General features: G+C 44.9%; 2 protein-coding genes and 1 pseudogene across 2 annotated transcripts; 1 reads left to right on the top strand and 2 right to left on the bottom strand.

Moving 5' to 3' along the window:
- The first annotated feature begins 1011 nt into the window (after positions 1 to 1011).
- LOC144260591 (caspase-14-like) lies at positions 1012 to 27946 on the top strand. The gene is made up of 7 exons (XM_077809269.1): positions 1012 to 1273; positions 3851 to 3948; positions 8445 to 8600; positions 14000 to 14228; positions 20725 to 20853; positions 24823 to 24932; positions 27752 to 27946. Exons 1-7 carry the CDS (start codon positions 1012 to 1014, stop codon positions 27857 to 27859), a joined length of 1092 nt encoding a protein of 363 aa, XP_077665395.1. The 3' UTR covers positions 27860 to 27946.
- Positions 27947 to 31452: 3506 nt separating this feature from the next.
- On the bottom strand, positions 31453 to 33276 carry LOC144260172 (C-C chemokine receptor type 8-like; annotated as a pseudogene).
- A 10701-nt stretch (positions 33277 to 43977) lies between these two features.
- On the bottom strand, positions 43978 to 45121 carry LOC144260590 (C-C chemokine receptor type 8-like). The gene has a single exon (XM_077809268.1). It carries the CDS (start codon positions 45119 to 45121, stop codon positions 44054 to 44056), a length of 1068 nt encoding a protein of 355 aa, XP_077665394.1. The 3' UTR covers positions 43978 to 44053.
- Between the last annotated feature and the right edge of the window lie 15827 nt (positions 45122 to 60948).

Here is a 60948-nt window from a genome sequence, read left to right as displayed (position 1 = left end):
TGAAAGTGGACAGTCCTGTCCCGTCCCTTTTTGCCAAGGGCTCAGCCCCCTGCCCCTCCTCTTCACTCCTAAGGTCCTATACCCCGGCCAAGCCAGAAGCTGGAGCCCAGCCTGGATAAGAGTGGCCCAGGGAGCCACGGACCCTCTGTCTGCCCAGGGTGGGTGTGGGCCTGAGAGCAGCCCCTGGCCTGTGTCCCCAACCCCTTGCCCAGGGCAGATGGAAGGTCCCCGGGGCCCCACAGCTGCCTGTGCAGCTCTTTCCATGGCCCGGCTGCAGCTCTTTGGTCCCCAAGGCCCCATCCCCAGCCAGAAGCTGGAGTCAGGTTGGGGTGAGAGCCATGCAGGCAACCGTGGGGAGCCACAGACCCTCCACCTGCCCTGGGCAGGGGACCTGGGGCTGCTTTCAGGCCACTCCCCACCCTGGCGGGGTGGAGGGGTCCAGGTTCCCCAGTCCAGCTCTGCCAGGGGGTAGGGCCTTGGGGAAAGAGGAGGGCCAGCGCCGGGGGTGGGGGAGGACTCAGAGCCCCTTACTTTTAGGAAGAATCTGTGGCCTTTGGTCAGAGATTTAAGGACACTCAGGGCATGCGGTTGCATCCCTGACCATCTTGGCTAATAGCCACCAAGGGACCTATCCTCCAGGGACGGCTCTCCTTTTTTGAGCCTAGTTCGGCTTCTGGCCTTCCCAAAACTTACACCAAAGGCTTGGCTGCATGAGCATCTCACGCGGTACCCACAGCTCCCGTTGATTTCCCGGGAACTTCTAAGCCCACAGGGAAGGCAGGCTCAGCCTCGCACCGAAAAGGGGCCACTGGAAACCAGTGAGGAAGCCGCCAGGCCGGAAGGGAGACGCGCGCACGGCGTGCCTGGAAAGAGCTGGAGTCAGGGTTTCGCTGGGGTGCGGCTGGGGCGCGGCTGCCGCTGGCTTCCCCGTGCCCACAAATCCCGGCTTTTCAGGCTCCGCCGTGCGGCCGCTGCTTGCCAGAGAGGCGCGGATCCCGGACCCAGCCGGGGATGGAGCGCCTGGTCCACGCCGCCTTGGCGCAGCTGAGCGAGGAGGAGCTGGCGCGCTGCGCCCTCTACCTGCGGAGCCCGGAGCCGGCGGGCGGCGCCCCGGCCGAGCTCCAAGGCGCAGGTGGGAGCCCGGCGCAGCTGGCGCGGCGCTACGCGGGCCGGGCCGCCGAGGTGCTGCGAGAGGCGCTCCGCGACCTGGGCCGCCGCGACGGGAGCGAGGCGTTGGCCGGGCAGGAAAAGGCGGGAGCCGCGGCAGCGCCAGGTAAAGGCAGCTGGCGGGGGCGGGGCGGGAAGGGGGTCGGGCTGTAACCTGAGCAGCGCCGCCGGGGGGCGAGGCGCTGAACCGGGCTAGCGGGCACCCGCTACAGTCCCCTCGCCGGCCGCGAGCTCCGGTCCGCGCCGCGGCGAGGGGCCTCTCGCAGCTAGAACGGAGCGGGGACTCCGACCGCCTGCCCAGACAGCCCCCACCCCCGGGCTAGTGCGGGGGGCTGATGGGTGCCTCGCCCCCGCCCCTGTGGACGGGATTTATTGCCGGCTGGAGCCTGCCGATTTCCTCCCCTGCCCGCCTGCAGCGTTCCGGCCCCTTGCCGATCAGCTCCGTGAGCAGTGACCCCATCCCCCGCCCCTTTCAGTCCACGTGTGTGTGTGTCTATGGGGTTAATATTAAAAACCGAATAACAGCTTTCAGCCCCCACTGCCCAGCCACAAAACAGGGGTCTGTGTTTAAAGAGCCAGGGGAGCCCTCCAGCTCCCCCGGCCCTGTCTGGTGGAGTTGGCCGCGCTCTGGTTTTGCTGAAGAATTAGACTAGGCAGAGGAAAGCACGGCCCTGCGTTTGAAAGCATGAGAGAGGTGAGTAAAAACGCACGAGATTTGTTAAAATAGGAAATCCGGGGGTGTGTGCGTAGGTACTGACAGTGCTGGAGATAAAGCTCCCATAGTACGTGGTCCTATTCTCAGAGCCACTACAGAATTATATTGCACTGTCAAACTAGCCCTCCTGAACTCTCATTTGTTTCCTGTAGGCACAGCCCCTGTGCATTATCCCTGGATCACAGTTTCAAAGCCAGTGCCATACCTGCAGGCACTATCAACTATGCTCACTGAAAAGTAGGACATCTAACCTCCTGAATTGTGCAATCCACAGGTGGAACCTGCTACCAGTGAAAATGATGGCAAAACTCCCACTGACTTCAATGGGAGGAGGATTTCACATCACACCTGCAAAACTAAGCCAGGCTCATGAACAGACATTTGTTAATAAGAAATATAAGAGACTGTGCCCAGGCTGGACATTTACATTGCCAATCCTAGTATTATAGCTTTCCTTTTGTATTTGAGAAACTAAACTGAAAACTTAAACAAAAAGAGGGTCACAGAAATAGACTGTAAAGATGTACTTCATGTGACTAAGACAGTAATTTAGAGAGACAGGGTGGGTGAGGTAATATTTTTTATTGGACCAATTTCTGTTGGTGAGAAAATCAAGCTTACACAGAGCTCTTCTTCAGGATATTATCTCCCCTATCTTGTCTCTCTAATATCCTGGGACCAACAAGCTACAACACCACTGCATAAGACAGCAATGACAAAAAATAGTAGACACCAACCCAGGAGCTGGAATCAAAAGGTTTTTCCAGTTTTGTTTATATAATCAAGGTTAATATACTATAACTTGGCAGGTTAAGAGCTGATAGCCAATACAAAATAATGTAAACAGGACATAAACCTGCTATCCTCAATTTTTATATAGGTCTGACCTAAACAAAATCACTGTTTCCTTCAATGAGAATGTTACATAATTCAGGCAGACAAAGTTTTAAGTGTAGAACAATAAATCTGTTAATATATTAAGGGTTCTGAAGAGATTGTGGTCAGAACAACAGTTTGATACCAATTAAGTAGTACTACTATTTTGTTTAAAATGAGTTTTTCCAAGTTTTGAGATAACAGACTGTTCACTCCTGTAGTTCATTGTATAAAATAGTAGAATGTAGGTGATGCTAAAAAAGGTGAGATGGAATTAAAAGATGATTGAAACTCAATTTACAGACAGCGCAGTACAATACAGACAGGGTTTGAACGTTAAACATTTAAAAAGAGGAACACTCCTCTGCAGTCCTCTTCCTAGTTTTAACAACTTATTTTAAGGGAAGGGAACAGTCTTCCTTTCCAAATCACTCCCTGAACATAAGACACTTAAATGCAGAATAATAAACCACCAGATAAAGATTTGGAAGTTCGTTTCCAGTTGAGGTAAAGTTCAGCACAGCAAGTTCCCAATGTATGGGCCAGGGTGAGGCTCTGTTTTGGGCTTCTCTCCCCTAGGCCTTTTTGGCCAGTGATTTTGTTTTGGTGCTGCCACTGTTTCAGTTTACATGGTAGTAGCAACAGTAGAAGAACTAGTGTAGATAAGGCAACTGGCAGTATTTTAACCATGGTGTCAAATAAACTTTATCTGAGTAGGCTTAGATAACACTGTGCTTAATATACTGGCAACTGCCTTAAGTCCTAGTCACTGTTGTCACGAATGGTGGAGTTGGCGCAACAGTGAGAAACTTGACAGAAAAAGCCTAGTTCAGACACAGGCTTATCTCACTTGGTCAAACTGCAGAGCAGGAGAAGCATATTCCTAGGCCTGCAGTGATGTGTGCGTTTAGCATCGGGGGAGGGGTGGATTCTGAATCTGGTTTGTCTCTATAGCAGTTTGCACTGTCCAGTGTGTCAACTGAGACTTACAAAAAATGAGGAAAGGAAGATATTAAAAAAGTCATACAAAAACAGCTTTACCCATCATTTGAGCTGCACTTGTAAATTACTTGTTTTTAAATATCCACACAGCTGCTGTACTGAGAACTGGTGAACAACAAACCACGAATCAGACAAGTGATACAAGTTTTAAAGGAAGATGGACTGAGCAAAGTGACTATGAAGCATTGGTAATTGTATTTATTTTTCAGAAGAGTTCAATGCCCGTGAAGCCCCTGGGCGAAGTTCTCCCAGCTTTATGGGTGCAACTTCCCTGGACTTCAGTGGGAGCTGCCCTTGTGTGACAGAGAGCAGAATCGGCCTGATATTTGTAAATAATTGAATTTTCCTGAATCATTATGCAGTTTTCTCAGGTTGATAAAGATGACATTAAATAGTTTGCTTAACCCTGCTATACAGTGGGCTGGAGCCTGAGTATAGCCAGGTTAAGTGGAATTTCCAAAAGGGGATCTCCCTTGGTATGCAGGTCATGGCCCATCCTATAAACACGACCAGTTGTAGGGTTTGCTACCATGTAACCCCATCAAAATTAATAGGATTATTCATGGCAGTAATCCATATGTGAAAATATGTTTGCAGAATTAGGCCGTTAGCTGTTTCATGGCTGTAACTATAGCCCCTGGACGATAGTAGTGATTGCTTCCCCATATGCTCTGTCTACAAGAGGGATTATGGCTAGTGAATCTGCATGATTATGGATCCACTGGCCACTCTCCTCTCCCTCAACACAGGATCAGGCATTGTCATGGAGAGAGTTGGCATGGAGAACTGCTCCTGGAGCAGGATAATATCGTGAGAGAATTTTGAAAAACAGGAAAAGCTTGGAAGCAAATCAGTGTCACATGCAAAATTAAAGGAAGCTATACTTACGCCTAAGATATGAATGCTGGAAATATGCCTGTCAAATTTATTAAATTCCAAAATAAAAATAATGAGAGATGATACAATCCTGGAGCTCACAGGCTCTGCTCCATAAAGGTATTTAGGCTTCTAACCTCCATTGACTTCAATGGAAGTTAGAAGCCTAAATAGATCTTTGTGGAACTGGGCCTTAGAGCTCAGGTGTTGCAACAGCACAGAGTAACTTCAGAAAATTACTAGTAATTTTACTGATAACCACATTTCTATATATTGTAGAAAACTAGCATTTGTAGATATGGAATTATTCTATAATATATGCAGTTGGGTTGAAATCCTGGCCCTGTTGAAGTCAGTGGCAAATTTTGCCATTGTCTTCTGTGAGGTATGCATTTCACTCCACTTCACTTGAGACATTATGTCAAATTGTGTCAGATTGTGCCTGGCTTCAATGGGGTTGCACAGGTATAGCTGAGAGCAGAGTTTTTCCATGACTAGAACCATCTGATATTTATCTCTTCTTCATGTATCAACCTAAAGTCTAAGAATTATTTGTTAAACTGAAAGAACGAGGAGTACTTGTGGCCTTATGCTCAAATAAATTTGTTAGTCTCTAAGGTGCCACAAGTACTCCTCGTTCTTTTTGCTGATACAGACTAACACGGCTATCACTCTGAAACTTGTGAAACTGAGGAATGAAAAACATCCATCTTTTTTTCGTCTCCTGAATCAGGCCTATAATGTCAGCATTCTCCTGTGACTAATTTTTATATTGCAACTATTCCCGAAGTGTTGAATGTTCAAGGATAATGTTAACTAGCTTATTTTGTTTATTGCTTGAAATACAGAAATAATTTGAACCCAAATCCTTAAATACAGATTTTTTTAACCTACTATTGATCATTTTAGATATTTTCTAACTGAAAAATTTGGGCCAAATTCTCCTCAGTTGTGATTTTAAAAAATCACGATTAATTGCAGTTTTAACTGCACTGTTAATAGAATACCAATTGAAATTTATTAAATACTTTGGATGATTTTTTACATTTACATATATCGTGTATTCTGTGTTGTAATTGAAATCAAAGTGAATATTTTTTTACAACTATTTGCACTGTAAAAATGATAAAATAAATGTTTTTTCAATTCACCTCATACAAGTACTGTAGTGCAATCTCTTTGTTGTGAACGTGCAACTTACAAATGTAGATTTTTTTTTTTGTTATATGACTGCACTCAAACAAAACAATGTAAAACTTTAGAGCCTGCAAGTCCACTCAGTCCTACTTCTTGTTCAGCCAAGTGCTAAAACAAACAAGTTTGTTTACATTTAAAGGGAGAAAATGATGCTCTCTTCTTATTTACAATGTCACCAGAAAGTGAAAATAGGCATTTGCATGGCACTTTGGTAGCCGGCATTGCAAGGTATTTACGTACCAGATACGCTAAACATTCGTATGCCCCTTCGTGCTTTGGTCACCATTCCAGAGGACATGCTTCCATGCTGATGATGCTCATTAATAAAAATAAAGTGTCTATTAAATTTTTGACGGAACGCCTTGGGGGAGAATTATATGTCCCCTGCTCTGTTTTACCCGCATTCTGCCATATATTTCCTGTTATAGCAGTCTCAGATGCTGGCCCAGCACATGTTGTTAATTTTAAGAACACTTTCACTGCAGATTTCACAAAACGCAAAGAAGGTACCAATGTGTTATTTCTAAAGATAGCTACAGCACTCAACCCAAGGTTTAAGAATCTGAAATGCCTTCCAAAATCTGAGAGGGACAAAGTGTGGAGCTGGCTTTCGGAAGTCTTAAAAGAGCAACACTTTGATGTGGAAACTACAGAACCAAAACCACCAAAAAAGAAAATCAACCTTCTGCTGTTGGCATCTGACTCAGATGATGAAAATGAACATTCATTGGTCCGCACTGCTTTGGATTGTTATCGAGCAGAACCCCGTAGTCATAAATATAAAGGGAAGGGTAACCACCTTTCTGTATACAGTGCTATAAAATCCTTCCTGGACAGAGGCAAAGTCCTTTTACCTGTAAAGGGTTAAGAGGCTCGGGTAACCTGGCTGGCACCTGACCCAAAATGTCCCCAACGAGGGGACAAGATACTTTCAAATTTGAAGTGGGGGAAAAAGGCTTTTGTCTGTTTATGTGATGCCTTTGCCGGGAACCAATCAAGGATGCAAGCCCTCCAACTCCTGTAAAGTTAGTAAGTAATCTAGCTAGAAAATGCGTTAGGTTTTCTTTGTTTTGGCTTGTGAAATTCGCTGTGCTGGAGGAAATGCGTATTCCTGCTTTTGTGTCTTTTTGTAACTTAAGGTTTTGCCTAGAGGGAGTCTCTGTTTTGAATCTGACTGCCTGTAAGATTATATTCCATTCTGATCTTAGAGTTGTTCTCTTATCTTTTTCTGTTCTTCTAATAAAGTTCTGTTTTTTAAGAATCTGATTGGTTTTTTTGGGTCTTAAAAATCCAAGGCTGATTTGTGCTCATCTAGTTTATTCTCAAGCCTCCCCAGGAAAGGGGGTGTAAAGGTTTGGGGGGATATTTTGGGGAAATAGGAACTCTAAGTGGTCCTTTCCCTGAATGTTTGTTAAATCACTTGGTGGTGGCAGCGTTTACCTAATCCAAGGGCAAAGACTTTGTGCCTGGGGGAAGTTTAACCTAAGCAGGTAGAAATAAGCTTAGGGGTCTTTCATGCGGGTCCCCACATCTGTACCCTACAGTGTTAGAGTGGGGAAGGAACCCTGACACCCATCATCAGCATGGACGCATGTCCCCTGGAATGGTGGTTGAAGCATGAAGGGACATGTAAATCTTTAGCGCATCTGGCACCTAAATACTTTGTAATGCCAGCTACAACAGTGCCATGAGAACACCTGTTCTCACTTTCAGGTGACATTGTAAACAAGAAGCGGGCAGCATGATCTCCTGCAAATGTAAACAGACTTGTTTGTCTGAGTGATTAGCTGAACAAGAATTAGGACTGAGTGGACTTGTAGGCTCTAAAATTTTACATTGTTTATTTTTGAATGCAAGGTTTTTTTTGTACATAATTCTACATTTGTAAGCTCAACTTTCATAACAAAGAGATTGCACTACAGTACTTGTGTGAGGTGAATTGAAAAATACTATTTCGTCTTTTTTACAGTGCAAATATTCGTAAACAAAAAATATTAAGGGAGCACTGTACACTTTGAATTCTGTGTTGTAACTGAAATCAGTATATTTGAAAATGTAGAAAACTATCCAAAAATATTTAAATAAATGGTATTCTATTATTGTTTAACAATGCAGTTAATCGCGATTAATTTTTTTAATCGCTTGACAGCCCTATTAGCAACACATCAGTTTTATGTTCTAGACCAGTAGTCTCCAAAGTGGGGTGCGTGCAAGACAATCCCTGGGGGTGCGCGGCAGGAGCAGCGCCGGCGGCACACCCGCGGCGGCTCTTCCACGTAGCAGCTCTTCCCTTTTTTTTTCCGTCGGCGGCACACCTGCGGCAGCTCTTCCCCTTCTTTTCTCTGGCGGCATGCCTGCGGCAAATTTTTTTTTCCTCTTGGGGGTGCGCAATCAAAAAAGTTTGGAGACCACTGTTCTAGACAAGGCTATAGAAACCCAATCCTAGAGGTGCTCCCGCAGTCAGTGGGAGTTCTCTTAGCAGAGTAGTTGCAGGACTGGGCCCTCAGTCGTTTGTTTCATGTGGAAAAAACATACTGTGTTAGAATGTTGTTGTTCAATTAAGCTACAGCCCATTTGTCAAACATTTTAATTTAACATTTTGAATTAACAGGATATGTATGACATGAGCAAAACCCGTGTGGCTTTTATGATGTGTGTGACAACACACAGGCGCGGTGCAGAAAAGGATATTGAAATAATGAATAAGTGGTTTGACAAGTATCAGTTTGAAACGCCTTCTGGACAGTGCATAGATCCTAATGGGCAGGTAAGTCTTAAAAATTATACCATACCAAGCAGATAGCTTCAAATGGAATGCCTTCCACACCCCCAATAAGGGCTCACTTGGTGCTATTTGAAGCTGTACTGAAGCAGAAGTCAGTACTGTAAAATGTTTAGAAAATATTTGCCCACCAGAGGTATTGATTATCTTTTGTAGATAGGGCTTGGGTTAACTGAAGTCCCTGAAGCTTTGGATGTGGATCCCTTGCAGGCTGATCTTCCCAGGGAAAGGGACAGCCTAATACAGAAATGTTTAAAACTTCAGCTCCTTGGGTGGCAATAGAAATTCTCCAAATGAGCTCCCCTCCTCCAATACCCCACAAATCCAAATGCTTGGGACACTCAGTTTCCTTATCTGCAGCTGTGTGGCTATAGGCTGGCTGGAGTAACCTCTCTGAATGATTGATTCCAGGCTTGATTTGAGACTAGCTGAGACACAAAAGAAAAAGTTAATTATTTAGAAGGATATAGGGGAGTGGTTTTTTTCTTCCTTCCCCTTTCACCCCTTTATTGCCAATCTGCTGTATATTATTACACTATGGGGCTTCCCCCCTACCTTTGATTGCCCTTTTGTGGAAGGGCTAATCTCTAGACTTCATGATCTTGGTAAGGGACTGAGGCATAGGCAGTGTGGCCTAGCAATCACAGCTAGGCTGGTATCCACCGGACAAGGATGGCCAAGAGGTGATAATCAGTGAGCAGGGATCAGAGTGATTGCCAGAGTGAAGATCAATGAGGAAGAGTTAGAATCAGGCCAGGGATAGAGTCCACGGAGTCCCTGTTAGCCAAGGAGAAAGGGATAGAGTCCCTGTTAGCCAAGGAGATCTTGATAATGCTGTCATTACAGCATTGCTGAAACTGGCCCCTTTTCTTCCATAAATTCCTTCGTGTATTTCCCAAGATTATAAAATCAAGTACAATATTTGGGTCAGATTCTACCTTTGCTTACCCTTGTGCAACACTATTGATTTTAATGGCAGTTGTATCTGTGTAATGGAGAGCAGAATTTGGCCCAACAATGTTATTTCTCTGCGCTTGAGGTAACAAGAATAATTTCTAAAATATTGTTGCACCAACTTCCTGCAAAGTTTTTGTACCATATCATGCTGAAAACCTATGAATTTAAGAAAACGTAAATGTATTTGAATTTTAAAGGTGCCAATATAGACTGCATTGAACACCTAAAATGTAGTATATAAAGTAAAGTGCTTGACAGCTTTCATATTTGCATTTACATTCTAAAGTTATAATTTCTCAGCTCGGTTTCCTTTCTGCTCAGATCCAATGGCACAGCACCACAAAATCTGCATATGCAGAAGGAAATGCTTGCATTTTAGAATTCAGGCTCGTTCCTGGTATTAAAATGCAAGGCTGCAAAAGCTAATCTGTATCCCTATTTACAAATGAGCCCACCCAATCTTGCTCCCATTTAAGTCAATTGAAATTTTGCCATTGATTTCAGGGGGAATAGGATAAGACCTTAGGGATTTCAGTGGGAATTCTGGGGGCACAGCTGCAGAACTGACTTTTAAATACTCTCATGACTCTTCTTTTAAGGAGTTGAGTAAAATTAGATTAGTGGCAGGCAAATGTCAAATGGTTATGAAGTTCTGTAAACTTGTAATTATAAAGCAAACTTTTTAGAATCTCTTTATTTGGGGGCAAAAGGGCTCATGGACTTTCCATCGCCACATCCCCATTCTGGAGCATTTTTAAATTAAACAAAGTACACATTTTGAGGACTCAATTTATTTCAAATGAAGAAATGATGGGAGCAATGGCAAAGGAAGAGTTTTGAAGGGTAATTAACTGGGACTTGAGCATATTTACCAGGAAAAAAAATACACATGCCAAGATCTTTGTCTGCCTTCTATCAAGCCTGTAATTACTTGATATATTTTTGTAGCACAGCGGGCACTCACTACCATGGTGCCTCCTGCTGGTCATCCAGGAATTAGCTCTGTTCCAGTCTTAGAGCGCCTCCCGCTGGCCGGTGTCTTCCTACTGGTGCCTGCTTCCTCCTGATTTCCACCACTTATAGCACTTCAGGCCCCATGTTCCTCCCAGACCCCGGTGCCCCTTACCTTGGGGTGCTGCCCCGCAGCTGTGCCCCCACACTCTGGGTCTTCCCTCCCCAGGGAACCCCAATTCCCTAATCCCACCTCACCTCAGTGACCCACTGTCAGTCCTCATCTAGCCCCTTCCCTCAGGGGCAAACTGCAGTTTGAAGTGGCCACTCATCATTGGCAAGAGGGTTTGGACCTGTTGCCTTTCCAGTCCCAGCTGCCTCCCTGCAGCCCTAGTACCTCCCCTGGCCTTTAGCAAGGCCTAAACCTGGGGACTCACCAGGCCAGAGCGCCTCCGCTCTGCCTCAGGTACCCTGCTTGCTCTCCCAGACAGCCTGTTCCTCTCTGGAGCAAGAGTGTTCTCTCATTCCCTCAGCATGCCCTTTTATCAGGGTCAGCTGGACCCGAATTGGGTGTGTCCACACCTGTAGCTGTTTACCCAACCAGCCTCCCTCGGCTGCTTTTAACTGCTTCTTAACCAGAGTGGGGTGACTGCACCGCTACAATTTTAGATGAATAATACCAAGTGTATTGCTCAACTACAGCAGTTTAGAGTCACAAATCCTTACAGGTCTGATTATGATCTCACTTTGCAAGCATAAATGAGGATCTATTTTTATGAATTTGCTGAGGTGCCAATTAGATTTTAAAGATGAAATCTAACAAACTAAATTTGTCAATTTGATAAGTTTTATAGCTAATATAGGAATGGAATCTAGTTAGGATAACTCCTTTTTATTGAGTCCAGGGAGCATAACTTACTAATTTTAATGCAAGATTCTATTCACGCCAGCTTTTACTTTTGATTTGAGAAATACTGGTTCCAGACATGTGATGCTCTTAATCAATCAAGGTTTTGATAATTCACCCAGAACCACATATGTGTACAATCAACCGTTCATCAATCAAGCGTAGACATAGCCAATGTTCTAGGTGTGTACTGAACAGAAAAATAAAGCCTTGCAAGCAACTGTCATAGACTAAGGTTGAGATTTTGCAGTTATCTCATATACCAGTACAAATCACCAACATTCCTAATTACACTTACTTATGATCATCTGTTGTCAATTCTTTAGTACTTCCAACACATTTACCGCTCTTCCCATATTTCTCCAAGTAGTAAAGATGCACTTGTCTTAAAGATACTTTTAAGAATCCCTGTTGTTTGAATGGGGTGACATGGAAGGGACAAATTTAAATTTTAAAAACAATTGTATAAATTATGGTTTTAAATCTTTTAGGCCAGTTTGCATGGGCTTACAAAGACGAGCATGCTTATAGCAATAATTAGTTAATATGCAACATATAGTTACTTGAGGTCTCACTAAAGAGTGTAGACTCAAGGTAACTTTCAGTTATTTATATTCAAGATCAGAAAGAGAAATACAGGCTGAGGTGAAATCTCACCATTTCTTTGTCCTGTAACCCAAGAGGAAGTGAGAGCTGTTCACCAAGCTGGTCAGTGTCCAATAGCACATTAGGGTTCTGCAGCTAATCTGTAAGCTCTTCTTCCTGTAACCCTGGATGAAGGGAGAGGCTGTTTGAAGGGGATAAGCTAAACTCTGGGGTCCCATAAGGTGACCCAGTTTATGTATCCTGTTTCAGGGTCTGTTGGAGAAGGGCAATCCTCTGATTTTCTATCTGATATTGTCTAACTGAGGGCTCAGATTTCAGCTGTTTCTCTTTTGTTTCCATTGGTATCCAGTAGATGGCATGAGCATATAACAAATTTCTTCAATCCTTTTCTTATCGGAAGCTTTTTATGTTGGATTAATTTCAAGGATTTTTATTTCAATCCTCCACAGACTAGCCTGTTTGCCCTAAAGCATGGGGTCACAGCGCTACTCAGGTTTGGCAGAGCCACTGGTTTCATGACAGAGGGGTGGTCGGACAAAATTTGAGTGAGTAGCGTTTTGACCTGGTGCACAGGGTCACAACACCACTCAAATTTGGCCCGTCTCCTGTTTGTCATGATGGAAGGATGGCCAGACCAAATCTGCCGTCCCAGGCTGCTGCCCAGAAATCTATCACCCTAGTCAGCTGCCTAGTTTCCCTGTAGCTAGTGCAGTCTCTGATGATGGGGATGTATTGATTCTCATTATCTTTAGCTCCAAGAGGAAGCTAAAGGTTTGGAATATGCATAAGGGCAATTGGTAGCAGTCTAAGGCTATGTCTACACTGCGCATCTTACAGCGGCAGACCTGTGCCACTGCAGCAGTGCTGTTGTAAGATATGCAGTGTAGCCACTCTTTGTCGGCAGGAGAGAGCTATCCTGCTGACAAAATAAAACCACCCCCAATGAGGGGTGGTAGCTTTGTCGGCAGGAGAGCATCTCCCACCAACAAAGTGCTGTCCGGCGCAGGGCAAAGGAGTGGTTTTTTTCACACCCCTGACCGACAAAAGTTTTCCCGACAAAAGTGCAGTGTAAACATAGCCTTGGTTGCTGCAGACAGAAGGACAGAGTGAGAACGGTAGCTGTTAACAGTGTTTTTCAGGGCATGTTTGATACCTCTGGCTTCTTGCAACTTACAGTAGCTTTATATTAATATAACTCTAATGACCTTAGTGGGGTTACTCCTCATTTACAATTATGTGAGTGGTATCTGAAGCAGGCTCTAAGGCCCCAATTCAGCAAGGTACTGCCTGGGACCTCACTGTCTACTTATTGGTAGGTTAGCACAACCAGGCAGAGGCACACAGAACATCTTTTTATTAGTGGATGAGGGCACAGGGGCAGCTCCCCTCCTGCCAATGATGCTGCTGACCAAACACAGTTTTGTTTTCTTCCTACAGCAGGAAGCACATTCACTCCTGAACTACCTCTCAGAGTTACTTCCTGCATCAGGGGCCTTTCCCTGCTGGGAAGAACCGCTCACTTAGGAGCTATCTGTTGATGTGCTCAGAAACACCCACTCATACAGTAACTGTTACAATGTTTAAGAAGAAAGTGACAGACTTTATGCATGTGATTGGTACCACTGATTTCAATAAGACTTGTTCACATGCCTTGCTGGCTTGGGCTCTAGATCAAGAAGGGAAGAAATCTAAATCACAAGGCTGTGGGGGAAGAGCTGCCATAATACAGCTTTTTGTTAGCTATTATTATTTATTTGTATTATAGTAGCATCTAGGAGCCCGAGTCATGGACCCACTATGTACAGTTAATGACACTGCAAGGTGTAGTAGTGGCTTTAAAAATACTTTTTATGGCTAATTCAATTGGTCCTTTAGCCTTATTGTTATTTCATTTGTTAATAAATAACCTCTTTTGAGAATTAATTATTTTGATCAGCGTATCTAACACAGCTGTTTGTGACAGGAAATATTGCCAGCATTGGAAGAGTTCCGGGATCAAATCAATCAATCTGAGGATGAAATTTGCTGCTGCCTCATTGCTCTTATGAGTCATGGGAGGAGTCACGGCATCATTCAGGGGAAAGATGGTGGCACAGTTGATCTTGATGATATATTTGCATTGTTCAACAATGTACAATGCCCAAAGCTCCAAGAAAAACCTAAAATCTTTATCATTCAGGCATGCAGAGGAGGTGAGTAGGACATTAAATAGTGTTTGCAGGATTTCAGAATTTCAGCTTCTTTCTATGAAGGTTTCATTTCAAGTCTCTATAAAGGGCCTAGAGTATGTATAATTAAATCTAGTCCAGTGACCTCAGCAGTTCTCTGTACTCTGGTGTTGGTGTTGGACAGCTGGATTCAGTCCCAGTTCTGGTCTCTCAGTCTCGAAGCAGCCAGCATTGAAAATAACACAGAGAACATGCGTTCCACCCAGAGGGGTGGCAGTGCCTTGCGTTACTGCACAGTGACATCCTGGCCTTTTAAGGACACCCCATTACAAAATGCCAAAATGTATCTAACCTATCCTCCTAACACAGCAGAATGGTGGAGGTGACAGGGGCCTCAAAGTTAGAAGTGGAAAATGGGGTAGTCCTCAGGGCTCTGACTGGGAAACTGAAGACAAACCCCTTCCTTACAAGAAAAGGTGTATAAGGCCTGACTTCAACTAGTGCCTGCTCTTATTGGGCAACCTTCTGGCTTAACAGTTTGCAAATTATCCACAAGGGTATGGAGTACAAATATCTATCTTCTTAGGAAAGGCCAGCTTTGCCAAGCGACAGACTTTTTTCAGTCCATTGAATAGTCCCATAAAACCAGTTTCACTGATGAAATGCTTGTGGGGATTTGCTATATATAAGGGTATGTCTACACTATGATATTAGGTCGAATTTATAAAGTCGGTTTTGTAGAAAGCGTTTTTATGCAATTGATTGTGTGTGTCCCCACACAAATGCTCTAAGTGCATGTTGTCAGCAGAGTGTGTCCACAGTACAGAGGCAATCATCAACTTCCAGAGCGTTGCACTGTGGGTGGCTATCCCACAGTTCCCACAGTCTCCGCTGCCCATTTGAATTCTGGGTAGAAATCCCAGTGCCAGATGGGGCTAAAACATTGTTGCAGGTGGTTCTGGGTACATATCGTCAGGCCCCCGTTCCCTCCCTCCGTGAAAGCAAGGTCAGACAATCGTTTTGCGTCTTTTCTCTTGAGTTACCTGTGAAGACGCCATACCACGGCAAGCATGGAGCCCGCTCAGCTAACCATCACCGTATGTCTCCTGGGTGCTGGCAGACGTGGTGCTGCATTGCTACACAGCAGCAGTTTATTGCCTTTTGGCAGCAGACAGTGCAGTATGCCTGGTAGCCAACATCGACGTAGTCCTGGGTGCTCTTTTGACCGGGCACCTGGGCAAACATGGGAGTGACTCAGCCAGGTCATTTCCCTTGTTTCATCTCGTGGTGATTGAGTCCTACCGGCAGTGCACTGTCTTTTAACCTCCAGCTAGCAGAAGATGATGGCTAGTCGTCCTACTGCACCGTCTTCTGCCGAGCACCCAGGAGATGATGATAGCTAGCGGTCATACTGCACAGTCTGCTGCCAGCAAGACGTATAAAGATAGATGAAGTGGCTCAAAACAAGAAATAGACCAGATTTGTTTTGTATTCATTTTCTCCTCCCTCCTTCCCTCCCTCTGTGAAATCAACAGCCTGCTAAACCCAGTTTTGAGTTCTATCCTTGAGGTTTTGAGTTCTATCCTTGAGGGGGCCATTCAGTTTCTCGCAAAGCCACCCCCTTTGTTGATTTTAATTCCCTGTAAGCCAACCCTGTAAGCCATGTCGTCAGTCGCCCCTCCCTCCGTCAGGGCAATGACAGACAATCGTTCCGCTCCTTTTTTCTGTGCAGACACCATATCACGGCAAGCATGGAGCCCGCTCAGATCACTTTGGCAATTAGGAGCACATTAAACACCACCCGCATTATCCAGCAGTATATGCAGCACCATAACCTGGCAAAGCGATACTGCGTGAGTAGGCGATTTCAGCGCGGTGATGTGAGTGATGAGGACATGGACACAGACTTCTCTCAAAGCACGGGCCCTGGCAATGTGGGCATCATGGTGCTAATGGGGCAGGTTCATGCGGTGGAACACTGATTCTGGGCTCGGGAAACAAGCACAGACTGGTGGGACCGCATAGTGTTGCAGGTCTGGGACAATTCCCAGTGGCTGCGAAACTTTCGCATACGTAAGGGCACTTTCATGGAACTTTGTGACTTGCTTTCCCCTACCCTGAGGCGCAAGAATACCAAGATGAGAGCAGCCCTCACAGTTGAGAAGCGAGTGGCAATAGCCCTGTGGAAGCTTGCAATGCTAGACAGCTACCGGTCAGTCGGGAATCAATTTGGAGTGGGCAAATCTACTGTGGGGGCTGCTGTGATGCAAGTAGCCAACGCAATCAAAGATCTGCTGGTATCAAGGGTAGTGACCCTGGGAAATGTGCAGGTCATAGCGGATGGCTTTGCTGCAATGGGATTCCCTAACTGTGGTGGGGCCATAGACGGAACCCATATCCCTATCTTGACACCGGAACACCAAGCCGGCGAGTACATAAACCACAAGGGGTACTTTTCAATAGTGCTGCAAGCACTGGTGGATCACAAGGGATGTTTCACCAACATCAACGTGGGATGGCCGGGAAAGGTACATGACGCTTGCATCTTCAGGAACTCTGGTCTGTTTCAAAAGCTGCAGGAAGGGACTTTTTTCCCAGACCAGAAAATAACCGTTGGGGATGTTGAAATGCCTATAGTTATCCTTGGGGATCCAGCCTACCCCTTAATGCCATGGCTCATGAAGCTGTACACAGGCAGCCTGGACAGTAGTCAGGAGCTGTTCAACTACAGGCTGAGCAAGTGCAGAATGGTGGTAGAATGTGCATTTGGACGTTTAAAAGTGTGCTGGCGCAGTTTACTGACTCGCTTAGACCTCAGCGAAACCAATATTCCCACTGTTATTACTGCTTCCTGTGCGCTCCACAATATCTGTGAGAGTAAGGGGAAGACGTTTATGGCAGGGTGGGATGTTGAGGCAAATCGCCGGGCTGCTGGTTTCGCACAGCCAGACACCAGGGCGGTTAGAAGAGCACAGGAGGGCATGGTGCGCATCAGAGAAGCTTTGATAACCAGTTTCATGACTGGCCAGGCTACGGTGTGAAAGTTCTGTTTGTTTCTCCTTGATGAAACCCCCCGTCCCTTGGTTCACTCTACTTCCCTGTAAGCTAACCACCCTCCCCTTCTCCCTTCGATCACCGCTTGCAGAGGCAATAAAGTCATTGTTGCTTCACATTCATGCATTCTTTATTCATTCATCACACAAATAGGGGGATGACTACCAAGGTAGCCCAGGAGGGGTAGTGGAGGAGAGAAGCACCAGTACAGGTGGTGGAGGAGGGAAGGACAAGGCCACACAGCACTTTAAAAGTTTACAACTTTAAAACTTATTGTATGCCAGCCTTCTGTTGCTTGGGCAATCCTCTGGGATGGAGTGGCCAGGTGGCCGGAGGCCCCCCCACCGCGTTCTTGGGCATCTGGGTGAGGAGGCTATGGAACTTGGGGAGGAGGGCAGTTGGTTACACAGGGGCTGTAGCGGCGGTCTGTGCTCCTGCTGCCTTTCCTGCAGCTCAACCATACGCTGGAGCATATTGGTTTGATCCTCCAGCAGCCTCAGCATTGAATCCTGCCTCCTCTCATCACGCTGCCACCACCTCTCTTCAGCCCGCCACTTACTCTCTTCAGCTCGTCACCTCTCTTCCCAGTCATTTTGTGCTTTCCTGCACTCTGACATTGTCTGCCTCCACGCATTCGTCTGTGCTCTGTCAGTGTGGGAGGACAGCATGAGCTCAGAGAACATTTCATCACGAATGCTTTTTTTTCGCCTTCTAATCTTCACTAGCCTCTGGGAAGGAGAAGATCCTGTGATCCTTGAAACACATGCAGCTGGTGGAGAGAAAAAAAAAGAAACAGTGATATTTAAAAAGACACATTTTCTAGAACAATGGCTACACTCTTTCATGGTAAACTTTGCTGTTAACATTATATACGCAGCACATGTGCTTTCGTTCCAAGGTCGCATTTTGCCTCTCCCCACCACGTGGCTAGCCCCTCACCCCTCCCCGTGGCTAACAGCGGGGAACATTTCTGTTCAGCCACAGGCAAACAGCCCAGCAGGAACGGGCACCTCTGAATGTCCCCTTAAGAAAAGCACCCTACTTCAACCAGGTGACCATGAATGTTATCATTCTCCTGAAGATAACACAGAGAGATAAAGAATGGATGTTGTTTGAACGCCAGCAAACATACACTGCAATGCTTTGTTCTACAATGGTTCTCGAGTACGTGCTACTGGCCTGGTGTGGTAAAGTGTCCTACCATGGTGGACGGAATAAGGCTGCCCTCCCCAGAAACCTTTTGCAAAGGCTTTAGGAGTACATCCAGGAGAGCTGCAAATGCCAGGGCAAATTTATCATTAAACATGTTTGCTTTTAAACCATATATAGTATTTTAAAAGGTACACTCACCAGAGGTCCCTTCTCCGCCTGGCGGGTCCGGGAGGCCGCCTTGGGTGGGTTCGAGGGGTACTGGCTCCAGGTCCGGGGTGAGAAACAGTTCTTGGCTGTCGGGAAAACCGGTTTCTCCGCTTGCTTGCTGTGAGCTATCTACAATTTCATCATCATCATCTTCCTCATCCCCAAAACCTGCTTCTGTGTCGCCTCCATCTCCATTGAAGGAGTCAAACAACATGGCTGGGGTAGTGGTGGCTGAACCCCCTAAAATGGCATGCAGCGGCCATTTTATAGAAGCGCATGTTTGGGGCTCAGACCCGGAGCAGCCATTTGCCTCTCTGGTTTTCTGGTAGGCTTGCCTCAGCTCCTTAAGTTTCACGTGGCATTGCTTCGGGTCCCTGTTATGGCCTCTGTCCTTCATGCCCTGGGAGATTTTGACAAAGGTTTTGGCATTTTGAAAACTGGAACGGAGTTCTGATAGCACGGATTCCTCTCCCCTTACAGCGATCAGATCCCGTACCTTCCGTTCAGTCCATGCTGGAACTCTTTTGCGATTCTGGGACTCCATCATGGTCACCTCTGCTGATGAGCTCTGCATGGTCACCTCTGCTGATGAGCTCTGGCCAGCGTGGCAAGCTGTAGGTGACCATGCAAACAGGAAATTGAAATTCAAAAGTTTGCGTGCCTTTTCCTGTCTACCTGGCCAGTGCATCTGAGTTGAGAGCGCTGTCCAGAGCGGTCACAATAGAGCACTCTGGGATCACTCCCGGAGGCCAATACTGTCGAATTGTGTCCACAGTACCCCAAATTCGACCCGGCAAGGCCGATTTAAGCGCTAATCCCCTTGTCGGGGGTGGAGTAAGGAAATCGATTTCAAGAGCCCTTTAAGTCGAAAAAAAGGGCTTCATCGTGTGGACGGGTGCAGGGTTAAATCGATTTAACGCTGCTAAATTTGACCTCAACTCCTAGTGTAGACCAGGGCTAAGATACAATATTTCACAAGTACAATTTTATCAAAATTGACATAGAATGAGAATTAATACACTGCCATTTTTTACCAGGAGACTGTGTTCCCTAATTATTAAAAGAAAGAGCTGGGAGCCAAAGAGGAATCAGGGTTCCAACAGGCAGACAGGCTCATGGAGTCCTAGTAGGTTCAGAGAGGCACCTAAAAGTTTGGATACCTACATGAATCTTATTTTAATCATCTGAACCTCATAGATCTCCAAAATGGAGACAGAAAGCTTCCAAGAACAGGCTCTTTCATGATATTTTGTGGGGCTCTGAGAAAGATGTAACCAAAACCTGAATCCACCCCACTTCAGAGCAGACTTTAGGTTTTAATGCAAGTCAAACATCAACCAAGATCCGTGGTTGTTTGCAGACTTGAGCTGTTGCTATTTGCACAACTTTAGACATTATTGTCCCCTATAAGCCACTGCCCCCACAGCCAGGCCACACCTTCCTCCCAGACATTGAGACTGTCTAGTAGAGTTGGTTGATAAAATTATTTTATTTATTTATCATTACAATATTTGAAATTAAATTGTTGTTTTAATTCTTCAGGTTACTGAGATACATAATTTTTGTTTTCAAAATCTTTAGTGAAATTTTCATCAATTTTTGGTTTCAAAATGTTTGTTTTCAATATTTTTGATTTTTTTGTTTTTTCTTTTACCCCTTTTTCTTCTTCTTTTCCATTTTTTTCCAGTTTGCAGGGAGGGGCAATGGAAAAAAGAAAGGGGGGGGGAGGAAACAAACCAGAAAACTGAAATAAAAAGAAGAAAAATGCTGTTATTCATTTTCTAATTTTGAGTTTAAAAAGTAAGAATTACTGATTTTGATAAAATAATATATTTAAACAAAATGTACTTTACTCAAGAAGTTTCCTCAACTCTGCTATCTAATAATCCATCTAGCTAGATTACCACCATATCTCAGTCCCTGCATTCCTTCAGTAGCTATAGGTGGGAGTGCCAGGATGGGAAAATATTCTGATACCTTGTAGCTTTTGTATAAGAGGAACAAGTGTATAAACAGCAGCCCATACATGCAAGTCACTTGGAAATCATTTGACACCAGGCAGTCATTTTACAGTGTGTTTAAACATATTTCCTTGTCATAAAAACAGGAAAAGAAGACCATGGAGTTGAAGAAATAGAGCATGAATTCAAGGAAGCTGATTGTACTTATAACTTGATAGCTATCAGGAGGTTGCCAACAGCTAGTGATTACTATGTCGTGTATTCCACTCAAAAGGGTAAGAGAGATGAGGCCAAGTTAGGCCCCAATTACATGAATTGTAGTTGATTCCAGTCGGGGTTTGTGTGCGTGAGAGTAGAATTTGACCCTTTATAAATGCAATTTCTGACTGGTTTTTTTGGGGGGAAGGGGGATCCAGTTCCACTTTAGTATAGTAGTTGTTATCCCCATTCTACAGAGAGGTTAAATGACTTGCCCAAGGTCACACAGGAAAGTTTGTGGCAGAGCTAGAATCTCTTAACTCTAAGCCCTGTTCTTTAAATACAAAAGCATTTCTGACATAGGCTTTGGGGTCTTTCAATAACTTGTATTTCATAGTATGGGGAAAAGGGTAAGAGATTTATACTGAGGAAAATACAATTTTCCTCTATTGGGGCCAATATCCAAACAGGATACAGAAGGAGAATGTGAATTCACATCAGTAGTCGTTGTATGGGGAACAGGCTTCTCAATTCCCCAAATGGTGAAACCGCGCCTAAGTGGAAATGCTGATGTAACCTCACCCTGATATGATAATGAACTCTAACAGCTGGGAGGTGGCCTGGAACAATGGCCTGATGAGCAGGCCCTAGTCGGATAGAGAGACTTTTGAGACCCAGTAGGGAGAGGCAGTCTCAGGTTGTCCTGACAGAAAGGGGGTCAGTAAATGGACACTGATTTCAAAAGATGTAAAATTTTTATTTTATTTTCTCTACATTTAAAGGCTCTTTTATATAGGAAAATTATACTAATCTAGGGCCTGAATTTAAACCAATATAGGACTGCTGGTGTAACACCCCATGTGGACACTCTTATTCTACTGTGAGTGCCTTTTTCAGTTTAGCGTATGTCACTTGGAAAAACTAAAGCAAAAAAAGATTTTCTTTACTAGACTGTGTGTATCCACTCAGGAGGGAGGGTGTGTATGTAGTGCTGGTAGAGCTATACTGGGAGTTAGGTGCCTAGGCGCTTTTGAAAAATCCCACTAGGTTCCTATCTGCTTCTTAGGAATCTAAATATCTTTTAAAATCTTGCCCATAGTTAGGAAACCAGGTAAGTGACTGTTTTTTGGCAGATGCAGCTGCTCAGCATCTCTGAAAGAAATTAGCTGCTGCTGAAGTCAAAACTGACATGGCTATTAATAGCAGTGTGTTTCACCACTCAGAAAACGGAAGCCTATCACACCTCCAGTTTACTGAAACCCCACACAAAAGAATTGTCAAACACAGCTTCTGATGGAGAATTTTACTTTACATGAATAACAAGATGGGGAAAAATCCACTAAAATTTGGTGTCACATGGGTAGACTAAGGCACTTGTGCTATATCATGATGGAATGAAAAACAATGCGTCAAATTCTTCATTGGATTTTGAGCTGGCATTGTTCAGTTTCATCTGTGACTAGTATATTCTAACCTAGTGAGTGGGTGGCGGGGGGAAGAAGGGATCAATAATGTGTGTTTGCATTTCTTTGTCCTGATTACGGTAATGATAATTGCATTGATTTTAATGAATTGCGTATTTTTTTAAAGAAATATGATAGTGGGAACTGGAGGTGTGTGAGGGAAAACAGGCCTTGAACTGGGGCTTCCTTTCTCTGGAGCCTTTCTTGTTCTTCTCCTCTCTTTTCCAAATTAGCTCTCCCTGCCCTTCCCCACAGAAAGACTATATTGTTCAACATGTATAAAAACAATAGAGATTTGAACAGGGCTTTCTTTTGTGGGAAGGGTTAGAGGTGGCCTATCTGCGGAGTTCGGTAGAGAACATTCCTTGCAGTTGCAGGTACAAAAGTCCCTTACATCGCAAAGAAGCATTTACACTAATGCAGTCAAACTGACATAAGTCTCAGGTGTTGTTTGACCTTTGCAATTCTGTACTAACTTGAAACCACAAAAACCAAAGCATTCAGAAAAAAAGCCACACAACTACATACATCCCTTCACACTCATCTACATCCACTCTCGAATAAACATAATCCCTAACAACCGAGCAAATCAACCACAGTCATCAAGGCAGTTGCAGATTTAGAGTTAGTGGGGTCCTGGGTGCAGTTTCATTTTCGGGGGCCCCCTCTCAGGACCTAGCCAAGAAAAGGAACATTCTCTCTTATCTCCCCCACCCCCATTTTTCATTTTTTTTCTTCGTTCTCCTCCTATATTATAAGTAATAGGAAGTAAATGAAAATAAAGTGGGGTACGTTGATTGGGGCAGGGGGTTGGGGTGCAGGAGGGTGTGTGGGGGTCAGGCTCAGGGACGGAGTTTGGGTGCGGGCTCCGGGCTGGGACAGGGGGATGGGATGGGGTGGGGTGGGGGGAGGGGTGCAGGCTCTGGGAGGAAGTTTGGGTGTGGGCTCTGGGCTGGGGCAGGGGGTTGGGGTGAGGGAGGAGTCAGGGGGGCATCACTTACCTTGGATAGCATGGTTCCCAATGCGACTGGCACACCCCTCTGGCATCAGCTCCTAGGCAGGAGGGGCCGGGGGCCTCTGTGCACCACTCCCACAGCTCCCATTGGCTGCAGTTCCCGGCCAAAGGAAGCTGTGGAGTTGGCACACGGGGTCGGGGGCGACATGTGGAGACACCCCCCAGGGGCCGCAGGGACATGCTGGCCGCTTCCGGGAGCAGCACGGAGGGAGGGAGGCAGTGCAGGCAGGGAGCCATCTTAGCCCTGCTGCTGGCACGTCTCTGTGTGCCCCTTGCGGGGAGGAGGGCAGCGAGTCTCCGTGCGCTGCCCCTGCCAGCACACAGAGCTGCCTCTCAGGCAGCCTGAGCCCTGCTGCGCTGCCAGCCGGGACTCAGGGGCAGGTTGTGAGATGAGATTTATCCTGCATTATTGGGGGCCCAATTCCACCACACTGTTTGTTTCATGATAAATCTGCCTCTGCATCAAGGGATGCTCGACAGCTTTCACTGTGCCCGTGGCATGACAGAATTTCTGAGGGTGAGAATTTATTAGTTTTTATTTGTATTGCAGACCTCCCAACAGTCCTGGGTTTTGTGGGACTGTCCTGCTTTCACCCACAAAATCCCCTGTCCCTGTTGAAGCAGCTCCTGTCCTGCACAACTGGCTGGGCTTGTCTCCCCACTCGGGGCTTTTCAACCTGGCCCTGGCAAGAGGGGTTGCAGTGCCACACAGGTTTGGCCTGGCCACCCTAGTGGGGTGGGTGGGCCACATTTGACTGAGTGGCATTGCAATTCTGGTTGTATTTGTGGGCCAGGCCAAACCTGAGAAGCACTGCGACCCTGTGCACTGGGAGCCAAGTCATGATGCCTGGAGCAGAGTCAAGCCCAGCCAGCCCTGCAGGACAGGAGGTGCAGGAGCTGCTGCTGCTGTGGGGTGAGCATGGGGGGAGCTAGCTCTTCCACTTTCTTCTCCCTCCCTTCCACACTCCCCCCAGATGCCCTTTCCTGGGTCTCCATCCCCAAGGGCAAGACCTGTCCTGTTTTAGCTACTGGAAATGTTGGGAGATATGGTATTGGCTTTATGAGCTATAATACCTTGCTATTTGTGAGCAGCATTCAGTTGTTGGGCGGTTTGTAAAGTAAGCGTTACAGTTTGTTCGGTCAGGAAGAGCCCCATTAAACTGGTGGTGTTGTCTGGCTTGCCACAAGTGTGTGCAGCCTACTTCCTCCTTCACCTCCACCCACCTCTGTTAATCAAGGCATTAGGAGGTGGGATAGCACCACGGTTCTGCCAGCTCCCTGCCCCTTTTCTGCTCGCTTGCTCGTGGTGGTGAGCAGTGGCAATGCAGGGACTGCACTCCACAGGAGACTCAGAACCACAATCGATTCTAGCTGATCCTAACATGGCTGCTCAGGAAGGAAGGGAAAAGAACCATTATGTCTCCCTTTTCCTCTAGGTGCCCATGTTAGTGCTAATGATCACCTGGTGTTAATACGTCTTTAAAAGTTCTTAAGTTGAATTTTGACAATCAACTTTTATTAGGAAAAATCTAAACTGATGAGCTGTTCCTGCTTTTTTCCACCTGTAGGTTATGTTTCTTTGCGTAACAGGGAAAAAGGCTCTAGAATGATTGAAGCAATGGATGAGGTCTTTTCAGAGCAAGGCATGAAGTGGCATATCGGGGATTTATTTACTAAAGTAAGTATGCAACAAAACAGGATAAAGACCTGCAAAGGAAAACTAATTGGGTATCTGCTCTTTATTGCTTCTTTGCCATGTATGAAAATAGGCTATAGGGTAGGTAGGTATTTGGGGTGTTTTAAAGTTTTTCTCCTTTTTCACTTCAGAAATTTGGACTTTGTTTACACTAAAAGATTCTGAAGGGCAAAATTCACTCTTGTTCTGAGGACCAGCATAAGGTCTGTGCAGTACTCACATCTTTAAAATAGCACTCCAGTGGTATTTAAGTGATACATAGACCTTGTGCTGTCATTCTGCACAGGGATGAATTTCACCCATATGCAGCTGGTAAAATAGTGGAATTGTAATATTTCAAGAAACAAGAGATTGACAACTAAGCAGTTGGAGAGGAGAGGGAATTTTTAATCTGATTGTTTTAAAGCTCTTTGAGTAACAGCTTATTTACCATCAACCCCTCAGACATACTTAGAAGAAAGGATGGTATGGTTAGAGTCACCACAACTGCTCAGTTTAAGAAAGCTCCCAATATGTGCCTGATACTTCCAGCAAAATCAGGGAAGACTAAACTTAGCATTCCTGATATTAGCAAGGCAAAAAAAAACCCAAATGTTAAAAAATAATACCCGCTCAGGTTTTCTTTATATAAATAAGCAACTGTAACAACAACAAAAAGGAACAACCTTAGTATTTTAAATTTCCTTTAGTGGTCACCCTTAATTACTGTGTATGTTGGGCCAGATCCTCAGAGCTACAGCAATTTACAAGAGCTGAAGATTTGGTCCATTAAATACATCTAAAGTAGTAAAGTTAATAGAGACCGTATATTTTACATGCACATGTGATACTATTGCTGAGTTGACACAAGTGGCTTTCAATTTTCATTAACAATAAATAACATCAATTTCACTGTACACACACAAATCAATGAAAAAATATTTCCATTGATGATGATCAAAATTTAGAGGTAGGCAAAGTAAGAAAAATGCTCCTTGAGAAGTCAGAATTCCAATGATTTAGACTTTTGAATTTGGCTTGTTACAAATGGACTAGCAAATAGTAAAAACAGGTCTGATTTGTTGATCTAAGGATATTTACTATATGATGTTGATAATTTGTGTTTTTAACTGTATATAAAGTAACTTTTTGAATTTCAACCTCTGTTTTCATTAAATAATTATCTGATCGCTCCCCATAATTTCACACCACTGAAAATTTAAATTGATAAAATCTTTTAAAAATAAACATTTGATATTAGCCATTGAAATGATAAAAAAAAATAAAAATTGAATTCTGGCAAGGCTAGCAATAAGATACTAAGAAAAGGTCAGCAAAATAAAAATCAACAAAATAATGTACATGACTGAAAACAAGCTGATTAAAATCATAGGATGCAGGATGGGAGTGGAATACATGGGGGTGGGGGATGCCCAGCCAAGGGCTGGGGTGAGTTGATTTTCACACAGACTCGCTAGAGAAGTAGTTGACATTAGGTCAGAGCCCAGTACTTTTCACTGTGGAGGCTTATGTTCAGTTAGGTGACAAGTGGGCAGAAGCCCACTTGTCACCTTTCTGTAGTTAAAAACCTACAGCTAGAAGGACTCAGTGAAGTCTGCAGAGTTCACCTCAAATAGGGTGACCAGATGACAAGAACAAAATATCGGGACACATGGGGGGGGCAGCCACAGGCTTACCCCCCGCACCAGGGTCGGCTCTAGGTTTTTTGCCGCCCCAAGTGGGGGGGAAAAAAAAAAAGCCGGAGTGCCGCCGAAGCAAAATATTGGGACAAATGGCGTCCCGACCGGCGGGACAAACCATTAAATATTGGGACAGTCCCGATTTTATCGGGACATCTGGTCACCCTAACCTCAGAGTTTCTGTTTAATACTCCCTTAAAGAGGAAGGGATTAGATGAGTCTCAGGCAGAAGAAACAGCTTCTAACCCAGGCATGGGCGAACTTTTTGGCCCAAGGGCCACATCTGGGGATGGAAATTGTATGGCGGACCATGAATGCTCACAAAATTGGGGGTTGGGATGTGTGTGGGGGGGTGAGGGCTCCGGCTGGGGGTCCAGGCTCTGGGGTGAGGCTGGGGAAGGGTGCTCTGGGCTGAGACAGGGGTTCGGAGGGCGGAAGGAGGATCAGGGCTGGGGCAGGGGGTCAGGTCCCAGGAGGGGGGGAAGGGGTGCAGGCTCTGGGCGGCGCTTACCTCAAGTGGCTCACAGAAACAGTGGCATGTCCCCCTCTGGCTCCTACGTGGAGGCTCAGCCAGGTGGCTCTGCATGCTGCCCTGTCCACAGGCACTGCCCCTGCCCGCACAGAGCGGGTCAAGCCCCAGACCCTGCTCCCCGCCTGGAGCTCAAGGGCCGGATTAAAACGTCTGAGGGGCTGGATGTGGCCCCCAGGCCGTAGTTTGCCCACCCCTGTTCTAACCCCTCACCAATCCAAAGGGAAAGGAACCTTTAAACCTGTGGAGCGGCCTCGCTGTGGTGTTGTTGAGTTTTGCCAACTCGCTAGACAGGAAGGAGCCACACTGTCATTGGCTGCTCCTTCCATGCAGTTCCCCCTCCCCCAGATGGGAGTGCAGAACAGATGCTTTGCCTCAAGTAGAGCTTTTGCTTCTTGTTCATTTGTAGATGCAGATTTAGACAAGACACAAATGCTCCAGGACCCAAAGATGCATGGTCTTCCTTAGGGCTCAGCCTACATTCCTTCCCCCACCCCCACTCAGCCCTGTAACAGATTCTGTGTGTAGTAGCATCACTCACCAGTTTGGATAATGTTTTTATTTATTTTTTTGATTAAGGTTTTATTTTTCAGATCAATAACAACCTGATGCACGAAACTTTTAGTATCCATGGATGCCCTGTGAAAGAGACAATAGTCGTGGAATCAACTCTGACCAAAGCTGTGTACCTTGCACCTTAACTGGTTGATCAGTGGAAGACTCACTGCCTTTTGAATTGCTCAAAATACAGACAGTGAATAAAAATAAAATAAATACAGATAATAAAGTTTAAATAGTCATCTTTTTCCAAATTATAGCAAAATTCTTTAGGATGTTCCTTTTAACTAACTAGCTTTATTACTGCATTTTAACAGCTATTTTCAACAACGGCATTTTTTTTTCAACTAATAGTCCCATTTTTAGAAAGCACTTTTTTACAGGATCTTTGAAAAAACCCAGTTTAGGATCTTATATTTGTCTTCATTTATAAATAAAGTCAACCAGTACAAACAGTTTTATGTTGAGAGATCACTGGCTCCTTTTCCAGTTCTGCAGAGGGCATTTTCTCATTCCCTGTATGACTACTTAAAATTCCACCATATAAACTTAAACGATAAGTTTATGGAGGAGATGGTCTGATGGGATAACATGGTTTTAGTAATTAAATATTCATGGTAAATAGGCCCAATGGCCTGTGATGGGATATTAGATGGGGTGGGATCCGAGTTATCCAGGAAAGAATTTTCTGTAGTATCTGGCTGATGAATCTTGCCCATATGCTCAGGGTTTAGCTGATTGCCATATTCGGGGTCGGGGAGGAATTTTCCTCCAGGGCAGATTGGAAGAGGCCCTGGAGGTTTTTCGCCTTCCTCTGTAGCATGGGGCATGGGTCACTTGCTGGAGGATTCTCTGCTCCTTGAAGTCTTTAAACTACGATTTGAGGACTTCAATAGCACAGATATAGGTGTGAGGTTTTTTGCAGGAGTGGTGGGTGAAATTATGTGGCCTGCGTTGTGCAGGAGGTCAGACTAGATGATCATAATGGTCCCTTCTGACCTAAATATCTATGAATCTACACTAACATCCAACAAATCTTTTACAGCAGCTTAGTCCTAAGTATTAGCCTGGGGAGTCTGTTCTAGCAGCAGTGCGACAGAGTTGTTTGAATGTTACCAATAATGTGTCCAGTAATTTCAAGTGTGTGGTGATGCTCGTCATGTATCTGAAGAGAATAATGGGCCCAACCACTCTATTTCCAAGGCAAAATAAGCCTGCTCTTCAAGTCCATGGGAGTCTTTCCATTGGTTTCGGTGGATTTTGGATGAAGTGCTAAAAGGGGGGTGCTGTTCGTAACATTGGAAGGGAGGGGGAAGATTCTTCCTATGTTGCATAGAATTTACTGTATTGGCTCAGATCAGGTACCCACTTATTCTACAGATTATTTGTTAATATCCATTGCTTTATCTTTACCCAGTTTAAATTTAATCTGTTCCCACGGCACCCAGGCCCACAACGTGTTTGGTTATCCTAAATTTTACACTGTCAGTAAGTTTTATACTGTAATATATTAGTATTAAGAAGTTGAGATAATGATAAAGCTGTTATGTTATATAATGACATATTCTCATCATAAGGAAATGTGTTCAGATTTGGTCACAAACTATTTTAAAAAGGGGAGGCATAGCAGCAGTATGTTATCATATTGAACTTGACTTTTTAAACTTTATTATCTGTATTTATTTTATTTTTATTCTCCGTTTGCATTTTGTGCAATTCACATAAAAATCGTGAAGGAAATAGATAACCTGATGCTGAAGAAAACACCCAAATTTTAAAATGTTTGCGTCTCTCCCCGAGGCTGACCATTCCAATGACCTTATATGTATATGGTTTCCTCTTTGCGTCCCTTCTCCGTTTTCCTCTGTCACAAGGGAAGAAATGCAAGCATATTTTAAAATTTAAAAATATGGCTTCTAATTTTGAATTGTTAAACCAAATTAATTTTTATGTAGCACTGGGGTGGGGGTTATTTTGGAGACAAATTTGATCCATGTTTTGTTTTCTCTGCAAGGTATCGCTGATTTTAGTAAACCAAAGAGCCACCAATATATGCTCTACCAACCTGAGGAGCCTGGTACCTTGTGATCTATGGGGCTTGAGGAGCAAAAAATGAGGAAAAAATAGAAAGGCATTAAAAGTACCCAGTCTATTTTTTTTAATCAACTGGGAAAGGAAAGAGACTAGAAAGACAGTAGAGGAGATGACAGAGATGAACCAGAACAGAAACATAAATAAAGTGGCCCTACCTTTTTTAAAGATTTAGTACCACTGATATACAGTGTGTATTGAATGTTCAGTATTCCATTGAAATGCTGATTCTACCAGCCATAAGTACCATCTTTAAGGCTTTAGAGCCTTAGGATATGTCTACCCGCAATAGAAACTTGCGACTGGCCCACGCTATCCAACTCGGGTTCGCAGAGCTAGGGCGACTGTTTTATTGCTGTGTAGACTTCCAGGCTCGGGCTGGAGCCTGGGCTCTAGGATCCTGCTGAGGGGGCGGGGGAGAAGGGCCCCACAGCTTGGGCTCTAGCCCAAGCCCAGAAATCTATACAGCCCCATAGACTGAGCCTTGCAAGCCCTAGTCAACTAGGATGAGCCAGCCATAGATTTTTTTCATTGCTGTGTAGACATACCCTTAGATATGCTCCTTCTTGTCATCTTATTTAGAGCAATTTCTTGGAAACCTTTACTTATATGAGTTGCCTCAATGATGTAAATTAAACTATTAATAAGTAAAAATTATTCCTAGGAGCAGGCATACTTGCATTACCCTAGCGTTTGTAGCAGGTATATAATATCAAATACACGTTTAAGAAGAGGGGCTATTTAACTCAACTGGAAAAAAGCAGATACTTCAGGACACTTTTTTTTTTTTTTAAACCATCAATGACTACATACATTAGTGTTAAATACCGTGGCTTGGGGAACATCTGAAACTTCTGACTAACCAGGTGTACGGATTAATGGAAGTGCTATTCTGCGGTGCAGTGTCACTGATACAGAAATTGAGGGAACAGAGGGAGTAATGCTGATGTTAGCTTAATACTTTGTACTCTATTAAAAAGAGTTAAAAAAAACTTTGAGACCTGCTTTACAAATACAAAGCTGTTGATTAGTGCTTACAGGTGCAAAGAGGCAAATTGAGAAGTTAAGTGTGTGATGAACTAACGTAAGAGCACAGGATGGACACACTGTAGATTAGGATAGTTAGGATTTTTGGAAAAAAGGAATTTGGATAACTGGAATTCTACTGTATTATAAAACCTAGATAATAAATTCAGTTGATAGTTACGTGTCTTATACATGTCCATACGTCCCTGAGGACTTCAGTGAGCTGTAGGATTAAAAATAATAATGTTAACAACAGCCTTCCTTTTAAGGAAGCATATTATACATATGAAGCTCAAATTAATAAATTTAAGGACACTGAAATTATAATATTGTCTAAGCTTTTATACGAGTCACTACTATGATGAGTGAGAATTTTAATTGAAAGCTAAGTCCTCCCACCTACAATGTGAAATAATCTATTTACTAAGCTGCCTGAAGTATTTTCTTTCAAAGTCACTGATACTATATCACATCAACTGCATCCCTGAATGGTTGTATTTGGCCCATTGTATTTTACAGGACAGGGTCAACAGCAGAAGAATGTGAGGACTGGGGTGCACATGGAAGAGGTGCTATAGTGACTCTAAAAGACATTGTTGTCTTTGCAAGTCAATAAGAATCATGTATGTATTTGGAATATTTCATGAAGGTATTTCTTGAACTTTTCACCCACAAAAGCGTAGATCACTGGGTTCAGGCAGCAGTGGATGAAGGAGATGGTTTCAGTCACCTGCAGGGACAGGTCTAGGCTTTTGCTCATCTCACAGTCATCTATGATGTGCAGGCTTTGCAAGGAAACCAGAAAAATCACAATGTTGAAGGGCGTCCAGAAGAGGAAAGACACAACTACAACAATGAAAACCAGCTTTAAGCTTGTTTCAGTTCATGCATCTCTGCAGGTTTTACAAGATGTGGGAGTAACAGATCATGAGAGTGCCAAAGGGGATCAGGAAGCCCAATATATTGACTTCAAAATTGATTAAAAGTTTCCAATAGTCCTATTATACTGGTAATAAGAAGCACATTTCATAATGCCATCTTCATTAAATTCTTGGATGAATAAAATATTTGGTACTGAAGCTAAAGTGGCCACTGACCAAACAACGAGGCTTATAACAATGCTGAGCATAGTTGTTCGAACTTTCCGAGCATACACAGCCTGGACGATGGCTAAATACCTGTCTGTGCTCATTAGGGTTATGAAGAATATGCTGCTGTAAAAGCCAATGTAGTAAATTCCATGTATTATTTTACACGTTGGATTTCCAAAAGTCCATTGGCCTGAAGCATAATGAGCCAGAAAGGGCGGGGAGAAAACATAAAGCAGGCCAGAGACGGCGAGGTTCTGCAAATAGACTTCACTCAGCTGGTCAGTTTTTGCAAACTACCAGAACACAGATGAACAAGCTGTTTCCCACCGAGCGGAACATGAACACCACACAATAAAAGACTGGAAAAAATACTGATTCAAAGATCTCAATGTTCTCTGTCCTGCAGGTGGAGCCCCACTTGGAATAGTAATCATAAAAAGTAGACGACTTGTCTCAGTTGAATAATTCATCATGAGGTGACCTGTTCAAGAGCACAGAATTTAATACAACCCAACAATCCTATTGTTTAGTTAGTAATCTAAGCACAATTCTGCCCTGACACCTCACGCAAGTCAACAGGATTGCACAGTCTGTAAAGGGATAGAATTTGGCCCATGAGGACAGGCTAGCCTGTTCAGTTAAAAGAATATTTCACCCTCAAGCCTCACACAACACCTGAACCAAATCAAAGCTTTTTTTGTCGTTTGAAAATATTTGGGTAACTTTTGGGTTTCATTAGATTTATTTTTTGTGAGCATCTCCACTTTCAGTTATTATTGTCAAAATCCCACGAGAAAGGTTGTTCCGCAGTGTTTAATTTGTGCCAAGGCTTGTCAGGGCTGAGCTTCGTCACTTCAGGGCTTGGCAGTTTGTAGCCTCAGCACTTCTGGGCTTCCTCTTTCAGTTATGAAAATAAAAAAATTGCTTGCACCCTAGCACCTAATTGCTTGAGCCTCAGCACCTCTTTCATTGCATATTAAGCACTGCTGTTCCCAAACCATTTCCATGAAAATGAAAAGAGGAAATACTGGGAAGCCCATGAGATAACTTCTAGCAGGGTTTCCTACTCAGTTTTACAAGCGATGCAGAGATGGCGACAGGCTAGCATTGGGGAGACACTGGATTTGTGACTTTCCTGGCTGGTGTGTCAGGGATGTGATGTGTTTCCATGAAAAGGGGAACACCAAGTAGTATGTTAGTGAGCAGAAGAATTTTGAGAGCCTGGTTACCTGGAAAATTGCAATGAGGCCTAAATCCTGTCGCCAGCGCTCAGCCTGAAAGAATGGTACTCATGGAGATTCCCATTCACTGTGCATCCTGTTGAGCAGGTTAAGGAACCAGACTGACTTCATGGTGCATAATTAAAGCACCAATAAAACTGAGGTAGTGAACATGCTGAGCACCCTATTGTTTATCATTTCCTTGTTTCTAAATGATATTCTAAACTATGCCCTCCCACTTTTTACCGGTTGTAAGGCGAGCAACAGGGGGCAGGAGGTGGAGAGGAACAAGTGAGGGATGTGGCCTCCAGGGAAGAGGTGGCGTGAGGGCAGGGCCACAGTTTGGGCGCCTGTGGCCCCCCCACTTTTAGGGAGCTTCTGTCACTCCTGAGTCTGGCTTACCTGTGTGTTAGTATAGTTGAAAGAGATATTAGAGTTATATCAATGTGCTTAGTGTTTCGACTTTATAGAACGCTTGTAGGATGCTGCGTATATTAATCCTACTTACAATATCTTGTTGTGTATCTGAAGTTAACAACAATTCGAGATTGTTGAATAACAGGCTCAAAGATGATCGATCAGAGATTAGTACAGCACTACACAGAATTCAGAAAGAATGGAAATATTACCACCCTTTGATGTGATGATGATTGATGATGAAGAGCTGGCTATGTGTCTCTCCTTCAGCGTAACTGGAGGGACTTGCAGTTTCATTCCCTAACTAAGTTCCAACACCACTGTTATTATATAAGTTTTTAAACAAAGAAATCTCTTTGTCGGAAGAAACATATGTTCTGATGTCATTTCTATACATGCTCAGTTTACCTGATTTATGTTATGTGTGAAGGCATAATTATTTACAGCTGAAAGGACTAACAATTCTATAAGATAATAATAGCTTTCAGTGGCTCTTTCTTCCCCCATAATCATTCTTCCCTATTGATTCCCCAATAGGAAACATCAGCTGTAACAATCATCCCTCATCATATTTCCCAGTTTTATATATGCTTATGTACTCATTATATATATGTGTAAGGGAATGGTTTCCAAGAACATCTGGAGTTCTATAGGTCAAAGAGATTATTAGATACAGTCTAATGCATAGAATTCCTGAAAAGTTATTTATTGGTCAAGGACAGTGGCACAGGAGCCAGCAAACAGAGCTGTAAACAGGGGAGTTTGAGTGGGAGTTTGAAAGGGGAGTTTGCATTGTGGTGCTTGTTTGGAGTTTGTTTTTGCTGTGGGTGGTGGTGTTTTGGTGTGGTTTGTTTCCCAGATTAACAGGATTTAGGTGGGAAGGCTATGACAGATACAGAGGCAGCAGTGGGAGTGACTCATGTAGTGGAAGACACGATGAAGATGACTGGATGTGGAAGCTGCGATATGTACATGATCCTGGAGGGGGTACCTGGTAAGAGTTTTGTCTGCATGAAATGCCATCTGATGGAGCTGATGGAGGAAAAAATCCGAGGTTTGGAGATGCAGGTGGAAAGTCTGGTTGAGTTTAGAAAGGGGTTCAAGCAGATTATGGAGCAAAGACATGAGGTATCTGAAGGGAAAACCTCAGACTTGCAGATGGAAGCAGGACTGAGGAATTCTGAGGGGAGACTGGGTGAGGAAAGTGGTCAGTGGAAGCATGTGACTAAAAGAACCAGGCATAGGAAAAGACGGCCTAGTGAAGGAGAAATAGAGCTCAAGAACAGGTTTGCAGAGGTGGAAAACGAAGAAGGGGCTCAGCAGGCAGTCACTGAAGGTGGAAGGGCAAGGAAGAAGAGAAGAGCAGCTAGTCCTATAGGAAAAGGGGAAGAGTCAATGGAGACTACACCAAATATGAGCCCCAGGAGGATACAGGATGGGTTAAAGAGGATTACAAGAGAGAATAGGAATGGAAAGAACTTGCAGCCAGAGGGAACGGGATAGACTGGAGAATAGCACCGTCACCAGGAAAAGGCAGGTCTATGTGATCGGGGACTCTTTACTGAGAAGAATAGACAGGCCTGTAACCAGAGCTGATCCAGAGACTAGAAGGGTATGCTGTCTTCCAGGTGCTAAGATACGGGATGTAGACCTGAGGTTAAAAAGGATCCTAAAGGGAGCAGGAAAGAATCCCCTAATTATCCTTCATGTGGGAACAAATGATACAGCTAGATTCTCGCTGGAAAGTATTAAGGGAGACTATGCTAGGCTGGGGAAGACGCTTAAGGAAATCGAGGCTCAGGTGATCTTCAGTGGGATTCTGCCTGTTCCTAGAGAAGTGCAACAAAGGTATGACAAGATTATGACTATCAACAGATGGCTTAGGCAGTGGTGCTATAAGGAGGGCTTTGGGATGTATGGCCACTGAGAGGCATTCATGGACAGAGGACAGTTCTCTCAAGATGGACTTCATTTGAGTAGGGAAGGAAATAGACTTCTAGGATGGAGGCTGGCACAACTGATTAAGAGAGCTTTAAACTAGGAATTTGGGGGAGATGGTTGGGAGATGTCCAGGTAATCTCCATGCCGGATTTTAGCATTCAGAGGGAAGAAAACCAAGTAAGAAAGGATACAGCCGTGGGTAGAAGAATGTATATAAGGAGAAAGAGCAGTGTGGATACCAGTCTAATAGGTTATACTGGCTGTAGAATGACCGTGCCTAATAGGGTACAGAATGTGAGTGAGGCCAAACAGCAAAAATTAAGATGTTTGTACACTAATGCAAGGAGCCTAGGTAACAAAATGGAGGAACTAGAGCTACTGGTGCAGGAAGTGAAACCAGATATTATAGGGATAGCAGAAACATGGTGAAACAGTAGTCATGACTGGACTACAGGTATTGAAGGGTATGTGCTGTTTAGGAAAGACCGAAATAAAGGTAAAAGTGGTGGAGTAGCATTGTATATCAATGATGAGGTAGAATGCAAAGAAATAAGAAGCGATGGAATGGATAAGACAGAGTCCGTCTGGGCAAAAATTAAATTGGGGAAGAAAACTATTAGAGCCTCCCCTGTGATAGTACTTGGGGTGTGCTATAGACCGCCGGGATCTAATTTGGATATGGATAGAGCCCTTTTTAATGTTTTTAATGAAGTAAATACTAATGGAAACTGCGTGATCATGGGAGACTTTAACTTCCCAGATATAGACTGGAGGACAAGTGCTAGTAATAATAGGGCTCAGATTTTCCTAGATGCGATAGCTGATGGATTCCTTCAACAAGTAGTTGCTGAACCAACGAGAGGGGATGCCATTTTAGATTTGGTTTTGGTGAGTAGTGAGGACCTCATAGAAGAAATGGTTGTAGGGGATAATCTTGGTTCAAGTGATCATGAGCTAATTCAGTTCAAACTGAACAGAAGGATTAACAAAAATAAATCTGCAACTAGGGGTTTCGATTTCAAAAGGGCTGACTTTCAAAAATTAAGGAAATTAGTTAGGGAAGTGGATTGGACTGAAGAACTTATGGATCTAAAGGCAGAGGAGGCCTGGGATTACTTTAAATCAAAGCTGCAGAAGCTATCGGAAGCCTGCATCCCAAGAAAGGGGAAAAAATTCATACGCAGGAGTTGTAGACCAAGCTGGAGGAGCAAGCATCTCAGAGAGGCGACTAAGAAAAAAGCAGAAAGCATACAGGGAGTGAAAGATGGGAGGGATCAGCAAGGAAAGCTACCTTATTGAGGTCAGAACATGTAGGGATAAAGTCAGACAGGCTAAAAATCAAGTAGAGTTGGACCTTGCAAAGGGAATTAAAACCAATAGTAAAAGGTTCTACAGCCATATAAATAAGAAGAAAACAAAGAAAGAAGAAGTGGGACCGCTAAACACTGAGGATGGAGTGGAGGTCAAGGATAATCTAGGCATGGCCCAATATCTAAACAAATACTTTGGCTCAGTCTTTAATAAGGCTAAAGAGGATCTGAGGGATAATGGTAGCATGACAAATGGGAATGAGGATATGGAGGTAGATATTACCATATCTGAGGTAGAAGCGAAACTCGAACAGCTTAATGGGACTAAATCGGGGGGCCCAGATAATCTTCATCCAAGAATATTAAAGGAATTGGCACATGAAATTGCAAGCCCATTAACAAGAATTTTTAATGAATCTGTAAACTCAGGGGTTGTACCGTATGATTGGAGAATTGCTAACATAGTTCCTATTTTTAAGAAAGGAAAAAAAAGTGATCCAGGTAACTACAGGCCTGTTAGTTTGACATCTGTAGTATGCAAGGTCTTGGACAAATTTTGAAGGAGAAAGTAGTTAAGGACATTGAAGTCAATAGTAAATGGGACAAAATACAACATGGTTTTACAAAAGGTAGATCGTGCCAAACCAACCTGATCTCCTTCTTTGAGAAAGTAACAGATTTTTTAGACAAAGGAAACGCAGTGGATCTAATTTACCTAGATTTCAGTAAGGCATTTGATACCGTGCCACATGGGGAATTATTAGTTAAATTGGAAAAGATGGGGATCAAAATGAAAATTGAAAGGTGGATAAGGAATTGGTTAACAGGGAGACTACAGCGGGTCCTACTGAAAGGTGAACTGTCAGGCTGGAGGGAGGTTACTAGTGGAGTTCCTCAGGGATCAGTTTTGGGACCAATCTTATTTAATCTTTTTATTACTGACCTCGGCACAAAAAGTGGGAGTGTGCTAATAAAGTTTGTGGATGATACAAAGCTGGGAGGTATTGCCAATTTAGAGAAGGACTGGGATATCATACAGGAGGATCTGGATGACCTTGTAAACTGGAGTAATAGTAATAGGATGAAATTTAATAGTGAGAAGTGTAAGGTTATGCATTTAGGGATTAATAACAAGAATTTTAGTTATAAGCTGTGGACACATCAATTAGAAGTAATGGAGGAGGAGAAGGACCTTGGCATATTGGTTGATCATAGGATGACTATGAGCCGCCAATGTGATATGGCCGTGAAAAAAGCTAATGCAGTCTTGGGATGCATCAGGTGAGGTATTTCCAGTAGAGATAAGGAGGTTTTAGTACCGTTATACAAGGCACTGGTGAGACCTCACCTGGAATACTGTGTGCAGTTCTGGTCTCTCATGTTTAAGAAGGATGAATTCAAACTGGAACAGGTACAGAGAAGGGCTACTAGGATGATCTGAGGAATGGAAAGCTTGTCTTATGAAAGATGGAAGGTGACCATAAAAGCACATTTTGCCTTCCCATCTTCCCCACTATCTGAAACTACAAATTTTCAGTCCAAATTGAGGGACTTTCTTAGTCAGGAAGGAAAGACCATGGCTGAATTAAGGACTTTTTTGGGATGTCATTCAGTGCCTCCTCTCACTTTCACTGGGTTGGGGTGGAGGAGTGGGGAGAGCGCTGGGGGTGCAGGCTCTGGGGTGGGGCTGGGGTTGAGGAGTTCGGGGTGCGGGAGAGGCCTCCAGTCTGGGTCAGGGGGTTAGGGTGCGGGGGGCTCTGGGCTAGGGGTGAGAGCTCCGGGTGGGGCCAGAAATGAAGGGTTCAGAGTGCGGGAGAGGGTTCCAGGCTGGGGCAGGGGGTTGGAGTGCGGGGAGGGGTGGACTCTGGCTGGGGGTGCAGGCTCTGGGGTGGGGCCAGGGATGAGGGGCTTGGGGCGTTTGAGGGGGCTCCAGGCTGGAGCTGGGGGCTTCGGAGTATGGGAGGGGGTGTGGGATCCAGCTGGGGGTGTGGGTTCTGGGGTGGGGCCGGGGATGAGGGGTTTGGGGTGAAGGAGAGGGCTCAGGGCTGGGGAAGGGGCAGGGCTGTCCTTACCCATACGCAAATTACGCAGCTGCGTAGGGCCCTATGCAGCTGTGTGCTGCTCCAGTGGCCAGCCCAGTCCCCTGGCTGGCTGAGCTGGCCAGGAAACCTCTGCCTCTTCTCATCCCTGCTCTGCCCCAACCCTGCTGCCTCTCCACCCCTTCCCCAAGGCCCCTACCCTGCTCCGCCCCAGCCCTGCCCCCACTCCACCACTTCCCCTGAGCTACATCCCAGGGGACTGCAGCTGAGGTCAGGCGCGCCCTGCACTCACCGGGCAGTGGGAAGTGGAGCAACCTGGCCCCAGCCCACTGTGCTCTGCCGGCTCCCAGCTGCGCCATGGATGAGTACTTGGTGTGGACAGCACTATGTCAGTGGGAGAGCTTCTCCCACTGACCCAGGTACCACTGCACGTGGAGGTGGTTTTATTATGTCAATGCGAGAGCTCTCTCCCATTGACATGGAGTGGCTACACAAGTAATATTCTTACATCAGTGGTACAGCTGTGCCATTGTAAGCTCCCTGGTGTAGACATGGCCTTAGTGAATGCACTGATGTGTACTTGCTCCAATTTACTGCTATGCATTGTAGTACTAGGCATGAACTAAGCATGTTGCAGTGGAAGGAAGAAATTATGGCTGAGAAAATTTTAGCCCAAGCCAGAATGTATCACATGTTGGCCTGAACCTGAAGATGGTCATTTATAACATTAAAAATAAGAATGGTTTTAAAAAACATTTTCAAGGAATTCTTTGCACCTTGGATAAAAGGGTAACTAACGTGTTACACCCATGACTTCTGAGGTCTGGTCTACATTACAGACCTATATTGGTATAACTATGTCACTCAGGAGGGTCAAAAATCCACTCCACCCCAGTATGACATAGTTATACTGACCTACGCCCCCGTGTAGACAGTGTTATGGCAGCAGGAGAGCTGCTCCCATTGACATAGGCAATGTCTACAATACACAGTTAAGTCGACTGAAGTAACCTTGACATACAGCCACTGCTATAATTAAACCGCTGTTGTATGTCCACACTAGCTCCTTGTGTGGGCGGAGCCAGCGCATCCACAGTAGCATCTCTTGCATGGACACAGAGAGCAGTGCACTGTGGGTACCTATCCCACTGTACAGCTGGCCACAGACTGTTTCGGGAAGGGTTTGCAATGCTTCGTGGGGGCAGGGTCAGTGTCACATGATGCAGGTTTCTCAATCCCATCATTCCATGGGCATCCTACCAGGTTTCCAGCTGATCTTCAACTGCTCTGGTAACCTGCGAGCCAGCCATCTCTGCCAGAAAGCATGGATCCTGCACTGCCCTTCTGTATTGTGCTGTGGGTTATGAACACCAGGCTATAAGAGGAGTTCAACGGGAGCAGGGGCGGAAAGCGGGGGGCTATTCATCACCACGCTGACCCCAGACCCCTCCTTGTAGAAACGGCATGTCTGCAGCTGTGCACCAGAGGCAACTATTTCCTCCCTTGCCTTCTGCTGTGCCTGCCGCAGCTCTTTGAGTTTTACACGGCACTGGTGTTTGTGTCCCTATCATAGCCCTTCCCCTCCATGCCCTGAGCAAGTTCCTGGGACTGGAGCAGAGCTGTGCCTGCACATGAAAGGGGAAGCATGCAACGGGAATATTATCACAGGGCTACGGTTCTTAATTTTTGCACCTCAGGGCTTGGCAGGTCATCTTCCGTGCCCCCCCCCCACAGGCAGGAGGTGGGGGGAGCAAGGAGCAACAACAGGCACTCCCATGACTCCCGGTTAGTTTCCCCATAGGAGTGCAAGAAAGGGGTACAGGATGGGGGTGCAGGGTGAGGGGCGCAGGTAGGGGTGAGTGATCGCTGGTTACCCAGCCAGTGCTTAATTTTTCAGGGACTTGCTGCTTTCATACATAGGCTATGAGCTGCAGACAGCTGCTTCCCCGCTTTCAAGATCCTATATTCCCTCTCCCCTCTGTATACAGAGAAAGGGGTGGTGATATAGATTAAGACAGGCAGCAAAATCCCCCATGCTCCTAATCATGCAGTTAAAGCAGCCAAACAATTTAGGAAACCTCTCCCGATGGGCAGTTGGAGTGGGAGGTAGCTGCTTCTGCAAAGTAAGTCAGGAAGCGACACTGAGTTACCGTACTTTGCAGAAGCAGCTGCCTTCCAGAGGCTTGGCTGCTTAAACAGCAGGGGTCACCGATAGGAGCATGGGGGATTTTGCTGCCTGTCTTGATCTATATCATCTCTCCTTTCTCTGTATAAGGGGCAGGAAGTGGGGAGGGAATATTTAGTCTCTATGGGGAGAGGGGTGGACTTTGCTGTGAGTTGGTCTATGTGACACTTCTCTCTCTTTGGGAATGGGGGGCTCTGTGTCTCTTTGAAGTACACGCAGGAATCTCATTATATCCGCATCTGATCGGCAACTTGAGGTGCCTTCTGATCTATGGGGCTGGGGGAGCAAAAAATGAGGAAAAAATAGAAAGGCATTAAAAGTACACAGTCTATTTTTTTAATAAACTGGGAAAGGAAAGAAAATAGAAAGACAGAACAGGAGATGACACAGATGAACTAAAACAGAAACATAAATAAAGTGGCCCTACCTTTTTTAAAGGTTTAGTACCACTGATAAAGAGTGTGTACTGCATGTTCAGTATGCCATTGAAATGCTGATTCTACCAGCCATAAGTACCATATTTAAGGCTTTAGAGCTTTAGGATATGTCCACCCAGCAATAGACGCTTGCGGCTAGCCTGTGCTAACCGACTCAGGCTTGCAGAGCTTGGGTTGAAGGGCTGTTTCATTGCTGTATAGACTTTCAGGCTCAGGCTGGAGCCCATGCTCTAGGACCCTGCGGGATGGGAAGGTCCTAGAGCTCAGTCTCCAGTGCAAGCCCAGAAATCTAGTCAGCAATGACACAGCCCACAGCCTGAGCTCTGCGAGCCCCAGTCTCAGCCATGGGGTTTTCTTTGTTGTGTAGACATATCCTTAGATATACTCCTCCTTGTCTTCTCAGTTAGAGCAAATTCCTGGAAACCTTTACTCATACAAGTTGTCTCAAGAATGTAGATTAAACTATTCACAAGTAATAATTAATCTGAGGAGTAAGCATACTTCCATTACCCATGTGTTTAAAGCAAGTACATACTATTAAATATGGTAGAACCTCAGAGTTACAAACACCTCAGGAATGGAGGTTGTTCGTAACTCTGAAGTGCTCGGAACACTGAACAAAACATTATGGTTGTTCTTTGAAAAGATTACAGCTGAACATTGACTTAATACAGCTTTGAAACTTTACTATGCAGAAGAAAAATTCTGCTATTAACCATCTTAATTTAAATGAAACAAGCACAGAAACATTTTCCTTGCCTTGTCAAATCTTTTTTTAAAAACTTTACTGTTTTTAGTAGTTTACATTTAATACAGTACTGTGCTGTATTTGCTTTTTATTTTATATCTTTTGTCTCTGCTTCTGCCTTATTGCATACTTCTGATTCCAAATGAGGTGTATGGTTGAACAGTCAGTTCATAACTTTGGTGTTTGTAACTCTGTTTCTATTGTTCATGTTTAAGAATGGGGGCTGTCAAGGTTCCTTCCCCACTCTGAACTGTAGGGTACAGATGTGGGGACCTGCATGAAAACCTCCTCAGCTTACTTTTACCAGCTTAGGTTAAAACTTCCCCAAGGTACAAACTATTTTACCCTTTGCCCTTGGACTTTCGCTGCCACCACCAAACATTTAACCGGTTACTGGGAAAGAGTTGTTTGGAAACGTCTTTCCCCTCAAAATCCTCACCAAAACCTTGCACCCCTCTTCCTGGGGAAGGTTTGATAAAAATCCTCACCAATTTGCATAGGTGACCACACACCCAAACCCTTGGATCTTAAGAACAATGAAAAAACATTCAGTTTCTTAAAAGAAGAATTTTAATAGAAGAAAAAGTAAAAAGAATCACCTCTATAAAATCAGGATTGTAAATACCTTACAGGGAATTAGATTCAAAACACAGAGAACCCCTCTAGGCAAAACATGAAGTTACAAAAAGACACAAAAACAGGAATATCCATTCCATTCAGCACATCTTATTTCCTCAGCCATTTAAAGAAATCATAATCTCACGCATATCTAGCTAGATTACTTACTAAATTCTAAGACTCCATTCCTGTTCTGTCCCCGGCAAAAGCATCACAAAGACAGACCCAGACCCTTTGTTCCTCCCCCGCTCCAGCTTTGAAAGTATCTTGTCTCCTCATTGGTCATTTTGGTCAGGTGCCAGCGAAGTTATCCTAGCTTCTTAACCCTTTACAGGTGAAAGGGCTTTTCCTCTGGCCAGGAGGGATTTTAAAGGTGTTTACCCTTCCCTTTATATTTATGACAGGGGCTATTCAACACAACCAGAAAAAAAGGAGTATACATCAGGAAACTTTTTTTTTAACCACCAGTGACAACATACATTACTGTTAAATTCCAGTGGTTTGGGGAACATCTCAATCTTTTGACTAACCAGGTGTTAGGATAAATGGAAGTGCTATTTTGAGGAGCAGTGTCACCAATACAGAAATACGGGGAACAGAGGGAGTAATGGTGATGTTAGCATCATACTTTGTACTTTATTAAAAAGAGTAAAAAAATAACTTTATTGAGACCTGCTATACAAAATACAAATCTGTTGATTAGTGCTTACAGATGCAAAGAGGCTAATTGAGAAGTTGTGTGTGTGATGAACTAACATAGGGCTACCAGATGGACATACTGTAGATTTGGGTAATTAGGATATTTGGATAAAGGGAATTTGGATAATTGGAATTATACTACAAAACCAAGCTCAGAAATTAGGTTGATAGTTACATGTCTTATACATGTCCATAGGTCCCTGAGCACTTGAGTGAGGGTTAGGATTAAAAATAATAATATTGATAACAGCCTGGTTCTCCTTGTAAGGTAGCATATTATATATATGAAGCTAAAATTGATATATTTAAGGACACTAAAATTATAACATTATCTGAGCTTTTATACCACAGTCATTACTAGGGTAATAGAGAGCTTTAATTGAAAGCTAAGTCCTCCCAACTACAATGTGAAGTAATGTATTTACTGAGCTGCCTGGAGTATTTGCTTTCAAAGTCACTGATACTTATAACACACCAAATGCATGCTTGAATGGTTCTATTTGCCCCATTCTATTTTACATGACAGGGTCAATCACAGAAGAATGTGAGGACTGGGTGCGCATGAAAGAGGTACTATAGTGACTCTGAAAGACATTGCGGTCTTTGCAAATCAATAAGAATCTTGCATGCTTTCTGAGTATTTCCTGAAGGTATTTCTTGAACTTTTCACCCACAAAAGCATAGATCACTGGGTTCAGGCAACAGTGGATGAAGGAGATGGTTTCAGTCACCTGCAGGGCCAGGTCTAGGCTTTTGCTTGTCTCGCAGTCATCTATGATGTGCAGGCTTCGCAAAGAGTCTAGAAAAAGTGCAATGTTGAAGGGTGCCCAGAAGAGGAAAAACACAACCACAACAACGAACACCAGCTTCATTGCTTTATACTTGTTTCGGTTCATGCATCTCTGCAGATTTTTCAAGATGTGGGAGTAGCAGAAAATGAGAATGCCAAGTGGGATCAAGAGACCCAAAACATTGACTTTAGAATTGGTTACAAGTTTCCAAGCAGCCCTATTATCCTGGTAATAAGGAGCACACTTCATAATGCCATCTTCATTCAGTTCTTGGATAAAGAAAATATTTGGTATTGAAGCTAAAATGGCCACTGACCAAACGGCAAGACTTATAACAATGCTGAGCATGGTTGTTCGAACTTTCCGAGCATACACAGCATGGACGATAGCTAAGTACCTGTCTATGCTCATGAGGGTTATGAAGAATATGCTGCTGTAGAAGCCAATGTAGTAAACTCCACATATTGTTTTACACATTGCATTTCCAAAAGTCCATTGGTCTGAAGCATAATGAGCCAGGAAGGGGAGGGATAAAACAAAAAGCAGGTCAGAGATGGCGAGGTTCAGCAAATACACATCAGTCATGTTGGTCAGTTTCTTGCAAACTATCAGAACGCAAATGACCAAGCTGTTTCCCACCAGACCGAACACGAACACCACACAGTAAAGAAATGGAAAAAATAATGATCCAAAGATCTTGATATTCTGTGTGCTGCAGACGGAGCCCAACTCAGGATAATAATCATCATAAAAAGTGGAGAGAAGATTTGACTCAGTTGAATAATTCATCATGAGGTGACCTATTTAAGAACACAGAATTTAATACGATCCAATAATCCTATTTTTTAGTTAGTATCTAGGCACAATTCTGCCCTGATACCCCACACAACCCCACTGAAGTCAACAGGGTTGCACAGGCTGTAAAGGGGTAGAATTTGATTCTGAGGGCAGGCTAACCTGTTCAGGTAAAAGAACACTTTTTGCCCTGTGATGTTATCTAATTGAAATATAATCATGCAAATCATTATTTCTACCATGGTTATATACTTGCAACAAATCTTATAAACAGTGTAACACATGGCTGGAAAGGGTTAAGCATCCTGCAGGCTAATTAACCCAGCATTAGCCTGTAGAGACATGTTAGAAATGATAATTAAGGCCATTCGATGCTAGATAGGTTTGCATTGCAAAGTTCTAGCCTATCTTGTTAAAGTTAGGGGTGATACTAATTGTATATGTGTACTCATAAATGTTAGCCATGTAAACGGACAGTTCCTGTCTGTCACTATAGCTATGGATTCAGAGATCAAAAGGGAATATGAACATTTAGATGAATCTTGGGTGAAGTAATGTCATTGTCTATATGTCTCTGAAGTTTGTGATAGACTGTCTAAATGAATAAATTCCCCTATGTTAATTTGTGTAACTAATTACTGGTGGTGTTTAGGAAGCAGAAGGTTACATCAAAAGCCTATTGTTTGCCCAGGACTGTATGGTCAAGTGGATGCTAGGACACTGTATAAAAAGACCCTTGAGTCCTGATCATGTCATCTCAGAGCTGCTTGATGCTTGAACGCAGGGAAAGCTTAAGCCACAAGATTGAGATTCCAGTGCTGACTATTCCGCCCTGAATATAATATTGGACATTGGACTATAACTTATGGACTAAAATCTAAAAGAACTTTTTGCAGCTATAAAGCTTACCATCTCTGCTATGAATCTGAACCTCAAGTATTGAACTCATGTCTGTATGTATATTGATCTTTTAACTATACTCTCTCTCTCTCTTTTCTTTTTAAATAATTTTTAGTTTAGTTAATTAGGATTGGCTGTAAGTGTGTATTTGGGTAATATCTGGAATATTCATTAACCTGGAGGTAATGTATCCAATCCTATAGGGTTGGTAAAACTTTTTTACATGATGAAATAAGTAGGGCTGTCAATTAATCGCAGTTAACTCATGCGATTAGCTAAAAGAAATTAATCGTGATTAATCGCACTGTTAAACAATAGAACACCAATTGAAATGTATTAAATATTTTTGGATATTTTTCTACATTTTCAAATATATAGATTTCTATTACAACACAGAATACAAAGTGTACAGTGCTCACTTTATATTATTCTTTTTATTACAAATATTTGAACTGTAAAAATTAAACAAAAGAAATAGTATTTTTCAATTCACCTCATACAAGTACTGTAGTGCAATCTTCTTTATAATGAAAGTGCAACTTACAACTGTAAGAATTATGTACAAAAAATAACTGCATTGAAAAACAAAACAATTAAAACATTAGATCCTACAAGTCCACTCAGTCCTACTTCTTGTTCAGCCAATCACTAAGAAAAACAAATGTAGATTTTTTTGTTACATAACTACTTTCAAAAACAAAATCATGTAAAACTTTAGAGCCTAGAAGTGCACTCAGTCCTACTTCTTGTTCAGCCAATTGCTAAGACAAACAAGTTTGTTTACATTTACAGGAGATGCTGCTGTCTGCTTCTTATTTACAATGTCACCTGAAAGTGAGAACAGGCATTCACATGGCATTTTTGTTGCCGGTGTTGCAAGGTATTTGTGTGCCAGATATGCTAAACATTCATATGTCCCTTCTTGCTTCAGCCACCATTCCAGAGGATATGTTTCCATGCTGATGATGCTCATTAAAAAATAATACCTTAATTAAATTTGTGACTGAACTCCTTGGGAGAGAATTGTGTGTCTTCGGCTCTGGTTTACCTGCATTCTGCCATATTTTTGTTATATATGTTATAGCAGTCTCGGATGATGACCCAGCACATGTTGTTCATTTTAAGAACGCTTTCACAACAGATTTGACAAAAGACAAAGAAGATACCAATGTGAGATTTCTAAAAATAGCTAGAGCACTCGACCCAAGGTTTAAGAATCAGAAGTGCCTTTTAAAATCTGAGGGGGACAAGGCATAGAGCATGCTTTCAGAACTCTGAAAAGAACAACACTCTGATGTGGAAACTACATAACCTGACCACCAAAAAAGAAAATCAACCTTCTGCTGGTGGCATCTGACTCAGATGATAAAAATGAACATACGTCCATCCGCTCTGCTTTGGATTGTTATTGAGCAGGATCATTATCAAGCAGAACCCATCATCAGCATTGACGCATGTCCTGTGGAATGGTGGTTGAGGGGACAAATGAACCTTTAGCACATCTGGTACGTAAATATCTTGCGACGTCAGCTATAACAGTGCCATGCAAACTCCTGTTCTCACTTTCAGGTGACACGGTAAACAAGAAGTGGGCATGATTATCTCCTTCAAATTGTAACCAAGTTTGTTTGGCTGAGTGATTAGCTGAAGTAGGACTGAGTGGACTTGTAGGCTCTAAAGTTTTACATTGTTTTATTTTTCAATGCAGTTATTTTTTGTACATAATTCTACATTTGTAAGTTCAACTTTCATGATAAAGAGATTGCACTACAGTACTTGTATGAGGTGAATTGAAAAATACTATTTCATTTGTTTTTTACAGTGCAAATATTTGTAATAAAAATAATTATAAAGTGAGCACTGTACACTTTGCATTCTGTGTTGTAATTGAAATCAGTTTATTTGAAAATGTAGAAATCATCCAAAATATTTAGATAAATTGTATTCCATTATGGTTTAACAACGTGATTAATCGTGATTAATTTTTTTAAATCGCTTGACAGCCTAGAAATAAGATTTTCATTAATCTTCATCATGTTTGACTTGGGTAACTAGGTGAAGGCCTGAGGCTGGGTTGCTTTAAGGGAACTGTGTTGTTGGCTGCTGGGTAGCCAGTGAGGTATTATAGAAGCTGTTTAGTGCTGACTTGGTAAATCTAAATATTAGAATATCCACCAGCTTTGGGGATTGTCTGCCCCATTCTTTGCAGTTCACCCTAATTAAGTGACCTCAGCTGGCTCCCCCTGGGACTCCGGTCACATGCCCTCATACAATGCCTAAACCAAATCAAAGCTTTTTTGAGGTTTGAAAATATTTGGCTATCTTTTGGGTTTCATTAGATACTCCAGGGGGAAAGGTTGTGGCTCGAATGCATCCATGGAGATAAGAAACTCTGCCCCATGGCCGAGCAGGGCCGTCCTCACCTAGACACAAAGTACGTAGCTGTGTAGGGCCCCAGGAAATTTGGGGCACCAAATTTTCTGGTGCTCTGCGCAGCTGCGTGCTGCTCCAGCCCCTGCTCCACCTCTTCCCCATGGCCCACGCCCCTTCTCTGCCCCGCCCCACCTCTTCCCCACCCCAGCCCTGCCTCTTCTTGCCCCTGCTCCACCACAGCCCTGCCCCCACTCCCCTGAGCTCTGCAGCATGCGGGCCTGCAGTCACTGGCGAATGCCGGTGAATGCTGTGTTGGGCCCCAGAATAGCTAGGGACGGCCATGTGGCCAAGGTACCTCTGGAAGTTATGGGGAAGTTTAGATAGAATGGGGTTGGGGTAGTGGTGACCATATTCCATCCTGTTTCACTAGGCACTGACTGGAGTCCCTTCCCATTAGGGAATCAGACGGGGATCCGGGGCCCCGGTTGGAAAAAAATAAAATCATTGCGGAAGGGGAAGCCAAAGCTAGACATGGGGGTGGGGGGAGTGGAAAAACATTAGACAGAGAAACATTAGCCAGGTAGAAAGGACGGGAGGACCCCTAGAGAAAGTGGGGGAGAAGGAAGAAAGGATAGAATTAGCCTTGCAGGATAAGGAAAACCAGAAGTCACTGGCGGGGGCTAGGCAATCACTGGAACCTCGCCACCCGAACGATGGGAGGAGGGACAGCAGGAGCAGTTTGGAAGCCTGGGAGAACTGGAGATCCTGGATAACCAGGAGGGTGAGGGGTACCAACAACCCTGCCACAAAACAAAGGGGGCAAGAGTAGGGAGAGTATCCCACTGGGTTGCCCCTGGCGTGAAGACCTATGGGCTGAGACAGAAAACCAATTGTGGTTTTTGCAGGTGGAGAATGAGTAAACCCCATCAGGGGACCATGGAGGACCACCCTAGGGGCAAAGAACAACACCAGGAGAGTATCACATCCAGTAAAGGAGTAAGAACCCAGGGAAGGAGGAACTTTTCTGCCATACAAGGGGGAGGTTTGGGACAGTGTGAGAACGAGCAGCTGAACCAGCACTCTGGTCACTGTAAGTCCAATTAATTTCCTTGGAGAAGGGCCTGATTGAGGGAAGCTCGGGCTAATCACGAGATCAGTCTGCACTGGGGAGAGTTAAGCTGCTAGTTAACCCCATTAACTAGAAGAGTAAAAAGGCACACAGGAAGAAAGTGCAAGGGGAGGGAGGGAAATGCTAGCAAAACCAAGGTAAAAGGGGATCCCTTAGTGGATAGATCTCTCCCCTCTATAACAAAGGGTCCTGATGCTGGTATGTCACTGTAAAGACAGTTGCTGCATGGGACTGTAAAGGGTGGTGTTTACAAACCAGAGGTTTTAGAGCCAGTAGGAGAGGACAGAAGCACAGGGCTGCGTCCCTGTCACAGGACATCTCAAAAGGGAGGCGCCCAAGATTAGCAAATGCTTTTGAAAATTTTGATCAAAAAGTCCCATATTACACCAACACTTTACTGTAGATTGGCTGCACAGAAGGAAGGTAGTCACATCTCAGTGCAGAGATGTTTACACAAGGAGTTCTCAGGCATCCAATGGAGAAAGTGCTAAAATGCTAATAAACACCCATCAGCGCCAGTGAGAAACTTCTAAAAAATATTTCTGGTGGTACCTTAGAGACTAACAAATTTATCTGGGCATTGTCTGTCTGTATCTGCCACAAGGACTCCTCTTTATTTTTGCTGATACAGACTAACACAGCTACCACTCTGAAACCTAAAGAACATTGTGAGAGATTGGATGTCCTTTATTGCATACCAGCAGCCCTAGCTTCAATTAAAGACAATTCTTATTAAAGATTAGCCAAACCACTCAAACATTCAATTTTAGAGTATGGCGACACTACAAATAAAAGGTGTGTTGTGTTCTTTGCTTGGGTTAGCTCATCTGGATTAAAAGAGCAGAGAAGACACAGCAACTTGTGTTAGAAGCTCAAGTTCAAGGGGTATTCACTGCTGTTTGGTCCCGAGTTAGCTAACGTGAATTAGCTAACCCAAGTTAAGCACACACGTATTTGAATATGTTCAGACACACCCTTACTCTCTCTCTGCACCAGCAATGCACTAAATCACATGAAGTAGCCATAGCACTGAATAAATTAAGCACAGCCTTGATCAAAGGATGGTCATAGCATTTGCCACAGCAGATCAAGCCACTTGTCCATCGTTCCAGTAACCTGCCTCCCACATTACTGAAACCTGATAGAAAACAGCACATAAGGCATCCAGCTACCCGTGCGATCAAATGGTATCTGTGAGTTTTCTCTTAACCATAATGAGCTATCATTTTATGTTTGCAATTTTAACTTCACAAAATATTCTGACTCTTACTCCTTTTCTGGTACTTTGGGTACATTGTGCCACTTGCATTATCCACACTGAAGAGAATACATGAATTATTAGACAGCTGGCTGTAATTTTTTGTGCCCCCCACCCCCACCATGCATACTTACCTTCACTATTGAGGTTTCTGTTTCAGTGCCACTTCATAAGTGAGCTCCTTATCTTCACAATTAAAAATGATAAAGTCTTCTTCCTTCGTCTATTACTTGAATACCACAGCTATAGAATTGGGATAATAGCTATCCAAATAAATGATCTTTTACTCTTCAGCAGTGAGAATATAAATACTGTACCGATCTGACTAAAGAATGTGAGTGTTCACCTTAGAATCACACCTCAATCTGTTTAAGATCTGGCAGATAATTTTGCTCATTAGGCAACCTCAGAAACGTCATGGACAGTAGTGTTTTAACTCAGTTTCCGCAGGTGTAAATGATGCCCACAAGGTGCTGGCCCGTAACCTCTGTGGTTCCCTCTATTCCACCCTTTTCCCCCACCCAACAGTCTCCTCAGGAGCTCTGCTGTCCCTGCCCATTCCGTTAAAGGGAGGCAGAGCCCAATATTTGGTGCTGGGCTCCAAGACTGAGCTGCTACCGGTGATGTTGAGAAAGAAAATACCATGAGTACTAGTTCCTCTGGCAAGCTGCTTGGGTTTTTAAAGATCACAGAGCCTCCCCTCAGCCCTCTCCCCATCCTCCCACCCCCCGCCCCCGACTAGATTAAGGGATTATCTGCATTGCCAAGTGGGAGGTGCTAATAAAGAGGTAACTGAAGCTGATGATACTCTAAATAGTCCAGATAGTGCGAGGGACAGGAAGTCTGTTCTCCCGGTGGAAGCATGTGTAACTCCCCCTTTCCTCCCTGGGTTACTCGGGACCAGACAACACTCACTGTGTGCCTGGGTGCCTGATGTTGTTGACATTAAAGGAGATCCTGGGTATCCCAGTGGTGATGTTGGATAGGCAGGTATCCTCTATCCACCCCTCTGCTGCAGTCCTTTTACTACTAAAGGAAGTTAAAATTGGCAGTGCCTCCACCAGGCTGGCTCCTGTACACACTCAATGGCACATCTTGGGAACCTCCAAGAATAAGCCTATTCTAATAATAATAATGTGTGACATGGGTCTAACTCAAAAAATACCAATTATAAATAATATACATCCAAGGTACTTAAATTAGAGTTTTCACAGCTTTGCTTAACAACTTAAAGAAACAGGGTATAACAGAGTAAAATTAAATGTCACCACTAATTTAAATCCACAGGGAGCAGTTGAATAAAATCAAATAACAAATATAGCATACAGTGATAAATGAAACTTACCTAACTGGGATTTACACTGCCACCATTTACCCCACCCTGGAGCGTACACTCCTCTGGATTTCAGCGTCCTAGACGCTTGCGTGAGAGCGCTTCAAGATCTGCAGCTGCAGACAGCACTCTGGTGGTTCTGTGTATAAGCCCAGCCAAGGCAACAAGCTGCACAACCCCTCTGATGACTGGAGCTGGCCCCACCAAATGTCAGCAGCTCTGGGTCCTGGTTCAATGGGACGATCACTCTGCCTGTCCTCAAACTCAGTCTCTCTGCTGTGCCCCTTCCCTTGCAAGTACTTTCCCAAACAAGAGTGTGGGGGTATTCACAGTTACTTCACTGCAGGCCCACCTCAGGCAGCTCCAGGCACAGCAATAGTCTCTCCCTGGCTACAGTGAAGCCACCAACCACCTCTGAAGTTCCCTGCTCGATGAAAGGGGGACTGAAACATATGATTTATGAGGAGAGGCTGAGGGAACTGGGATTGTTTAGTCTGCAGAAGAGAAGAACGAGGGGGGATTTGATAGCTGTTTTCAACTACCTGAAAGGGGGTTCCAAAGAGGATGGATCTAGACTGTTCTCAGTGGTAGCAGATGACAGAACAAGGCGTAATGGTCTCAAGTTGCAGTGGGGGAGGTTTAGGTTGGATATTAGGAAAAACTTTTTCACTAGGAGGGTGGTGAAGCACTGGAATGTGTTACCTAGGGGGGTGGTGGAATCTTCCTTTGCGGTTTTTAAGGTCAGGCTTGACAAAGCCCTGGCTGGGATGATTTAGTTGGGGATTGGTCCTGCTTTGAGGAGGGGGTTGGACTAGATGACCTCCTGAGGTCCCTTCCAACCCTGATATTCTATGATTCTATGAAAGCCCCTGCAGGCTCTCAGCAGCAGCTTCTGGCTTCCTAGCAGTAATCAGCAGCAGCTCCCAGTGTGTATAATACTCCTGGGGGAATTCTGCTCCAAAAAATTAACAATTATTCACACAATATTTTAAAATTCTGCAAATTTTATTTGCCAATAAATAAATGTGGCTCCAGCATGGTAGTAGGGAGCACAGGCCACTGGTTGCACTGAGGTGGGAGATCACCCTGTAGCCCCCACCTCCCATGGTACAGGGACTCAGCAGTGAGGCTGCACCTGACTCTGACACAGTGCAAGGGCCAGGCCTGCCCCAGAAAACACCCTGGGGCCCTGCCCCTCTGCACCAGACACACTAGGTGTGGGTGGGCAGGCTCAGCCCAGCAGGATCCCCAAGTGTGGAGGGGGGTTGTGTGGGGTGAGAGGTTTCTGTGGGGAGCAATCTGGATGCGGGTGGCTCAGTGGGAGATCTGGATGCACAGGGGCTCGCGTGGGGGTTCCGGGTGCAGGGGCAATGGGATTCTGTAGGTGATCCAGATGAAGGTGGTTGGGGCTCAGCAGGGGCTGTCTGTGTGTGGGGAGATGGGGCTTGATGGGGTGGGGGTCCAGCTGAAGCTGGTTGGGGCTCAATGGGGTGGGGGTATGGGTGTGGGGAGCTTGTCTGGGGGGTCCAGGTGTAGGTGGGTAGGGCTTGTCAGGGTGAAGATTTGATGGGCCTGCTTAAAGGGGGAGCCCCAGCTGCTGCCAAGGGGATACCGCATGCTGGGCTCCCACTTCCCCTCACGATTCCCCTGTCCCCTTTTCTTTCCCATCTCATCCCCTCCCAGCTGCCCATCACCCTCTCCTCACTCACACATTCCCCTCCCCTGCCCTAATCCACCTCCCTTCCTTCCACACTGCCTTTTCCCCCCACCCCCGTCAACTCCCCCTTCCCTCATTTCCCCCACCCTCCCTTACCCAGCCCCACTGCTGGCACTCACTGTTGCACATAAAACAGGAAGGCTCCCAGCACACAGAAGGGGACCATGACTGGCTCTAGGACTCAGAAGGTGGCATTCAGCTGCAGAGTTAGTGAAGCCAAGACACAGTCTCCTTCAGCTGGGCATTTCTGTGCTTGCAGACATGAGGAGGTGGGCAGTGGCATGTAACTTAATGTGCCCTTCCATGCCTCACCTCTACTGGGGGGGCAATCCCCCCAGAAAAACTGCACCCGTGGTCATCTCCTCTCCCCGTGTGGCTTCCCTTTGCTTCACTGCTGTTTTCTGCAGGGAAGCACAGGAATTCTGCAGGGGGAGGGAGGCGTTTTCTGCGGGAAGTGAGCTGTAGCTCACGAAAGCTCATGCTCAAATAAATTGGTTAGTCTCTAAGGTGCCACAAGTACTCCTTTTCTTTTTGCAAAGACAGAATAACACGGCTGTTACTCTGAAATCTGCGGGCATGTGATCCCACAGAATTCCCCCAGGAATGACATAGGAATCTCATTATATCCACATCCAATCCACGATCCGCAAATGTGGTGAACAATACAATGGCTTCGGATGCAGATAACCATGGATTTCCAGGGCTCTACTTGTTCCATCTCTTCAGGTGGGCAGAATTCAATGACTGTTAGTGCTTTTGCTGTGTCTGGATCACCGCTCTTCTCAGGCTCATTGCAGGGTACTTCTGTATTCAGCTGCCAGCAAGGAGAAGAGACCTTGCGATAGCCACAGAACGTATTTTATGGCAGTTTTAATAAGAAGGTGAACAAGACAGTCATAGTTTTCTGAGATCGGCTTAATACGATGTATCCTGTCTTCAGTTTCTACGGTATATGCAACCCAGTTCACTTTGCGGAAATTCCAGTGCGGTTTCAAGCGTTGATTTAGTCAGCAGAACTCCAAAGCCAACATGTAGAATAATGGGGCAGTGTTAGCTGCAAGGAAAGTTTCCAAGCACTATTCGTGAAGCTCGCAGAAGTACCTTGTAATTGTCTTTCCTCAGAAAACAGAGGTCAGGGTTATGTTCAGTATTCCGTCTGCCCGAGCAAAAAGTCCCAGGCTGTGTAGGTGGACGCCTATGAACTTGGCCGAATCTGTGACTGTGGTGGGTGAAACAGAATCATCAATATTGCTGCCATCTACCTTGGCCCTCGGGCGGCATGATGGGTAATTATGCCTGTTGTTATGAAAAGGAACTTATGGAATTACCCTTCTGCCAGGTGAAGCCAGAAGCAACCAGGGCTGGGTTCAATATCTAAGGGGTTCTTTCCATTGATACAACACAGAACTGGCTTGAGCCCTCACCGAGTTACCTGGGAAATTTACAAACCACCCCAGGGCGCCTCTGAGAGGCAATACTTCCCCACTTGCAAGCAGAATCTGAGTGTAGAAAAGAAACTTTTAATAAAAGGAGGGAAGTAACTCGGCGTTAATTTGGGAAAACACTGCAAACAGGGTTCATAAACATAAACCATGAGTAAAAGACCCACCCCCCAAGTAGGTTGGGCAGAGTACTTTTCCCCACAGGTTCTTAAGTCCAGCAACTCAAAAGTCCCTTTCATGTGCCCAAACCTTCTCTGCACCCCACTCAAAGTTGCTGTCCTTGGCCAGTGCAGACCCAGAGTTCAGAGGTGCGTCTGCAGAGTTCACCTCCCTCCCTGGGTGGGGCAAAGAGGTACCTTACTTGCTCCGCTGCTCGGACACTCTCTCGCCGCCTCTCTCTGCCAGCCACCCTGCTGGCCGCTCATCGTGCCTCTCTGCTGTACCAGCCACTCGTTCACCAACTGTCAGTCACCTTTGCTGCCACCTGCCTCTCTGCTGTGACCTCTGCACATCAGTCTCTTAGCCCTGGTCTACACTACGAGTTTAGGTCAGATTTAGCAGCATTAGATCGGTTTAGCCCTGCACCCGTCCACACTATGAAGCCATTTTTTCAGACTTTAAGGGCTCTTTAAACCCATTTCTGTATTCCTCCCCGACAAGTGGATTAGCACTGAAGTCGACCTTGCTGGGTCCAATTTGGGGTAGTGTGGACGCAATTCAATGGTATTGGCCTCCAGGAGCTATCCCAGAGTGCTCCATTGTGACCGCTCTGGACAGCACTCTCAACTCAGATGCACTGGCCAGGTAGATAGGAAAAGGCCCGCAACCCACCAAAGGCGTGCTCCCGGACCTAGAAGGCAGAGAAGGGACCTCTGGTGAGTGTACCTTTGTAAATATAATACACGGTTTAAAAGCAAGCATGTTTAATGATTAATTTGCCCTGAAGACTTGGGATACATTTCAGCCAGTACAGCTACTGGAAAACTCTGTTAACGTGTCTGGGGATGGAGCGGAAATCCTCCAGGGACATCTCAATGAAGCTCTCCTGGAGGTATTCCCAAAGTCTTTGCAAAAGGTTTCTGGGGAGGGCAGCCTTATTTCGTCCTCCATGGTAGGACACTTTACCACGGCAGGCCAGCAGCACGTAGTCTGGAATCATTGCATTACAAAGCACGGCAGTATATGGTCCCGGTGTTTGCTGGCATTCAAGCAACATCTGTTCTTTATCTCTCTATGTTACCCTCAGGAGAGTGCTATCATTAATGGTCACCTGTTTGAAATAGGGGAATTTTATTAAGGGGACATTTAGAGGTGGCCATTCTGTCTGGGCTGTTTGCCTGTGGCTGAACAGAAATCATCCCCGCTGTTAGCCACGCGGAGGGGGAGGGGCGAAGCGATCATCCCAGAGAATTGTGGGGCGGGGGGGGAGGCGGTGGGGGTTTAGTTGGGTTTGTGCTGCACATTAACCCAGAAACCGCAGCCCCACCATTTAAATGGCCAACCCATTTTAAAGGGCCAACCCAATGGGTGCTTGGTATGTGAAATGGGGGTGCTGCTGTTTGAAACCATTCCCACATGTTAGGAAGGTTAAAGAAGCCATAAGACTATGGCTTACCATGTCTGCCTGCAAGCCGAAGTCTGTTGCCCGCCGACCCTGCGTGTGTAATCTCTCACACCATATCGGCAGGCCCTCGATATAAGAGGCAAAATGTGACCTTGTAAAGAAAGTACATGTGCTATGTAATGTTAACAGCTTGGTTCACCATGAAAGAGTCTACCCATTGTTCTCTAAAATGTCTCTTTTTAAAGACTAATCTCCCTTTTTTCCCTCCTGCAGCTGCAAATGTTTCAACGCTCCCCCTATCATCTCCATCCCAGAGGCTATCGAAGATTAGAAGCCAAAAAAACCGCACTCATGATGAAATGTTCTCTGATCTCATGCAGGCCTCCCACGCTGAAAGAGCCCAGCACAATGCGTTGAGGGAGACAATGTCAGAGTCTAGGAAAGCACAAAATGAACGCGAGGACAGGAAGGATGAGTGAGAGGACAGGAGGGACGAGCGAGAGGAGAGGTGGCGTCAGCGTGATGAGAGGAGGCAGGATGCAATGCTGAGGCTACTGGAGGATCAAACTGATATGCTCCGGTGTATGGTTGAGGTGCAGGAAAGGCAGCAGAAAAGACTGTTGCTGCAGCCCCTGTGTAACTAACCGCCCTCCTCCCCAAGTTCTGTAGCCTCCTCACCCAGACATCCAAGAACGCAGTGGGAGGCTCCAAGCACCCAACCACTCCACCCAGGAGGACTGCCCAAGCAACAGAAGGCTGGCATTCAATAAGTTTTGAAGTGTAGTGTGGCCTTGTCCTTCGGTCCTCCCCACCCCTCCTGGGCTACCTTGGCAGTTATCCCCTCATTTGTGTGACAAATTAATAAAGAATGCATGAATTTGAAACAACAGTGACTTTATTGCCTCTACAAGTGGTGATCAAAGCGTGGAGGGAAGGGCGGTTGGCTTACAGGGAAGTAGAGTGAACCAAGGGAGCAGGTTTTCATCAAGGAGAAACAAACAGAAGTGTCACACTTTAGCCTGGCCAGTCATGAAACTGGTTTTCAAAGCTTCTCTGATGCACAGCCCACCCTGCTGTGCTCTTCTAATCACCCTGGTGTCTGGCTGCATGTAATCATCGACCAGGCGATTTGCCTCAACCTCCCACTCTGCCATAAACGTCTCCCCCTTACTCTCACAGATATTGTAGAGCACACAGCAAGCAGTAATAACTTCCCTTGGCAGTGCTTTGAAGTGAGAGTGTGGTCACACGCGAGTGCTGGGAGAGAGCTCTCCCAGTGCTCCTGGTAATCCACCTCCATGAGGGGATTAGCTCAGAGTGCTGGGAGCATGGCTCCAAGTGCTCAGAGCCTGTCCACACTAGTGCTTTAAAGCGCTCAGACTTGCTGCACTCAGGAGGGTGATAGGGAGCAAGTTAGAGCGCTATAAAATGTAAGTGTAGACAAGCCCTTAGTCAGGAAACATACTGCAGAGGTGTCTCATAGCTTTCTCCATCCTCTGATACCCCAAAGCACAGGTCTATGGGTAATCTTGGCTCTTCCCCAAACATCAAGAGATATGGGGTGACTCCTGTAGCTTCGTTCTTCTTGGCATTGTGGGCATGCACCAAAAACGCTACATGCTGGCTCCAGGTTGCTTTTTGCTCTGGACATAAAGTCCCCAGCATATACAACAGAATCCGATTAAATCTCTCCGGCTGAGGGTTACCTTGTGGGTGGTGAGATGTTGTTCTGAACTTCTTAATTCCTGCCATCCTTTGCACCTCCTTCAGGAGGCAACCCTCAAAATCCCTTCCCTAGTCAGAGTGTTTCTGAAAAATATACATTGAAAAATATTTCTCTCACAACACTCAAGCAACAGTGGTGGCCCTCTGCTCACGTGTGGGATATGCCTGTGCATACCATGTAAAATGGTATGGCAAGGCACCCTCTTGGTCTCATCAGCCTGTGCTGGTTTTAGCCTTGGTGAGACAGGCTTGGTGAAAAACAGTCCCTCTTGGCTGCACAGAGGCAGTCCATTTCTTCTCTCTCTCTCTCACCCCTCTTCTCCGAACAGGGGAGGTTTTAAAAAGATCTCAGGCAGCCCTTAGTTGGAATCAGCTGATCCCAATTGACTTCAGGTTACTCCCTCTCAGCTGATCCTAATTGATCTCTGATAACCCCTTCTCAGCTGAACCTGATTGACCTGTAGTCACCCCTCCTCAGTTGCGCTCTCAGAGCTGCGCCACTTAGACGGGACGAGGGCGCTGCGCCCCCGGCCACAGCAGAAAGAGGAAGCCCCAGCCCCGGGATGCTGAGCTGCCAGGGCCCAGCCGCTACCTGGGGAGGAGAGGGCACGTCCTGCCGGGGAGCCGGGGCTGTGCTGCCTCATCTGTTCACGGGCTGCTGCGCTGCCTTGTGCCACCCCTTATATTGGGGCTTCTCTGCGCAGCCGGGTGGGGGAGGGGGTAAAGCCCCTGCAGGCGCTGAGAGAAGGTGACATCACTCCCTCCGCTTCCAGCGCCGCCTGCGAGCCCAAGCCCCGCCTGAGCGTGAGGCAGCAAATTTTTTGCTTGGGGTGGCAAAAAACCTAGAGCCGGCCTGCCCCTGAGGGCTGGAGGCGGGGGAGAAAGGAGTAAGGACCGGCTCTCCCATGACTCCGGGTCAGTGTCTCCGCGTGGGTGCAGGAAAGGGGTACAGAAGGGGGGTAAAAGGTGAGGGGTGCAGGTGGGGGTGAGTGGTCTCTGGCCACCCAACCAGTGTTTAATTTTTGCAGGAGCTTGCCTCTTTCATACACAGGCTATGAGCTGCACACAGCTGCTTTCCCTTTTTCAAGATCTTATATACCCTCTCCCCTCTGTCTACAGAGAAGATTTCAGAGCGGCAGCCGTGTTAGTCTGTATTCGCAAAAAGAAAAGGAGGACTTGTGGCAGTTAGAGACTAACCAATTTATTTGAGCATAAGCTTTCGTGAGCTACAGCTCCCTTCATCGGATGCATTCCAACACTCATGTGTTGGTCTATGTGACGCTTCTCTCTCTCTTTGGGGATGGGGGGCTTTGTTTCTCTTTGAAGTACATGCAGGAATCCCATTACATCCCCATCCAATCAGCAAACATGGTGAACAATGCATTGTCCTCAGTAAGTTTTATATCACAATATATTAATATTAAGAAGTTGAGATAAAGTAATATGGTCACTTAATCCTTTTTAAAAAGGGGGGACATAGCAGTAGTATATTATCATATTCAACTTTACTTTTTAAACATTATTATCTGTATTTATTTTATTGGTATTCACTGTTTGCATTTTGTGCAATTCACGTAAAAAACTGTGAGAAAAATAGATAACTTGTTGCTGAAGAAAACACCCAAATGTTAAAATGTTTGAGTCTCTCTCCAAGACTGACTGTTCCAGTGATCTATCTAATCTATCTATCTATCTGTGGTTTCCTGTTTGTGTCCCTACTCTGTTTTCTTCTGTCACAGGGAAAGAAATGCAATGATATTTTAAAATGAAAAATATGGCTTCTAATTTTGAATTATTGAACCAAATTAAACTTTGTGTAACATCGAGTGGCTGAGGGTTATTTCAGAGACAAATTTGATCCGTGTTTTGTTTTCTGTATAAGGTATGGCTGGTTTTAGTAAACCAAAGAGCCACCAATGTATGTTCCACCACCCTGAGGAGCCTTCTGATCTATGCGGATGGGGGAGCAAAAAATGAGGGAAAAATAGACTGTGTACTTTTAATGCCTTTCTATTTTTTTAATAAACTGGGAAAGGAAAGAGAATAGAAAGACAATAGAGGAGATGACAGAGATGAACCAAAACAGAAACATAAATAAAGTGGCCCTTCCTTTTTTAAAGGTTTAGTACCACTCATATACAGTGTTTGATGAATGTTCAGTATGCCACTGAAATGCTGATTCTACCAGCCATGTGTATGTACCCTCTGTAAGACTTTAGAGCAGGGGTGGGCAAACTTTTTGTCCCGAGGGCCACATTGGGGTTGCAAAACTGTATTGAGGGCTGGGTAGGGAAGGCTGTGCCTGTCCAAACAGCCTGGCCCCTGCCCCCTATCCTCTCCCTCCCACTTCTCACCCCCTGACTGCCCCCCTCAGAACCCCCAA

Source organism: Eretmochelys imbricata, chromosome 2 (assembly GCF_965152235.1).
Source record: "Eretmochelys imbricata isolate rEreImb1 chromosome 2, rEreImb1.hap1, whole genome shotgun sequence".
In the NCBI taxonomy this organism is placed as follows: Eukaryota; Metazoa; Chordata; order Testudines; family Cheloniidae; genus Eretmochelys; species Eretmochelys imbricata.
The sequence above is the reverse complement of the archived record's forward strand: the minus strand, read 5'-3'. Positions and strand labels throughout refer to the sequence as shown.

Bases quoted from the DNA above. Each gene is read 5' to 3' on its own strand.
- LOC144260591 (XM_077809269.1), top strand. From the start codon at position 1,012: ATGGAGCGCCTGGTCCACGCCGCCTTGGCGCAGCTGAGCGAGGAGGAG. The intron at 8,601-13,999 runs GTAAGTCTTAAA...TGTTTGTGACAG, and splicing joins GCATAGATCCTAATGGGCAG to GAAATATTGCCAGCATTGGA. The intron at 24,933-27,751 runs GTAAGTATGCAA...TTTATTTTTCAG, and splicing joins TCGGGGATTTATTTACTAAA to ATCAATAACAACCTGATGCA.
- LOC144260590 (XM_077809268.1), bottom strand. From the start codon at position 45,121: ATGATGAATTATTCAACTGAGTCAAATCTTCTCTCCACTTTTTATGAT.